At 39.6% G+C, this 72,089-nt stretch overlaps 1 long non-coding RNA gene and 1 other non-coding gene across 2 annotated transcripts; one reads left to right on the top strand and one right to left on the bottom strand.

The window, feature by feature from the left end:
- The first annotated feature begins 45,241 nt into the window (after positions 1–45,241).
- LOC133862648 (uncharacterized) lies at positions 45,242–48,853 on the top strand. The gene is made up of 3 exons (XR_009899265.1): positions 45,242–45,445; positions 47,280–47,352; positions 48,597–48,853. It is a non-coding gene; the product is annotated as an uncharacterized LOC133862648 (long non-coding RNA).
- Positions 48,854–59,234: 10,381 nt separating this feature from the next.
- On the bottom strand, positions 59,235–59,341 carry LOC133865090 (small nucleolar RNA R71). The gene has a single exon (XR_009899622.1). It is a non-coding gene; the product is annotated as a small nucleolar RNA R71 (small nucleolar RNA).
- Between the last annotated feature and the right edge of the window lie 12,748 nt (positions 59,342–72,089).

Below are 72,089 nucleotides of genomic sequence, written 5' to 3'. Positions count from 1 at the left end.
AACTGAGCTCCTTGGTTCATTTTTCTGTTGGATATGGAATACACCACGGAGGGACAAGCACAAGGTGTTAGACTTGCTCTCAAGAACTCCAAACAACAAGAGTGACCGGAAGTGTAAGAAAAACAGAGAGCTGAAGTTGCATTTTTTGGTTGACTTGCTACTGGTTGGTTAATGTTACAAGGAGGAAAAGATGTGTATGACTTTCTAAGCTCTTCTCCACGTTTTGATAACAGAAACGACAATGAGGGGATGATTTCAATTCTGGTTTTTCTGTTCTATCCGAAAGTAGGAATGTTGCAGGATGTCTAATGCAGAAATGGAGTTCGGTGATGTTTTTCTTGAACAATGGCTGAAGCTTAATCTCATATCTATAGAGAACATGAGGGGTCCAGATTTCTTCAAGAAAAATGATCTATGGTTAGGGAGCAACCAGGTGTTCGGTGAAGGCTGGGTTTAGGATAAAATCATCATTAGATTTCTTAAATATCTCTTATCTCCTTTAACCATAATCTGAATCCTAACTAATTAAGCTAACTAACCATCTCCTGATTTCATCCGAACTAGGACTCCTCTCTCACTCACTTTCCAGCTCATTTTCACTCCAAAATATCCCATTAGTGTTGATGATTACTAAACAAAAATATCATTTCCAGCTAAGCATCCAGTTACTGTTCACTCAGTAACTTTCAGCTTCTAAAACCCTTGTATCCCTTAATTATGCATTCTGATTTATTCCAAACTACCGAACCTATTACATGGCCTGATTTGTTTTCATTTGATCTAGAGTTTATAGGATCTGTGTTGCTGGTTCACACTTCAAAATACCCACACAATTCATATTTCCCACCTAGTTCACTAAGCTAGAAAACCGGTGCTCTAATGTCATCATCTTAGTATATGTTTCTTAATCTGGTTGGTCACATAAATATATATATATAGCTCATCATATAATTAGAACCTCATGCATGGATTAATTAAACACATCTACATATATACACATTTCTACATAGGCCAATTAAGTCTAATATTCTCACATGTGCATATTCACATACCAAAAACATATTCTTACATTCATGCATTAACTAAACTTTTATTTATCTAATATTTCAATACATTCTTAATCTGGTAGGCAGGCTTCTTTTGGTTGAATGCTTCTTGACATTCTCTGCATAATTATGATTAGCATTCTTACAAATAACATAGCCCTTACCTTTTGTATGTCTCCTATGAGGAGGAACATATTAAGATGAGGAAGAATCTTCAATTTCACTTTTCCTCAGAGCATCCTGCTTAATCCAAGGCCTGTAGGATTTCAACAAATAACAATTTGGCCTAATATGACCCAATCTTCCCACTATTATGACAGATAGGGACAAACTTACCATGAGCTTGTGTACCTGTATTTTTGGATTTTGGCTTCACACAATTATTCAAGCAAGAATTTTCAGAATTATCCAAACATGCTTAATAACAATAGAATCTAATTCAGAATTAGAAGCATGTGAAGTAGAAGCACTCAAATCATCAACAATTAAATCAGGCTTGTTAGAAATATCTGAATAAATACAAAGCATGCTCTTTAAATTATCACTAGAGAATTTTTTCAATTTCTTATCAAGTGAATCAATAATGTCAAATAGCACGGTATTCTCAGATTTCAAAGAGTCAATCAAAGCATGTGATTCAGATAATTGAACAATCAAAGACTCTTTTTCTTGCTTCACATTTTTAAGCTCTTTATGAGAAACTTTAGAATGTTAAGCATTCTTCAATTTATTAAAAATCTTAAAGATCTGAATATTAGAATCCTCATTAGATAACTGAGAAGAATTCATGATAAAAGGTGTAATCAAAAAATAGAAGTCACAGAAGATAAGGATCACACTCAGGAAATAAATCCTTTAAATAAAGTGTACCTGCTCTGATACCAATTAAAAATTATTGGACTTCTAATTAACTGTGTCTGTAAATAGTGTGCAACAAAATATTAAATGCGGAATTTTAAAGGAGACAAATATTTTGTTGATGAAGTGAAAACGCAATTAAGAGAAAAACCTCTCTAGGACAGCCAAACCCAGGATATCCACTATTCAGAAGACAAAGCTAGTTACAAAGCAGTAGCACTCACATACCCCTGATGCAATGGTCGTACCTTGAACTCTGACGTGTAACCCAACACGAACACCTCCCAACCAGGTCTCCTACCTGAAGGGGTCTTCAATAGAATTCTTTACCTTAGGGTCAGCCCCTAAGATAGACTTCACAACTAATCAAATCACACACTGGCAAAAGCTAGAGAGCTAGCAAATCTTCAATATCTCCCTAAATACCCTCTCTAAGCTATAAGGAATTCTCTACCGAATTCTATTCAAAATACATGCCTAGAGCCTCTTATTTATAGGCTGGAGGTTTAAATGAGTGTTGGCTTGATAAACCTAGTCCCCGTCCGGATAGTAGACAAAAGGCGTCCGGAAGGACAACTGTGCAAACGGCTTTCCAAAATTTCGCTGAAATTCTTTTCTGATTTGAACCATGAATTACGGTGTGCCCTGTCGTCTGAATTGTCACACTTCAGCTGTACGCAATTTTCATATTAAGGCTTCGCTTGTCCAAACCAAGGGAATGGTCGTCCGGACGGTTGATTTGATGCACGCAATTTCTATATATGTAGCTCGCGCATCCGGACCATGAATGCTGTCGTCCGAACATCTGAATTTTGAATAAGCAACATGCCTTATGGATGAGAGCGTCCGGACGAGAATCCCCACATCTGAATTTTGAATAAGCAACATGCCTTATGGATGAGCGCGTTCGGACGGGAATCCACATCGTCCGAACGGTTACAATGATCTGCCCATATCTGTATTTTGGAAAGAAATCCCATAGCTGGTCGAACACTGAGTGTCGTCCAGACGTGCTGCTGAAACGTCCGAACGGATGCAAGCTAGAACAGTTCGAAGCTTCATGACACAGAGGAAGGTCTAGACAAAAAGTTCCCGTCGTCCGGACGTATGAAACTTTGGACAGTTGGACGTTCGGACGGTATATCACATCGTTCGAACGGCTGCAAGGGATCCGATTTCTCTGGCTTGTAGACTATGCAAAATCTTTTAGAAGAACTCTGAATAGCTGAATCTCTGTTTAAAAGCATCATTACAAAAAAATGATTTAATCCAACAGAATGTAGCCAACACAAAAACTAACAAATATAGTAAATGAAAGCTTCTTCGTTCGGCTATACCATTGTTCTTTTCATTGTACAATGCCCTTCTTTCTTTTCTTTTTTTTTTTTTTTTTTTTTCTCACTCGAAAGTTCTGTAGCGGAAAAAGTATGACACTTCAATGCCTTCCATAAATGTAACGCTCCAGTGAAATTAACTAACTGGTAGTTAAGTTCTTGGTTCGTCTCCCAGTTTTATTCTGAGAAGAACAAAGACCACATAGATCTCATCCTCTCCAAAAAAAGTTTACAACGGAAGACTTTCACTTAAAAGATAAAGATAGCATTCTAAAATCCATAATCACAACAAGAATAGCCAGAATAAACTAACACATCATAACATAGATAGTTGAAGCTTTCAATGTACGGTCAAAAGACTAGTCAGAAAAAATAAATACAGATGCAAAGAGAAAAGATCTAAGAGTCACCAACATCAAGAGTCAAATCCTACACTTAAGAAGATAAAGCAGAAAAATGATATCTATCATACCCCGACGGGATTCACTAGTTCCTCTCGACATCCGTGCCAGCAATATGGGGTTTAACTCCTCAAAAATGATCTTGAGCACTCACTCCAGTAAGACCATACACTGCTCCGAAATCGCCGTCACAAACATTATCTATAAAACAATACATGTTTCATAGGTGAAAGGATACAAACGTAAATCCTCGACTTAATGAGTAATAATATGGATAATGATGGAAACCAAGGAGCTGGACATGCTGATCATACACATGGGAATGGGGCTGAAGTTGTGCAAGACCCTTTGTCACTTCCTAGTGGCCCAATTTCAAGGAAGCACTAAATGGGCTAATCCAAGAGAATTGGGCTGATTCTAAAAAGACCAAGATGGGCTCAAATAATAATCAAGGCTTAGTCCATGTCATCAAAGCAGTTGAAGAGGATAATTAGCATGCAAAAACGTGACCAGCTTGGTTTGACCATTAAAGGGTGTGAATCGTTGAGTTTCAAGGATATTAAATAGGGGAATGAACTTGGTCTTGGCTGGTTATGAATTTAGTCATTTAGTTATTTTGGTTGCCTCTAGAAGTCCAAAGAGACCTAAAAATATTGGGACTTGTTTATGTTGGCACTTGTGTTGCTTTTAAAGCTATAATTAAGACTTTTCCTATTCTTGGAGGGTTGTTCCAAGTATATATATGGGCATAACGAATTTTGTAAGGGATATAGAATTTTGTTTTCAAAAAATTATTATTGTGAGGTCTTGTGTTCCTCTTTGTTCTTGAAAGAACTTTTTGAGCTTATCAAGTTAATCTTGTGGCGTTCAAACAACCAAACTTATCACCTTGATTCTTGAAGAGATTCAGATTCTTGGTGTGGCGTTTCAATCCTTCGTAGTCTTGGTTTCTCATCTAGTTAGGTGACGGGTCAAGCCTCAACAATTCTTGTCTACACGATCTTGGGGTTTCAAACCATCATTGCTATCGGGTTTCATCACATTTGTTGGTGGAGTTCATATCAGATAATACACATGTTATCATATGGTTAACTCAGTTTAAGTTGTAATCACATGCATTAGTGTATTATTTCATTATACAAGATGATGATGTATGCAATATAGATATAATATATGCTTATAACCAGTGGCAGAGTTAGAATTTTCGTTCAGAGGGATCAAAATTTTAAAAATAAAATTAAACAAAAATTAATTAAAAATATTAAAGAATATAACTAATGAAATAAATCAACAAAATGAAATGGAATCATTGTTGTTCTTCATATTCTCAGGTAACTAAAATTATATATTTCATACAATTAAAATTTATAATTAAAACTTACAAAAAAAATGTAATGAAAACTATATATATTCTTAAACAAGTAATTTAAAAGAGTAATCTAAAAAAAAAAGTTTGATTAAGTATCTGAAATTTTTCAAGAAAGAAAAATTGTAAAAGAAAAAAAACACAGTTAGGTTGGAACATGGCATCTATTTCAGCTGTCTTCATGTTGATTAATCTAAGAACGTATGATGGGGTTCTTTTGTTACTCTATTATGCCCATGACTCGGCCATCCAAATTGACATAAATAATAAATCCGTATCACATGGGTATGATAATCAAGTATAAACATGCAAGGAAATCAAGAAAACCAGAAATAATCAATTAAGAATCACAAATGGTTGTAGTAAGGCAAATTAAAACCTTAAAGAAACATTATTAGGGCTTCAATCGAGCCCGAACAAGAGTAATTAACTACAACTAATTTGGACTAAAATTGTATACATACAGAAAATAATTAAAGGAAGAAAGAAAAACCAAAACCCTTCTTGATCTAGACTCTGATTCCTCTCCCAAAGCTTGTATGTTTTCTTTAATGTTTAGAGGCCTATTTATGGGGATTAGGATAATCCTAGAATCTCTAGAAATCCTAGAAAAATCGGAAGTCAGTCTCCTAGTCCAAGTAGGAAACTAAAAACTCAATCCAAGAAGGGAAAATGATTCCAAATTCGTCAAGATTTTTGGTCTTATATTGCAGAGCGATTTTGACATAGTAACCGTCTGAATTAGGAAAAATCAATTTCAGACATATTTATTGATTTTTTATTAGCTACCCAAAGCAGCTAATTTCATCGCAATCCAATATTTGAGCAGAAAGTTATGATTAAAATATAGAGATGTGCTCATTCTGGAATCTTTTCAAAAATAACAGATTTTGCCGATTTCTCTTATCAAGTTCAAAATTGAATTGGATTCGAATCTTTCCAAGAATGAGCCAACCAAGTTTAGTGATGTGAACCCCGTCAAGAATAACGAGACCCAACAACGAAAGGGAACCCAAGATCGTTCTATGAACAGATTCGAATGGAAGACCTCGACCCGTTGTTTATGACAAACAAGAACCTCGGTATAAGGAAGACGCCACAAACGGTGGTGGAAATTCCGTTTGATAAGTCGAGATGAACGCCACGGGATATCCCGATAAGTTCGAGTAGTTCTTCAAAGAACCAAAGAGAATAAAACCTCACAAGTTTTATGAATCATCAATGTCTCCATTACATGGTAGGTACACCTATTTATACAAGAAAATTACTTGCGGAGAAAGTAGTTCTAATCCTAAAAAAATAAAAAGTAGGCTTTCTACTCATCGGTCGATCATTCGGCTAGGAGGTACAAAAGTTTGGTTTTGACATTGATCATTCGTCTAGTGAAGGTCGAACATTCGGTGCTCAAGCAAAATCCCAAATCCGAACCTAAAAGGTACAAAACAAATTCTAAGCAAGTCCTACAGTCTTAATATGATCTCTAGCAGAACCCTAAGCCTCAATAACTCTTTCATGCAAAACTTGATACATTAAACCTCATCAAACTGCTAATCTATCATTAAACTAGTATTAAGTTCAAAACTAAGTAAGGATGTAAAACTAGCTAGAGACATTATCAAAATAGTATGTAAACAACACCATAACTCTACAAAAAAATGAACTAGGCTAAGCATGTTACCTCCTTGGGGTGAAAAGAGATGTGGGTAGTCGCCTTGCAAATCATTGAGAGCATCATAGTCGATGTTGCCTACACTATACCAGTCTTCACCTATCTCGACTCCTAAATCTATCAGCTCACAGAAAAAGTAGTTCCATACGCAGTCTGGGTCTGTAGGTGTCCTTGCCATAGTCCTTATGCTTCCTGGACAGGAAAACATTCATCTTAGTTATTCCTACCAAATCCAACCAGAATCTCCAAGAATCTATAGAGTACGCACATGTTCTTCAAACAAATGCAGGCAGCAATTCCTCATGTCCTGCTCTGCTTCCCAAGATGCTTCTTTTACTCCTTAATTGCGCCATAGTATTGGTGTACAAAACTTGCTCATTGTGGTCCAAGATTCGTACGGGTTTCTCTTCGTAGGTTAGCTCCTCCTCTATTCCCAAATGTTCGTACTACACTACTAAATTTGGATTAGGGATGTATTTCCTTAACATCGAGACATGGAAGACGTCATGCGTCCCTGCCAAATCTGGCGGTAGGGTAACTCGGTAAGCTAACTTCCCAACTCTTTGCGTTATCTCAAACGGTCCAATAAATCGAGGGCTTAACTTTCCCTTCTTGCCAAATCACATTACTCCTTTCATTGGAGATATTTTAAGGAACACCTAGTCTACTACTTCAAACTCCAGTGCCTGTCTTCAGTTATTAGCGTAGCTTATCTGTTAACTTTGTGCTGCTGCCATCCTTTGTCTAATAATAACAATCTTGTCCTGAGTATCCTAAATTATCTCTGGTCCCAACAGTTGTCATTCCTCAACATTGCTCCAATACAAAGCCGATAGAGATTTCCGTCCGTATAATGCTTCATAAGGTGGCATTCGAATAGCGTCCTGGTAACCATTACTGTAAGCAAACTCAATCAACGGCAAGTATTGAATCCAACTCCCATTGAAATCTAATACGCAAGCACACAACATATCCTCCAAGATCCTATTGATACGTTCTGATTGGCCATCAGACTTGGGGTGAAACGCAGTACTAAATTTCAAGTTCGTTCCCATCTCCTTCTGTAAACTTTGCCAGAATCCTGAAGTAAATTTCTAAAAAACTAAATGACTTCTAATTTATCAAGTGTGTGCAATAGTGTGCAACAAAATATCAAAATGAGGAATTAAAGGAGACATATATTTTGTTGATGAAGTGGAAACTCAGTTAAGAGAAAAATCACTCTGGGTAGCCAAACCCAGGATATCCACTATTCTGAAGACAAAGCTAGTTACAAAGCAGTAGCACTCACATACCCTTATGTAGTGGTCGTATCTTGAACTCTAACGTGTAACCCAACACGAACGCCTCCCAACCAAGTCTCCTACTTGAAGGGGTCTTCAATGGAATCCTTTACCTTATAGGGCCAACCCCTAAGATAGACTTCAGTTTCAGTACAGCAACAGCACTTGGCAACGGCTTGAGAATGAGCAGATTAGCGCAGTAACTCTAAAATATAACTCTCTAAGCACTACGAAATTCAATACCGAATTCTTGCAATTCTCAAGCCTAGGGACCTCTATTTATAGGCTGCCGGTTCAAATGAGCGTCAGGCTGGAAAACCTAGGCGCCATCCGGACGGTAGACATAAGGCGTCCGAACGGACAACTGTGCGATTGGCTTTCCCAAATTTCGTTGAAATTCTTGATTTGAGCTGCGTCTGGACAGTGTTGCCCTATTGTCCGAACGGTCGCACTTCAACTGCATGCAATTTCCATATCAAGGCTTCGCACGTCCGAACCAAGGGAATGGTCGTCTGAACGGTTGATCTGATGCACGCAATTTCCATATAAGTAGCTCGCGTGTCCAGACCGTGAAGGCTGGCGTCTGGACCTCTGAATTTTGAATGAGCGACTTGCCTTATGGATGAGCACGTCCGGACGGGAATCGACATCGTCCGGACGGTTGCAGCGATCTTCCAATATCTGTGTTTTGGAAAAAAATCCATAGCTGGTAGAACACTGAGTGTCGTCCGGACGTGCTGCTGAAACGTCCAGGCGGATGCAAGCTAGAGTAGTTCGAAGCTTCTAGATACAGAGGAAGGTCCAGACGGAAAGTTCTCGTCGTCCGAACGGATGATGCTTTGGACAGTTAGGCATCCGGACGGATGTTGCTTGACTGATGAGCGTCCGGACAGAATACCATGTTGTCTGGATGGATGCAAGGGATCTGACTACACTGTCTTGAAATCCGCACAGAATCTTCTAGAAACGTATCTCTGAAGAAGACTTCTGAAAACTGACTGAACCCCTGATTAAAAGCATCATTGTTTATGTTACTAATTGATGAGTGTCCAAGCGTTTCACTAGGCCGTTTGGATGATAAACTCGGGATCCGAGTTTTGCTGAGCTGTAGACTTTGTAGAGTCTTCTTGGAGTCCAAAAATTCCTTCTTGATGCTTGTGACACTGATCTTGTCAAAATAAGGCATTTTCCATATTAGAGAAATAAACTCTAAATATTTGAAGACTCTGAACTGATATGGCATCCCTATGAAATCAGTTACAGTACATGATAGTGATTTTGTCCAACAGAATGTAGCCAACACAAAAACTAACAAACTTCCCCTCTGGCCATTCTCAAACAAAAATCATTTGACCGGTTAAAAATACAATCCCGATCCAAATCAAACATATACTCCCCATTTTTGTCTCAAAGGGACAAAGGGTAAACAGAGTATGGAAAGACCACAGTTATAAAATACTCCCTCTTGATGTCTCAATAGGACAAGGGTAAACAAAGTACATAAAATCCACAGACAAAAATATTTTATAATCCAAAACAGAGGGAAAATAGAGAAGAGTCTGCAAGTGGCCCAAAAGAAAGGAACAAAAATCCTCCAAGTACCAAATCCCGCTGATCCACTGTAATCAAGTAGTGGAGAGAAAGTCGTACAGAAGGCTAGATTTGTACTACTTCTGCCTCTAGATCAAGAAGCCCGGAACCATGGACTGAAAAACCTTCTGTCGCTTGATTTGACATCCTCTAAGCAACTGGTCTGCAAGATAAATGAGGAGATTCACCACTGAACTTCAAACTGATGCAGATCTGAGGGAGATACTACGAACGGCTATGCATGTGCTGGGGAAAAAGCTCATCTTAATTCTGAGATACTACGGACGGCTAGTGCTGGGGAAAAAGCTCATCTTAATTCTGAGATACTACGGACGGCTATGCATGTGCTGGGAGCTGCTGGACGACATATTCCTGAAAAGATTTAAACAGAAATATTTCCGAAAATAACACCACAAAGAAATATTAGATTATGTTAGTTCCAAAAAGAAAGTGGTATTTTTACAGCTGTCAATTGGATGCCCAAGTATTACAAAAGAAAATATCGCAATCCAAGTGACGTAGATATATCAATATCAACCCAACACAGACATAATAGGATTTTCATGCACAATATCTCAAGAAAATATTCCAATCACCAAATATTCCAATATTCTAAAAAGCACAAAAACTTAAAAGAAGAAAGGAAGATACAGTAAATACCATGGAATGAGAAGAGATGTGCAAAGAATGCTAAAATCTCGGGAGAAATCCGCAAGAAAAAACACACAACATGACATGATAAATCAATAAAAATGCAAAGATGTGTGTATGGCAGAGAAAGAAATGCAAGTCTTAAACATGTAGAGATCCCGTCCGGACGTGTAACTTAACCATTTGGATGGCTATTGGAAAGTTAGCATACGGCAAGACTGCGCTCGTTCGGACGTAAGAATAGGTCCGTCTGGACGCTTCACACTGAAAATTTGAAACTTGAAGAAAATTTGCAGAAAAATAGTTTTCACTAAAGTTAGCTTCAGAACACGCATATATAATCAACTGATAAAGCAATCAAATAGCATTGCAAAAATATGCAAAGATATAAATGAGAGTTACGTATTCAATAAGCACAAATTTCCCTGTAGATAGAAATTTTAAAAAGATTAGTCAACTCATAAAATGCATGTGTGTGTGAAAGCTTTCTCAATAAGGTATGAAGTTCACTGATATGACTTAAAGCAACCGAATTTTCTAAACAAGAGAGAAAATCAATGAAAGATTAGTCAAAAGTCAAACCTTATTATTTACTAGAGCCTTGCAATCCTCATCTGATATATTCCCCCTAAGATGTAGCACCTAACTATTTTACTTGTACCATGAAGGACAAGGTAAAATTTTACTTGTACCATGTAGGACAAGATATAAAGCTAATTCAGCATAGAAGTAGTGAATATAAGCATGGAATTCACAAGAATAAACTGTTTGTTTCTTTTGGTACTACAACCTAGAGAGAATGCTAGAATTTTTAGGCTCTAGGTTCAACTAGAATGTTGGTCTATTTGACCATCTTATCAAAAACATCTCTCTCATTAGAATTTCCAGAAGCAAGAAGTCAGAGAGGAAAAGGATGTACCTTAGGGGAGCTTTGGATAGTGCACAATATTTCATCCCATGAGAAAAACAACTATCTAGCATTAAGATGCACATGAAAACTTAGCAAATATCATACATAAACTCTCAATCATATATAAGCATATTCAATTAATGCACAATGAACTGAGATATCAGGCAAAAACATATACAATATCTGACATGCACTAGGATTTAGGAACCGAAATCCTAGGCATGGTAAGACTTTACCTTTACTAGGTGAGTCCACCCCCCCTCAAGGGGTGAATGGTCTCATCATTCTTGACCCATACCTGCTTAACCCATGGAGATGGTTTGCAGGTTATGTCCATGTTAGCCATACTCCTTAGCATACCTTGTATTAGGCTCAACAATCCTTCATGGCCATGGCTGCCATTGGGCTTCTGTGGCTTTCTCCTGTAGCGCCTTGATTTGTTCTTCCTTGGTTTGCTACTCTGATTGGCAGGAACAAACTTCTGCTGATGCCGTAGAGCCTGAAGAGCCATCGGAGGTATAGTGCCTGATGTAACTCTTGTTGGCAGCTTCCTCTGAACCTTCGACTTCTGGAGCTGTGGACATTTGGATCAGATGTGACCAGTGATGCCACAGTGATGATAGGTAGGCAGGCTTCTTTTGGTTGAATGCTTCCTGACATTCTCTACAGAATTGTGATTAGCATTCTTACAAATAACATTGCCCTTACCTTTTACATGTCTCTAATGAGAAGCGACATATTTAGATGAGGAAGAATCTTCAATTTCACTTTTCCTCAGAGCATCCTGCTTAATCCAAGGCCTGTAGGATTTCAACAAATAACAATTTGGCCAAATATGACCAATCTTCCCACAATTATGACAGGTACGGACAAACTTACCATGAGCTTGTGTACTTGGATCTTTGGATTTTGGCTTCACACAATTATTTAAGCAAGAATTTTCAGAATTATCCAAACAAGCTGTATCTACTATTATAGGCTTAATAACAATAGAATCTAATTCAAAATCAGAAGAATGTGAAGTAGAAGCACTCAAATCATCAACAATTAAATCAGGCTTGTTAGAAATATCTAAATGAATAAAAAGCATGCTCTTTAAATTATCACTAGAGAATTTTTACAATTTCTTCTCAAGTGAATCAATATTGTCAAATAGTATAGTATTCTTAGATTTCAAAGAGTCAATCAAAGCATGTGATTCAGATAATTGAACAATCAAAGACTCTTTTTCTTGCTTCACCTTTTTAAGCTCTTTATGAGAAACTTTAGAATGTTTAGCAGTCTTCAATTTATTAAAAACCTTAAACGGCTTAATATCAGAATCCTCATTAGATAACTGAGAAGAATTCATGATAAAAGGTGTAATAAAAAAATAGTAGTCACATAAGATAAGGATCACACTCAGGAATTTAATCCTTTAAATGAAGTGTACCCGCTCTAATACCAAATGAAAAACTAAATGACTTCTAATTTATCAAGTGTGTGCAATAATGTGCAACAAAATATCAAAATGCAGAATTAAAGGAGACAGATATTTTGTTGATGAAGTGGAAACTGAGTTAAGAGAAAAACCACTCCGGGGTAGCCAAACCCAGGATATCCACTATTTAGAAGACAAAGCTAGTTACAAAGCAGTAGCATTCACATACCCTTATGTAGTGTTCGTACCTAGAACTCTAACGTGTAACCCAACATGAACGCCTCCCAACCAAGTCTCCTACTTGAAGGGGTCTTCAATGGAATCCTTTACCTTAGGGCAAACCCTTAAGATAGACTTCAATTTCAGCACAACAATAGCACTTGGCAACGGCTTGAGAGTGAGCCGATCAGCGTTACGGAATTTAATACCGAATTCTTGCAGTTCCCAAGCCTAGGGACCTCTATTTATAGGCCGTAGGTTCAAATGAGCGTTTGGCTTAATAAACCTAGGCGTCGTCCGGACGGAAGGCATAAAACGTCCAGACGGACAACTATACGATTTGATTTCCAAAATTTCACTGAAATTCTTTCTTGATTTGAGCCACGTCCGGACGGTGTTGCCTTGTCGTCCGGTTGCACTTCAGCTGCATGCAATTTCCATATCAAGGCTTCACCTGTCCAGACCAAGGGAATAGTCGTCCTGACGGTTGATCTGATTCACGCAATTTCCATATAAGTAGCTTGCGCGTCGAGACCATGAGGGCTGGCGTCTGGACGTCTGAATTTTGAATGCGCGACTTGCCATATGGATGAGCACTGATGTGGACGGGAATCCACATCGTCCGGATGCTTGCAGCAATCTTCCCATATCTGTGTTTGGGAAAGAAATCCCATAGCTGGTCGAACACTGAGTGTCGTCTGGACGTGCTGCCGAAACGTTCAGACGGATGTAAGTTAGAGCAGTTCTAAGCTTCTCGACACAGAGGAAGGTCTGGATGGAAAGTTCTCATCGTCCGGACGGATGATGCTTTGGACAGTTGGGCGTTCGGATGGTGTATCACGTCGTCTGAATGGATGTTGCTTGACTGATGAGTGTCCGGACAGAATACCACGTTGTCCGGACTGATGCAAGGGATCTGACTACACTGTCTTGAAATCCGCACAGAATCTTCTAGAAACATATATCTGAAGAATACTTTTGAAAACTGACTGAATCCCTGATTAAAAGCATCATTGTTTATGAAACTGACTGATGAGTGTCAAGGCGTTTGACTAGGCCGTTCGGATGATAAACTTAGGATTTGACTTTTACTGAGCTGCAGACTTTACAGAGTCTTCTTGGAGTTGAAAAATCCCTTTTGGATGGTTGTGATACTGATCTTGTCATAATAAGGCACTTTCAATATCAGAGAAATAAACTTTGAATATTTGATGACTCTGAACTGATACGGCTTCCCTGTGAAATCAATAACAGTACATGATAGTGATTTTGTTCAACAGAATGCGGCCAACACAAAAACTAACAATATCAAATCTCTATCTGAAACTATTATCAATGGTACTCCATGTAGTTGCACTATATTCTGCACATATAGCTTTGCCAACTTAGCCATGGGATCCTTCACTTTTACAGGAATGAAGTGTGCGCTCTTTATCAACGGTCTACTACTATCCAAATGAAATCTTCTCCGATCAGTCATTGGAGGCTTAGGTATTAGTAGAGGCTTAAGCATTCCCGTTGGCCTTTGGTGTCCTGCCTTAACCTGTTGGCATGTGGAGCATTGTTTCACGTACTTTGCAATCTCCCTTTTCATGTTGTTACACCAATAGGTCGCCTTTAGATCCTTTAGATCCTTTAGATCAATGAGCCTCACTCATGATCTCCTTCCTTAGCTCCTTGCCTCTCAGTACACAAATTTGATCGAAGTGGGTACGATTCTCATCATCCTTCAGACGAAACTCCTTTGCTTTTCCCTCCTCGTGTTGCTTCCTGATCCGTTGGTATTCGGGACCATTGTTTCTCGGTGTTCTTTATTCTTCCTAGCAATTCCAGTTGAATTACCATACTTGACAGAAGTACTAGCGAACCTTCAGTCACAACCTTCAGTTTCAATCTTTCGAGTTCCATTATTAAGTGAGGTTGAGAAATACTTATGGTTGCAAGCTCGATTGACGACTTCCTACTTAAAGTGTCAGTCATCACATTAGCTTTACCCGGATGATAAATGATCTCATAATCATAAACCTTGATTAACTCCAACCATCTTCTCTACCTCATATTTTATTCATTCTAGGTAAAGAAATACTTCAAACTCTTACGGTCCGTATAGATCTTACACTTTTTGCTGTACAAATAATGTCTCCAAATCTTCAAAGAAAAAGCAACGGCAGAGAGTCTAGATCGTGGGTTGGGTAGTTTTGCTTGTAATCCTTCAGTTGGCATGAGACGTAAGCGATCACGTTATCGTTCGACATGAGTACAGTTCCTAGTTCTTTCTTTGAGGCGTCACTATACACTACGAAATTCCCTAATTTCTGTAGGTAATGTTAGAACATGTGACACTAATCACATCTTCTTTGTGAGGGCAGTCAAGGGCCTTGACAGTTTAGAAAATCCTTCAATGAAACGACAGTAGTAGCCAGCCAATCCTAGAAAACTCTAGATTTTCTGAAACTAGTTGGCCTCCCCCGTTCTACTACTGCCTTCACCTTTTTGTGGTCCATAGATACTCCTTTACCAGAGATTACATGCCCAAGGAAGGACACGTTATCCAACCAAAACTCACACTTCTCAAGCTTGGCGTAGAGTTGCTCTTGTCGAAGTCTCTCCAATGTTCTTCGCAGGTGCAACACGTGATCCTCTTGATTCTTGGAGTAGATGAGGATATCGTCAATAAAGATGACTATTAATTGGTATAGGTGGTCGTGAAAAACCCTATTCATAGTATTCGTGAATCTCGCGGGGGCATTAGTTTGTCCAAATGCCATTACCAACTAGTAATGTTCGTAACGAGTCCGGAATGCCATCTTAAGGATATCCTCCTCCTTCACCCTAAGTTGGTGGTAACCCAATCATAAATCAATCATTGAAAATACATTGGCTCCTTGTAGTTGATCCAACAAATCGTCAATTCTGGGCAATGGATACCTATTCTTGATTGTGACCTTGTTCAGCTCCGATAGTCTATGCATATCCTCATCGTCCCTTCCTTCTTCTTTACAAAAAAAATAGGCGCTCCCCATGGTGACGAACTCGAGCCGATAAAACCCTTGTCCAATAATTCCTATAGCTAGGTCTTCAACTCTTTTAGCTCTGTTGGTGCCATCCTATATGGTGCCTTCGATATGGGTCCTGTTCTCAGAACGAATTCTATTCTGAATTCGACCAGCCTTTCGGGTGGTAATCCAAAATAGTCCATTGAGAAGACATCTGGAAAGTCACATACTATAGAGATTTCTAGAAAGTCCTTCTCCTTCTCCATGACTTTGGTGATCAATGCTAAGTACGCATGGCCTCCATTGATGATGAGTTTTTAAGCCTGGACTGTCGATAGTACTGAGGTAGAGACTTAACTTGCAATCCTACGAAAGTAATTTCTGCCTCTCCCTAGGGTTTGAGCATCATGAGTTTCTGCACACAATCAATACCAGCGAAATGCTTAGCTAATTAATCCATCCTCTAGGGTTCTAACAGATAATCTTGACAGTTTTGCAAACACGCTTGATACAAGTGGGTAGCTCTTGAATCAAATAAAATTGATGCCTTAAACCCAAAGATGGAGATAGTACCTATCACGACATCTGTATCTTCTTCCGGCACTCCAGAAATAAGCGAATAGACTCGCGATGCAGCCAACAGTCTTGGTTTGTTTCCTTGTTGCGGGGCTCCTGTCTTCGTCGTACAGTCCTTGCTGAAGTGACAGAAATGGCCACAGCGATAACAGGTGAACTTCCAGCACAACTTGGGTGCTTGACTCATTTGCTGCTGTTGGGGTTGATTTTGCGGAACAATCGGGGCACGTCCTCGAAGGTTTCATTGAAATGGACGATGTAACATCCCCAGCCCAAAAAGGGATAGGATTGTCACTTTACTCTCTCAGAGGAGCAAAGATTACTAAGGTTTACCAGAGCAATTACTACATGCGATGCTAAATGCATGAGAGTATAAAAACATCAAATTGAAAACTTCATTAAATGCAGAATAGTCTATTACAAAAAAAAAAAAAAAAAAAAAAATGTAATTATCATTCTTTATTAAATAAGTCATAATCCTAAAATCATGCCAATGAACATATTAAAAATAATATGTTGCTCAGATGGACTCAATAATTAACCCCGCCCCCATTCCGGCCTCCTAGATCAAACTGCTGATCACTTGAAAACAAAGAAGTAAACTGAATGAGCTGAAAGGCTCAGTAAGTAAATCCCCAACCAGAAAACAGTTGGGTTAAAATTCATTTTCTTTAAAACCATCTACTTAAACGATTTATTTCCGGTAACACTTTAAAGCGCATTTAACACATACCACTATTTGAACAAGGATAAAACCTTCTTCTTTAAAAACCTTTTTCTTCTTTGAAAACTACTTCAAAGCATATTTAACGAATATCACTATTTAAATGAAGACAAATTCATTTTGAATAAATAAATTTTCAATAAAGATATGATAAAACCTTTCCTCTTCTTCAAAACACATAAATATATTTATTTTAAACTAACATTCTCATAATAGGGCCCATGTACACTGTTACGCCCCGTGTACTAGGGTTGCGCGGTCCTTGCGACCATGGCAGTGACTGCAGTCGTAGACCAGCCCGTCAACTAATCAATCAAAGTGCACTTAGCGTGATTGTTGATGGAATAACACCTTCTGGCAAAGCCTCCTTCAGTGGTTGTGCGCTTCCATCCCTCTAATATCTAAGAAATTTTTTGAAAAATGAAATTTGACTTCTAAAATAAATAGCAAGTGTGTGCACAAAGTGTCAACAAAAATAACTATGCGGAAAATAAATGACACAAGGATTTTTGTTAACAAAGTGGAAACTCGATTAAGAGAAAAACCACTCTGGGGCAACCAAATCCATGATATCCACTATTCAGAAGATAAAGCTAGATACAAGATAGTAACACTCACATATACCCGATGTAGTGGTCGTACCTTGCTCTCTAATGTGTAACCCAACACGAACGCTTCCCAACCAGGTCTCCTACCTGAAAGGGTCTTCAATGGAATCCTTTATCTTAGGGCCGACTCCTAAGATACACTCAGATGTAGCGCAGCAACAGCACACTTGCAATGTCTTTAGACAAAAAATAACTTCTCTGAGCACTTGTGGAATTCAATACCGAATTGTTGTAATTCTCAATGGCCAGGGGCCTCTATTTATAGGCTGAGGAACAGAATGGGCAACTGCAGTGATATATGCGGGTGCCGTCCAGACGGTGGACATGAGCCTTCCGGACAGACAACTGTACAACAGATTTTTCTGAAAATTTCACTGAAAAATCTTTCCTGTTTAAGAGTCACGTCTTGATGGTGAGACACTGTTGTCCGAACGGTCGCACGTCCGCTGCAAGTAATTTCCTTATAAGGCTTCGCGCGTCCGGACCATCGGGGATGAGCGTCCGGACGGCTGATCTTCAACATGCAATTTCCATATCTGCTATGCGCGCGTCCGGACCATGATAGGCAGTCGTCCGGACGGTTGAAGTCGAATCGGCAATTTCCTTAACTGTTGAACACGCGTCTGGACCAAGGCTGACAGTCGTCCGGACGATGATATTTGAATTGCGATTCTTGCCTTATATATGAGCGCGTCCGGACGGGAATCTACGTCGTCCGGACGGTTGAAGCAATCTTCCCTTAAATTGAACTTGGAAAGAATCTGAAGCTGATCAATCACTGAGAGGCGTCCGGACGGGCTGCTAATACGTCCGGACGGATGCAAGCTGGAATATACGTCGAAATTGTGAAGGTCCAAACGGGAATATACGTCGTCCGGACGGATGATGCTTGGTCTGTCGGGCGTCCGGATGGTATGATACAAAGTCCGAATGGATGAAACAGTGGACAGATGGGAGTCCGAACGGGATGGCACGATCGTCCAGACGGCTGACAGGGAACCAGAGATTTTCTGACTTGCAGGCAGAATCTTTTGAAACTCTTCTGAATAGCAGAATCCCTTGTAAAACAGCATCTTTTACATACAAGTGATTTTGTCCAAACAGAATGAGGCCAATAATACTAACAAAAATGGGGAGTAATTTTTTACTTGGACCAGGAATGTATTTTCAAACCAGTCAAGTGATTTTTGTCCCAGAATGGCCAAAAAACAGCATCTTTTACATACAAGTGATTTTGTCCAAACAGAATGAGGCCAATAATACTAACAAACTCCCCCTTTGGCCATTCTGGGACAAAAATCACTTGACTGGTTTGAAAATACATTCCTGGTCCAAGTAAAAAATTACTCCCCATTTTTGTCACAAAGGGACAAAGGGTAAAACAGAGTAAATAAACACCAACTGAAATAAAAATTACTCCCCCTAACGGTCTCAGAAGGACACGGGTAAACAGAGTAGTAAAGTCCACAAGTTTTTATAAACAAAAAGGACATTGCAAAATATAAAGCAAAATGTCTCAAACAACACAACAAAAAGAAACTCAGTCATCCTCTGCCATAGGTCCAGTCCTAGGTGCAACCTCTTCATCATCACTACTTTCAGGGTGATGATACTTGAGGCACTCCCTGAGATCCAACTAAGTCTGCTCAGTCAGGTTGTTGATGGAGTGCAGTGCTGCATAGAGGTGATGGACTGCTGCATGGTGCTCATGCCTCCATGATCTGTGAAAAATTGATCTCTGGCTCTGAAGGCGGGACTGTCTGAGAGGATGAGGCCATGTCTGGAAAGCTGATTGGCATGGCAGCAGGAATGGGCACCTCATCATCGGAGTCATCTCTCCGCAGCTATGCATTAGACTTCATCAAAGTTTGCTTGCCAATGGGCTGCTGAATCTTCATCTTCGGTTCTCCAGTAATGATGATGCCTGATCACTGAGTGAGCAGGCATCCAAAATGGAGACCGGTATTACCCTCATCACGGGCCTCCAACATCACGCTTATAATATGCTTGCACAGGCAGAAAGGCAAGTGGAGGTGGATGGCATACATGAACTGGGCCTTCTTCAGAGTCAAGTCACTGCACCTGACAACTGGCCATAAGTTGTGCTGCACTATCTTGGCCAGCAAGCGATGAGAGGGAGACAGGGCACCGATCCGTATGGTGGTAGCACGCTCTTCTTCCTGTGGGACTGCATGGAAGAACTCTCAAAGATCGTCCATAGAGGGAGGAAGCACCACCTCATTATAGGGACTGCCGGGCAGCTCAAGGACTGGTACCCCAAGGAAGTGAGTGATGATCTGAGGATCAACAGTTATGATGTGCCCGTCAACGGTGGACTGCAGTACCAACCTACACTCATCATCCTGTGCCACCTCTAACTTGACATAGAAGAGTCTGACCAGCCTGATGAGGACGATGCAGGCACAGGTGTAGAGGTATCCCCTGTGGTAAGTCTGGATAGTCTCATAAATACTATCTAGTGGAGGCACCATGATGTCTGATAGGACCACATTGCGCTCAGTCCTCTAGCGGACCCTTCGCTGGGAACTGATTACAGAGATGATTCTGCACAAAGAAACCAACAAGATTTTGCCAAGTATAGTCCAAAAAAAAATTCTTGTTAGGTCATAAAAATTGTGCAGAATAACGGCAGTAAAAAAAACTTTTGCAAAAATAAGGGCAGAAAATATCACAATTTAGTCCTAAAAGCAACATCACAAATAATCCCAATATGGCAGATATATGCATCTCAAAAACATTCCAAAAAAAATTCTGACAGTTTCAAAAATAAATAAACTGAAAAGAGAAAGACTAGAAGAATACCTTGAATGTGAGAGAGATGAAAAAAGACAAAAAGAAGCAAAACGAAATCCAAAAGCTCACAAAACTTTACTCACAAGCTGCCAGAAAGAAAGATTTGGTGGGGTAGGAAGAAAAGAGGCAAGCAGGGGTATATATATAGCACCTGTGGTGTCCCCGTCCAGACAGTGTATTAATGCGGACGAAAATCAGGACCTGTCCGGACTGTTAGTATTTTGGCCTCATTCTGTGTTTGGACAAAATCACTTAAGTGTAAAGATGCTGTAAATAGGGATTCCACTATTCAGAGTCTGCAAGTCAGAAGAAATTCAAGTTCCTTGTCAGCCTTCCGGACGTTCGAGCCATCCTGTCCAGACGCCCATCTGTCCACTGTTCCATCCATCCGGACGATGTGTCATCCCGTCTGGACGCTAAGACAGACCAGCATCATCCGTCCAGACGAAGTGTTCATTCCATCCGGACCCCATACTGTATCGAGAAGTTTCTGTGCCAGCTTGCATCTGTCCGGACGTTTCAACAGCATGTCCGGACGCCTCCCAGTACTCGATCAGTTTCTGATTTCTTTCCAAGTTCCAAGAAAGGGAAGATCAATCAACCGTCCGAACGATGTGGTATCCCGTCCGGACGCGCGTCTCCATAAGGCAAGAATCGCAATTCAAATATGACCGTCCGGACGTCTGACAACTGTGGTCCGGACGCGCGTGCATCAAAGAAGGAAATTGTCGATTCGACTTCAACCGTCCGGACGACTGCCTATCATGGTCCTGACGCGCGCATTACTGATATGGAAATTGCGTGTTGCAGAATAGCCGTCCGGACGCTCATCCCCCACGGTCCGGATGCTTGAGAACCTTATAAGGAAATTACTTGCAGCGGACGTGCAACCGTCCGGACGATGTGCCATCCCGTCCGGACGATGTCCTTAAACAGGAAAGATTTCTCTGTGGGAATTTCGAAAAATCTGTTCGCACAGTTGTCCGTCTGGACGACCCATGTCCACCGTCCAGATGGTGCCTAGGTATATTTTGCCTGACGCTCATTTGAGCCCCCGGCCTATAAATAGAGTCCCCTGGGCACTGTGAATTGCAAGAATTCGGTGTGAATTCCATTAGAGCTCAGAGAAGTTATCAATCCCTGTGAAGCAGTTTTACAAGTGTGCTGTGCTGTAAACCGAAGTCTATCTTAGAGGTCGGCTCTAAGGTAAGGAGTTCCATTGAAGACCCCTTCAGGTAGGTGAACCTGGTTGGAAGCGTTCGTGTTGGGTTACACGTCAGAGATCAAGGTACGACCACTGCATTGGTACATGTGAGTGTTACTGTCTTGTATCTAGCTATGTCTTCTGAATAGTGGAATTCCTGGGTTTGGCTGCCCCAGAGTGGTTTTTCTCTTAACTGAGTTTCCACTTCGTCAACAAAAATCTGTGTCATTTACTTTTCGCTGTGCTTTAATTTTTGTTGACACTTATGCACACACTTTGTTTTTAGAAGTCAATTCAATTTTTCACGGACAACTAAGCTTCCCCCGTCCGGACGTCAAGAGAGACCGTCCGGACGCTTCACACTGAAAAACAAAAAAACTGAGGAAAATTTACAAAAATCAATTTTTCCAGGTCAGTGTTAGAACACGCATGTATAATCTACTGATAACACAATCAGAGAGCATCTCAAAACTAAGCAGAGATAAAAAGGAGAGTTGAGATTTTAATCAGCACAAACATTTTCCTGGACATAGAAAGTTCAAATAGACAACCCAACTCATGCAATGCGTGTGTATGTGAAGACTTTACCCATGAGGTATGACTTTCAATGACATGACAAAAAGCAACCAGATTTTCTAGACAAGAGAGAAAATCAGTGAAAAATAAGTCAAAAGTCAAACCTTATAACTTACTAGGGCCTAGTCACCCTCATCTGATACACTCCCCCTAAGGTGCAGCACATATTTGTTTTACTTGTACCATGAAGGACAAGGTATATTGCAAATTCAGCACATAAGCAGTGAATAGACAATTTTAAAGCGCAGAATTCAAAAGATTTACTGCTTGATTCTTTAAGGTGCTGCAATCCAAAGGCAATGCCAGAGTTTTTAGGTGTCTAGGTTCAACTAGCATGTGGTCAATTTGGTCATCTTATCAAAAACTTCTTCTCTTATCCAGAATTTCTAGAAACAAAAAGATCAGAAAAGAAAATATGTACCTTTAGGAAAGTCAGGGATAGTGCACATTTTCATAGCATGAGGAAATAAGCTATCCTACTTTTGCATATACAGGAAAAACACTTGGCAGATTATAGACAGAGAATCTCAATTATATATAAGCAAAGTAAATTAATACTCAAAGAATTGAAATATCAGGAGAAAATACATACAATATCTAACATGCCAAGAAAAAAATATCCTGCAAATTCTCCCAAATTTTTATTTTTATTTTTTTTAAACAAAAAAAATGCAATATGGAAATGACATCATATGCAAGGTAAGATCAAACATGCCATTACAGAAAAACAATCGCTCGACCTGCTTTTTCTGCCTTCCCCAATAAATACCTGCAAAGGTCTACATACAAAATATAGGGGGCAAAACAAAGTACCACTGGTTCCTAGATTGCATATAAAATATAAAAGAGAGATGAGCAATCGAACCTGATACCATAGGATTAAGAACCAAATCCTAGGCATGAGCACCTGATCCAGCTATGTGCATCTGTTCCCCCTCATGGGGTGACGGTCCTTCTTGACCCAAGCCTGCCTTTCTGAGGATGGTTGCTGGCAGGACATCATCCACTCCATCATGCTCTGCATCCAGGTAGGTGGCTCACTGTGATATTGATCTGGTTCCACATTCTGGGGCCTTCTAAACTGCTTGAGTTTGTTCGTGGAGTTGCCACTGTGATTGGCTGGTACAAACCGTTGCTGAGGCCACTGGTGCTAAGATGCCTAGTATCGTGGTGCATGAGACCAATGAGCTTGATATCTTGGTGCTTGATAATAGGGAGCCTGATACCATGGAGTTTGAAACTGGGCCACAAGTGTAGTGCCATAATTTGCCTGTCGGGGCACTTCATTCATGGCCTTGGCTTTCTGAGCCTTGAGAAGGGAGCACTGAGGAGGTACATGCCCCCACTTAGACTGCAATGATGGCATATGGGAGGTCTTCTGATGGAATGAGGCTTCTGAGTGCCTATAACATCATCATTGACCTTGTCCTTCCCTTTATCTTCAACAGTGGGAGGAGGCTCTAGGACTGCAGGTTTTACAAATACAGTCTTTGAAGTAGAGGGAGCATCAGAGAGGGAGCTACATACCCGAGACCAGTCTTGTCAGTTGGACTCTTCTGGATAGACAGCATACGAGTCAACTTCTCATCAGTGACTAGTTCTAACTGGAGCTGAGTCTCTAGCAGCTTCTCCTCGAGCTCTTGTATTCTGAGCAGCAATGAACTCTTCTCAGATTGCAAACTGTTCAGATCATAGAGGTGCTGCTTGCGACCTTCCCTCAGCTTCTCATACTCTATATAGAGTGTCTTGTAGGCCTCCTTGAGTTCTTCCCCATTATCACTGTTCTCCGAATAGTAAGATTCTTCTTCTTCAGTATGTGGGGCAACAAAGGCCAGAAATTTTTCAGATTCTAGAGCTTCTTCTTCTGACTCATCACTGAGAGTCACATTGTATGCCTTCCCCCGTAATCGGCCCGGATAGGCCCAAAGCCTGAGCATTCAAAACATCGAGGTCCTCTGGGATCTTTCTTCTCTTCTTCCTCAAGTTCAGCTTCTCTGAGAGGTTTCTTTATTTTTTCAGAAAACTTTTTCTTGAATCGATCATCTTTCATCAGTCTTATGAAATTTTTGGCTAACATAGCCACAACTTTTTCTTCATCCTCAGAGTCATCTTCAGATGAGGCTTCTACCTTCTTCTTGGAAGCCTTTAGGGTAATGGTCTTCAACTTCTTGACCGGGGGCAGAGACAGCTCATATGTTTGAAGAGATCCCACAAGCTCTTTGAAAAATTGAAATGACTTCTAAAAGTAAAGTGTGTGCATAAGTGTCAACAAAAATCAAAGCACAGCGGAAAGTAAATGACACAGATATTTTTGTTGACGAAGTGGAAACTCAGTTAAGAGAAAAATCACTCCGGGGTAGCCAAACCTAGAAATTCCACTATTCAGAAGACAAAGCTAGATACAAGACAGTAACACTCACATGTACCGATGTAGTGGTCGTACCTTGATCTCTGACGTGTAACCCAACACGAACGCTTCCCAACCAGGTTCACCTACCTGAAGGGGTCTTCAATGGAATTCCTTACCTTAGAGCCGACCTCTAAGATAGACTTCGGTTTGCAGCACAGCACACTTGAAAAATGGCTTCAGAGGAGATATCACGTCTCTGAGCTCTAATGGAATTAACACCGAATACTTGCAGCTCTAAGTTCCCAAGGACCCCTGTTTATAGGCTGGGGGTCAGAATGGGCGTCAGGCAAATTTTGCCTGAGAGCCGTCCGAACGGTGGACCATGGCTGTCTGGACGGACAACTATGCGACAGGATTTTCCAAAATTTTCGTGGAGAAATCTTTCCTGTATAAGGACATCGTCCGGACGGGATGGCTTGATCGTCCAGACGGACGCACGGCTGCTGCAAGTAATTTCCATAACAGGCTTCGTGCTTCTGGACCATGGGGCAGGAGTGTCCGGACGGCTAAACTTCAACACGCAATTTCCATATCTGATGCGCGTGCGTCCGGACCATGAGAGGGAGACGTCCGGATGGTTGAAGTCGAATCGGCAGTTACCATATACGATGCACCAGCGTCCGGACCACAGCTGTCAGATGTCCGGACGGTTCATTTTGAATTGTGATTCTTGCCTTACGGAGATATGCGTCCGGACAGGATACCACATCGTCCGGACGGTTGATTGATCTTCCCTTTCTTGAAACTTGGAAAGAATCAGTGATCCGATCGAGAACCGATAGGCGTCTAGACGTGCTGCTGAAACGTCTGGACGGAGTAAGTTTGCACAGAAGCTTCTCGATACGATGTAGGTGTCCGGACGGAAGAAACACGTCGTCCGGACAGATGATACTTGTCTGTCTGATGTCCAGACGGAATGACACGTCGTCTGGACGGATGGATCAGTAGACAGATGGGCGTCCGGACGGGATGACACATCGTCCGGACGGCTGACAGGGAACTTTTGAAATTCTTCTGACTTTACTCTGAAAAGTGGAATCCCTTGATGCCGCATCATTACACATAAGTGTTTTTGTCCAAACACAGAATAGGGCCAAATTATTAACAAACTCCCACCTTTGGCCATTCTGGGACAAAAATCACTTGACCGGTTTGGAAATACATTCCCGGTCCAAAATAAAAATTACTCCCCCTTTTTGTCACAAAGGGACAAAGGGTAAACAAAGTAATAAAACAACCAACTGAAATAAAAATTACTCCCCCTAATAGTCTCAAAAGGACACGGGAAACAGAGTAATATAAGTTCAACAGTTATAATAAGCAACAAATTGTCTCAGAATAACACAAAAAATAAAAAGTCAACAAATAAACACGAGGGAATCAAACATCCTCTGCCATAGGTGTAGCTCCGGGAGTCCGACGGGCAGCCTTTGGTCTAGCAGCCTCATCATCACTGCTCTCTGGATGCTGGACTTGGAGACACTCCTGAAGGTCCAAGTGGGTCTGCTCCACCCTCTTGCTGATGGATCGCATTTCCAATTGCATGGAGGACACGGATTGCTGCATGGAGGACATCGATACCTACATATTGCTCATCCCCCCCTGAAGAGTAGCAAGAGCCTCCATAATCTGAGAAAAGTTTACCTCCGGCTCAGATGGCGGGATAGTGTGAGAGGATGAAGCTACGTCCGGAAAAGCAACATGCATCGCAGCAGGTATATCCTCATCAGACTCCTCTCTCCGTAGCCGCGCAATTGACTTCAGCAAAGTCTGTTTGCTGAGGGGATGTTGCATCTTCATCCTAGGCTCTCCATTTACATTGATACCGGACTGCATGATGATCTGAGTAATGAGGCAGCCAAAAGGAAGACCTGCAGTGCCCTCATCACGAGCCTCGAGCATAACTCCCAGAATATGCTTGCAGAGACAGAAGCGAAAGCGAAAGTGAATAGCATAAACAAACTGGGCCTTCTTCAATATCAGATTACTGCGCCTGGTAACTAGCAACAGATTGTGCAGAATAATTTTGGCCAACATACGATGAGCTGGACCTAGAGCACCAATCTTGATGGAGGTTAGATGCTCCTCACCTTGTGGAGCAGCATGGAAAAACTCTCGGAGCTCATCCATAGAGGGTGGAAGCACCACCTCGTTGGATGGACTGGCCGGTAGATCGAGAACAGGTACCCCGATGAACTGGCTGATGATCTGGGGATCAATAGTGATTATGTGTCCGTCAACAGTGGACTGCAGTACCGTCCCACGCTCATCATCCTAAGCAACCTCCAAGTTTGCATAAAAGAGTCGGACCAGCCTGGTGAGGACGATGCAGGCACAGGTATAGATGTAGGTCCACTGATAATGCTGGATAGTCTCATGGATACTGTTCAGCGGAGGCACCATGATATCTACACGGACCACGTTCTGTTCAGCAATAACAGTCTAGTCCATAATCTTCGCTTGAATTTCATTTTGCTCTGCTTTTGTCCTCTGACGGACCCGGCGCTGGGAACTGATGGCAGACATGATTCTGCAAAAGGAAAAACCAACAAGAATATTCCAAAAATAATCCCAAAAAAAATCTTGTTAGGTTAGCAAAAATTTTGGCAGAATAACAGCAGTAAGAGGACTATCATAAAATTTAGACAAAAATTTTCACAGTCCTACAAATAATCCCAACATGGTATAAGCATCTCAAACTTTCAATAACACTCATGATCAAATATTGAAATTTTAACAGTGTAAGAACTGAAAAGAATAGGACAAGAAAAATACCTGAAGAGTGATTGAGAATGCAAAGAAAATTACCTAAGGGATGATATTACTCCAAAAACACCAAAGAAAATTACTCACAAAAAGCCAAAAGGTGGATTTGGTGGGGTATGAGGGAGAGAATGACCGATTCTGGGCAATTTATAGCCTCTGTGGGTGACCCGTCCGGACGTAGTTTTCTAGACGTCCGGACTCGTGGGCCTCGGGAACGTGCGTAACGGTCATGCTCGTCCGGACGAAATAAATTACCCGTCCGAACGATGGTAACAGCGCACGTGAGTCCGGACGTACAACAAGACCTGTCCGGACGACGAGGCACTGCACATGTACAGAGAATACCGTCCGAACTACCATGCTACACCCGTCCGAACGCTCCACACTGAAACACCAGAAAAACTGAGAAAAATTTACAGAGATCAAATTTTCTCAAGTCAGTGTCAGAATACGCATACATAATCAACTGATAACACAATCAGAACGCATCTAAAAAATAAACAGAGATATAAAAGGAAGTTGAGGTTTCAATTGGCACAAATAATTTTTATTGATCATATAAAAATCAAATATGCAACTCAACTCAAGCAATGCGTGTGTGTGTGGAGACTCTTTTCCCACCTGGTAAGACTTTCCAAGACATGACAAATAGCAACTAGATTTTCTAGACATGAGAGAAAATCAAAGACAGATTAGCCAAAAGTCAAACCTTATAACTTACTAGGGCCTAGACACCTTCATCTGATACACTCCCCCTAAGATGCAGCACATATTTTGTTTTACTTGTACCATATAGGACAAGATAAAATTTTACTTGCTCATAGAGGGCAAGGTAATTTTAAGCACATAAGCAGTGATGAAACAGATTTAAAGCACAAAACTTTTTAAGAATTACCGCTCGAATCTTATGGTACTGCAAACTGTAGGGAGTGCCAGAGTTTATAGATGCTAGGTTCAACTAGCCTGTGGCCAATTTGGCCATCTTATCAAGGGCTTCTTTTCTTATCCAAAATTTCCAAAAGCAAAGAGTCAGAGAATGAAAGATGTACCTGTAGGGGAGTCCGGGATAGTCCACTTTTTCATCGCATGAAGAAAGAAGCTATCCTACTTTTGCATAAACAGGAAAAAACACTTGGCCAATATAGTCAAAACTCTTATATCTAAGCATATTTAATCAATGTAAACCGAATTGAGATATCAGGCAAGAATGCATGCAATATCTAATAAGCCAAGGAAAAAAAAATCCTACAAATTCTCCACAAATTTTTTTTTTTTAATTTTTTTTATTATTATTATTAAAAAAAACAAAAACAACAAGCAATATGGAAAAAACATCATATGCTAAGGCACGATCAAACCTGTGTACGCTCAATGATGCCATTACAGAAAAATAGCCGCTCTACCTGCTTTTTCTGTCTTCCCCAAAAATACCTGCAAAGTTTTCTCAAGAAAACACAAAGGGGCAAACATAACTTGTTCCTAGATTGCATAAAATATAACAAATACAATGAGCAATCAAACCTGATGCCATAGGATTAGGAACAGAATCCTAGGCAAGAACACCCGAAACTACTAGGTGCGTCGGTTCCCCCTTCTGGGGTAACTGTCCTTCTCAGCCCAAGTCTGCCTTCCAGTAGGTGGTTGCTGACAAGACTGCATCATCCACTCCTTCATGTTTTGGATCCAAACAGGAGGCTCACCGGAGTATTGCTCTTGAGGCCTTCTCAATTGCCTAGGTTTGCTCTTGTAAGTACCACTCTAATTGGCTGGTACAAACCGCTGTTGAGGCCGCTGACGCTGAGGAGCATGAAACCAAGGGGCTTGGAACTTATGTCTTGGTGCTTGTCCCCATGGTGCTTGATAGGATGCCTGATGCCAAGGAGTCTGATGCTGAGCTACGGGTACAGTGCCATACTGAGCTTGTCTAGGCACTTCTTTCTTGGCTTTGGCCTTTTCTGCTTTCAAGAGGGAGCACTAAGGCTGCGGAGTGCCACTGAGACCGTAGTGATGGCAAATAGGAGGTCTTCTGATGGAATGAGGCTGCTGAGTGCCTGGACCATCATCATTGACCTTTTCCTTCTGTTTATCTTCAATAACTGGAGGAAGCTCTGGGACTGTAGGAGGCACAAACACAGTCTTTGAGGAAGAAGGAATATCAGAAGAGGAAGCTACATACCCAAGACTAGTCTTGTCATGTGGGCTCTTCTGGATGGACAGTATATGAGTCAGCTTCTCATCAGTGACTCTCTAGCTGGAGCTGTGTCTCAAGTAGCTTTTCCTCGAGCTCCTGTATCTTGAGCAGCAGTGAGCTCTTCTCAGTATGCAGACTGTTCAGATCATTAACTTGCTGCTTTCGGCCTTCCCTCAGCTTCTCAAACTCTTTGTAGAGAGTTTTGTATGCTTCCTTGAGCTCTACCTCATTCTCACTCCAGAAATTTGTTAGACTCTGGAGCATCTTCTTCGGACTCATCACTGAGAGTCACATTGTAAGCCTTCCCCTTGCCCTTCTTGAGATTCCCGCAATCGGCCCGGATATGCCCATAGCCTGAGCATTCAAAACATCGGGGTCCTCTGAGATCTTTCTCATCCTCTGGTTCAGCTTCTCTGAGAGGTTTCTTGGCTTTTTCAGAAAACTTCTTCTTGAACCGATCATCTTTCATTAGTCTTCTGAAATTTTTGGCAAGCATTGTCACAACCTTTTCTTCTTCAGAGGAGGCTTCTACCTTCTTTTTGGAAGCCTTAAGAGCAATGGTCTTTAATTTCTTGACCGGGGGCATAGACAGCTCGTATGTTTGAAGAGATCCAACCAGCTCTTCAATCTTCATTTCTTCAAGATCCTTGCTTTCCTCAATAGTCGTTACCTTAATCCTGAAACGCTCGGGCAAAGATCTGAGAATTTTTCGAATGAGTTTTACATACGAGATAGGTTTCCCAAGACTCACCATGGAGTTAGGTCACTTATTTTGGAGTAAAACTCTCCAAATGTCTCTTCCTCTAACATCTTAATTTCTTCAAATTTTGAAATCAACATCTGAAGTTTGGCAGATTTTACAAGTTTTGTGCCTTCATATGTTGTTTCCAAAATTTGCCACGCTTCTTTGGCTAATTCGCAATTTGAAATTTTGGGGAATTCAAATGGAGAAAGTGCTTGGCATAGAGCATGGAGGGCTTTGTCATTTGAAAGACGAGCGTTCTATTGAGGGACTAGTTCAGGTGTTGTATCCTCTGGTTTAGTCCAACCAGTTTCAACAATACCCCAACAGTCAATAGATTTCAAAAAGAAATGCATACGTGCCTTCCAATAGCCATAGTTCGAGCCATCAAAGGCAGGAACAGAATTAAGAGTTTGAGACATAATAAAGATAGAAGTCAAATATAAAAACACTCAAGAAATTAATCTTCTCAGAGTGTACCAAGCTCTGATACCAATTGAAAAATTGAATTGACTTCTAAAAGTAAAGTGTGTGCATAAGTGACAACAAAAATTAAAGCACAACGGAAAGTAAATGACACAGATATTTTTGTTGACGAAGTGGAAACTCAGTTAAGAGAAAAACCACTCCGGGGCAGCCAAACCCAGGAATTCCACTATTCAGAAGACAAAGCTAGATACAAGACAGTAACACTCACATGTACCGATGCAGTGGTCGTACCTTGATCTCTGACGTGTAACCCAACACGAACGCTTCCCAACCAGGTTCACCTACCTGAAGGGGTCTTCAATGGAACTCCTTACCTTAGAGCCGACCTCTAAGATAGACTTCGATTTGCAGCACAGCACACTTGAAAAACCGCTTCAGAGGAGATATCACGTCTCTGAGCTCTAATGGAATTCACACCGAATTCTCGCAGCTCTAAGTGCCCAAGGACCCCTATTTATAGGCTGGGGGTCAGAATGGGCGTCAGGCAAATTTTGCCTATGGTCCGGACGGTGGACCATAGCCGTCCAAACGGACAACTGTGCGACAGGATTTTCCGAAATTTTCACTGAGAAATCTTTCCTGTATAAGAACATCGTCCGGACGGGATGGCTCGATCGTCGGACGGACGCACATCCGCTGCAAGTAATTTCCATAACGGGCTTTGCGCGTCCGGACCATGGGGCAGGAGTGTCCGGACGGCTAAACTTCAACATGCAATTTCCATATCTGATGCGCGTGCGTCCGGACCATCAGAGGGAGACATCCGGACAGTTGAAGTCGAATCGGCAGTTACCATATACAATGCACCAGCGTCCGGACCACAGCTGTCAGATGTCCGGACGGTTCATTTTAAACTGCGATTCTTGCCATACTGAGATATGCTTCCGGACGGGATACCACATCGTCCGAACAGTTGATTGATCTTCCCTTTCTTGAAACTTGGAAAGAATCAGTGATCCGTTCGAGAACCGATAGGCGTCCGGACGTGCTGCTGAAACGTCCGAACGGAGTAAGTTTGCACTGAAGCTTCTCGATACGATGTAGGTGTCCGGACGGAATGACACGTCGTCCGGACGGATGGATCAGTAGACAGATGGGCATCCGGACGGGATGACACATCGTCCGGACGGCTGACAGGGAACTTTGGAAATTCTTCTGACTTTACTCTGAAAAGTGGAATCCCTTGAGGCCGCATCATTACACATAAGTGTTTTTGTCCAAACACAGAATAGGGCCAAAATACTAACACTCTTCAATCATCTCTTGAAGATCTTTGCTTTCCTCAATGGTTGTTACTTTGATCCTGAAACGCTCATGCAAAGATCTTAGAATCTTTCGAATGAGTTTTACATACGAGATAGGTTTCCCAAGACTCAACATGGAGTTTCAAAAGTCACTCATCTTTGGAGTAAAACTCCCAAATGTCTCTTATTCCAACATCTTAATTTCTTCAAATTTTGAAATCAACATTTGAAGTTTGGCAGATTTAACAAGCTTAGTGCCTTCATATGTTGTTTCCAAAATTTGCCATGTTTCTTTGGCTGATTCGCAGTTTGAAATTTTGGCGAATTCATAGAGCATGGAGGGCTTTGTCATTTGAAAGATGTGCGTTTTTCTGAGGGACTAGTTCGAGTGCTGCATCCTCTGGTTTAGTCCAACCAGTTTCAACAATACTCCAACAGTCAATAGATTTCAGAAAGAAACGCATACGTGCCTTCCAAAAGCCATAGTTCGTACCATCAAAGGCAGGAACAAAATTAAGAGTTTGAGACATATCAAAATATAGAAGTCAAAAGTAATAACAATCAAGAAATAAATCTCAACAGAGTGTACCAAGCTTTGATACCATTTGAAAAATGAAATTTGACTTCTAAAATAAATAGCAAGTGTGTGCACAAAGTGTCAACAAAAATAACTATGCGAAAAATAAATGACACAAGGATTTTTGTTAACGAAGTGGAAACTCGATTAAGAGAAAAACCACTTCGGGGCAGCCAAACCCAGGATATCCACTATTCAAAAGACAAAACTAGATACAAGATAATAACACTCTCATATACCCGATGCCGTGGTCGTACCTTGATCTCTGACGTGTAACCCAACACAAACGCTTCCCAACCAGGTTCTCCTACCTGAAGGGGTCTTTAATGGAATCATTTATCTTAGAGCTAACTTCTAAGATAGACTTCGGTTTATAGCACAGCACACTTATAAAATGGCTTCAGCGGGATTGATGACTTCTCTGAGCTCTAATGGAATTCGCACTGAATTCTTGCAGTTCTCAATGCCCAGGGGCCTCTATTTATAGGCTGGGGGCTCAAATGAGCGTCAGGCAAAATATACCTGGGCGCCCTCCGGATGGTGGACCCGTCCGGACGGACAACTGTGAGACAAGATTTTTCAAAAATTTTGTGGGGAAATCTTTCCTGTTTAAGAGCTTCGTCCGAACGGGATGGCACATCGTCCGGACGGTCGCACGTCCGCTGCAAGTAATTTCCTTATAAGGCTTTCGAGCGTCCGGACGGCTATTCTTCAACACTCAATTTCCATATCTACAATGCGCGCGTTCGGACCATGAGGAGCAGTCGTTCGGACAGTTGAAGTCGAATCGGCAATTTTCTTCTTTGATGAACGCGCGTCCGGACCATAGCTGTCAGACGTCTGGACGGTGATATTTGAATTGCGATTCTTGCCTTAAGGAGACACGCGTCCGGATGGTTGATTGATCTTCCCTTTCTTGGAACTTGGAAAGAAATCAGAAACTGATCGAGTGCTGGGAGGCGCCCGGACGTGTTGCTAAAACGTCCGGACGGATGCAAGCTGGCACAGAAACTTCTCGATACAGTATGGGGTCCGGACGGAATGAACACTTCGTCCAAATGGATGATACTAATTTGTCTTGGAGGTTCGGACGGTAGACACGTCGTTCAGACGGATGGCACCGTGGACAGATGGGCGTCCGGACGGGATTGCTCGATCGTCCGGACGGCTGACAGGGAACTTGAATTCTTCTGACTTGCAGACTCTGAATAATGGAATCCCTATTTACAGCATCGTTACAACATAGAATGAGGCCAAAATACTAACAAACTCCTCCTTTGGCCATTCTGGAACAAAATTCACTTTACCGGTTTGGAAATACATTCCCGGACCAAAATAAAAATTACTCCCCCTTTTTGTCACAAAGGGACAAAGGGTAAAACAGAGTAATAAAATAACCAACTGAAATAAAAATTACTCCGCCTAACGGTCTTAGAAGGACCCACGAAATAGAGTAATATAAATCCAAGTGTTATAACAACAGAAAAGTAATAAAATGTTCCAAAATAACAAAAGACAACAAAACAAGAGGGAATCAAACATCCTCAGGCAGAGTTAAAGTCCCGTCTGCATCAGCCTCATCATCACTACTGCTGGGATGATGATACTTCAGGCACTCCTTGAGGTCCAGCTGGTTCTGCTCCACACGCTTGTTGATGGAGTGCACTTATAGCTGCATGGAAGTGATGGTCTGCTGCATGGTGGACATAGACACTTGCATATTGGCCTGAATTGCAGCCCTATCTTCCACAAGCCTCTGACAGACCCTGTGGGGTGGACTGTCGGCAGACAAGATTCTGCAAAAGATCCAACAAGAATTTTGCCAAAACAAATATTCCAAAAATATTCTTGTTAGGATAACAAAAATTTGGCAGAATAACAGCAGTAAAAAGGACTTGTGTAAAAATCAATACAGAGTAATATCACAATTTAGTCCAAGGAATTTCAACATGGCAGCAATATGCATCCCATATTCCAAAAAAAATAACATTCTAACAGTTTAAAAAAAAAAACTGAAGAGAAAAAGACTAGAAAAGTACCTGAAATATGAGAGGAATATGCACAAAGCCAAAAATCTTCAAGACAAATAACTCACACACAGCCAAAAGTACAGATTTTGTGGGGTATGAAGAGAATGCGGCGAGCAGGGGTATTTATAGACACTGTGGGGTCCCCGTCCGGACGGTGCATTTACGTCGTCCGGACGCGCGCTGGATTGGGAACATGCGGACAGGTCGTGCGCGTCCGGACGGTTTAACTAACCGTCCGCCCGGTGGTTACCGCAACGTCCGGACTCAATCAGGTCCTGTCCGGACGATTGGGCTCCATCCCCGTCCGGACTCCAAGAGAGTGCTGTCCGGACCATTAATCCGTCTGGACGTCAATGGAGACCGTCCGGACGCTCCACACTGAAACACCAGAAAAACTGAGAAAAATTTACAGAGATCAAATTTCCTCAAGTCAATGTCAGAACACGCATATATAATCAACTGATAACACAATCAGAGAGCATCTCAAAATCTAAACAGAGATATAAATGAGAGTTCAGATTTCAATTAGCACAAATAATTTTCCTGATCAAAGAAAATTCAAATAGGCAACTCAACTCGTGTGTGTGTGAAGACTGAACCCACAAGGTTTGAAAAATCATGACAAGAGCAACCAGATTTCCTAAAGAAGAGAGAGAATCCGTGACAGATTAGCCAAAAGTCAAACCTTACTTTTACTAGGGCCTAGCCATCCTCATCTGATACACTCCCTCTGAAATACAGCACCAAATTGTTTTACTTGTATCATGAAGGACAAGATAAAATTTTTACTTGCTCGTAGAGGGCAAGGCATATTGCACATTCAGTACAGAAGCAGTGAATAGATAATTTTAAAGCACAAAATAGAGGAAATGAAAGAGTTTTTAGATCCTAGGTTCAACTAGCCTGTGGTCAATTTGACCATCTTATCACAAACCTCTTCTCTTATTCAGAAATTTTAGAAGCAAATAGTCAGAGAAGGAAAGATGTACTTTTAGGGAGTCTCAGATAGTGCACTTTTTCATCGCATGAGGAAAGGAGCTATTCTACTTTTGCACAACCAGAAAAAAAAAAAAAATAAATAACTTGGCCAAAATAGTCATAAACTCTCAAATATATCTAAGCAAAGTAAATTAATGCTCACAGAATTGAGATATCATGTAAAAATACATACAATATCTAAGCAGCCAAGAAAAAAAAATCCTGCAAATTCTCCCCAAAATTTTTTTTTTTATTTTTATTTTTTGATTTATTTATTTAAAACAAACAAAACATGAAATATGGAAATGACATCATATGCAAAGGTAAGATCACACCTGTTGTATGCTCGATGATGCCAACACAGAAAAACAGTCGCTCGACCTGCTTTTTCTGTCTTCCCCAATAGATACCTACAAAATTCTCTCAAGAGACATAGGGGGCAAACATACCTGGTTCCTAGATTGCATATAAAGATATATCAAGTAAAATAAGCAATCTAACCTGATGCCATAGGATTAGGAACCAAATCCTAGGCATAAACACCCTAACCTGCTAGGTGTGTCGGTTCCCCCTCATGGGGTAACTGTCCTTCTCAATCTGCCTTCCAGTGGGTGGTTGCTGGCAAGACTGCATCATCCACTCCATCATATTCTGCATCCAGATAGGTGGCTCACTGGAGTATTGCATCTTCTGAGGCCTTCTCACTTGCTTGGGTTTGCTCTTGTAGGTGCCATTGTGATTGGCTGGTACAAACCGCTGCTAAGGCCATTGATGCTGAGGAGCATGAGACCAAGGGGCTTGATACTGATGCCTTGATGCTTGTCCCCATGGTACTTGATAGGATGCCTGATGCCAAGGAGTCTGATGCTGAGCCGCAGGTCTAGCGCCATAATGAGCTTGTTTGGGCGCTTCTTTCTTGGCTTTGGCCTTTTGAGCTTTCAAGAGGGAGTACTGAGGCCGAACATGCCTACTGAGACCGCAGTGATGGCAAATAGGAGGTCTTCTGATGGAATGAGGCTGCTGAGTGCCTGGAACATCATCATTGACCTTTTCCTTCTGTTTATCTTCAACAGCGAGAGGAAGCTCTGGGACTGTAGGCTTCACAAATACAGTCTTTGAGGAAGAAGGAACATCAGAAGAGGAAGCTACATACCCAAGACCAGTCTTGTCATTTGGGCTCTTCTGGATGGACAGCATACGAATCAACTTCTCATTAGTGACTCTCTCTAGCTGGAGCTGTGTCTCTAGTAGCTTTTCCTCGAGCTCTTGTACTTTGAGCAGCAATGAACTCTTCTTGGTTTGCAAACTGTTCAGATCATTCAGGTGCTGCTTTCGGCCTTCCCTCAACTTCTCAAACTCTTTGTAGAGTGTCTTGTAGGCCTCGAGCTCTTCCTCATTTTCACTATGCTCCAAGTAATATGAGTCTTCTTCTTCAACATGTGGGGCTACAAAAGCCATAAATTTTTCAGACTCTGGAGCTTCTTCTTCTGACTCATCACTGAGAGTCACATTGTATGCCTTCCCCTTGCCCTTTTTGAGATTCCCACAATCGGCCCGGATATGCCCAAAGCCTGAGCATTCAAAACATTGGGGACGTCTGGGATCTTTCTTCTCCTCTTCCTCTGGTTCAGCTTCTCTGATGGGTTTCTTTATTTTATCAGAAAACTTCTTCTTGAACCTATCATCTTTCATCAGTCTTCTGAAATTTTTGGCTAACATAGCCATAGCTTTGTCTTCATCCTCAGAGTCATCTTCAGAGGAGGCTTCTACCTTCTTCTTGGAAGCCTTTAGGGCAATGGTCTTTAACTTCTTGACCAGGGCAGAGACAGCTCATATGTTTGAAGAGATCCCACTAGCTCTTCAATCTTCATCTCTTCAAGATCCTTGCTTTCCTCGATTGTCGTTACCTTGATCCTGAAACGCTCAGGCAAAGATCTGAGAATTTTTCGGATGAGTTTTACATCCGAGATAGGTTTCCCAAGACTCACCATGGAGTTCCTCAGGCCACTCATCTTGGAGTAAAACTCCCCAAAGGTCTCTTCTTCCAACATCTTAATTTCTTCAAATCTTGAAATCAACATTTGAAGTTTGACAGATTTAACAAGTTTCGTGCCTTCATATGTTGTTTCGAAGATTTGCCATGCTTGTTTGGTTAATTCGCAGTTTGAAATTTTGGCGAATTCAGAAGGAGAAAGTGCTTGGCACAGAGCATGGAGAGCTTTATCATTGGAAAATCGGGCATTTTTCAAAGGGACTGTTTCGAGAGTTGTATCCACTGGTTTAGTCCAACTAGTTTCAACAATACTCCAACAGTCAATAGATTTTAAAAAGAATCGCATCCGAGCCTTCCAATAGCCATAGTTCGTACTATCGAAGGTAGGAACAGAATTAAGAGTTTGAGACATATCAAAATATAGAAGTCAAATATAATAACACTCAAGAAATTAATCTTCTCAGAGTGTACCAAGCTCTGATACCAATTGAAAAACGAAATTGACTTCTAAAAATAAAGTGTGTGCATAAGTGTCAACAAAAATTAAAACACAGCGAAAAATAAATGACACATAGATTTTGTTGACGAAGTGGAAACTCAATCAAGAGAAAAACCACTCTGGGGCAACCAAACCCAGGAATTTCACTATTCAGAAGACAAAGCTAGATACAAGATAGTAACACTCACATGTACCGATGCAGTGGTCGTACCTTGATCTCTGACGTGTAACCCAACACGAACGCTTCCCAACCAGGTTCTCCTACCTGAAGGGGTCTTCAATGGAATCCTTTATCTTAGAGCTGACCTCTAAGATAGACTTCGGTTTATAGCACATCACACTTGTAAAATTGCTTCAGAGGGATTGATGACTTCTTTGAGGTCTAATGGAATTCACATCGAATTCTTGCAGTTCTCAATGCTCAGGGGCCTCTATTTATAGGCTGGGGGCTCAAATGAGCGTCAGGCAAAATATACCTGGGCGCCGTTCGGATGGTGGACATGGGCCGTCCGGACGGACAACTGTGCGACAAGATTTTCCAAAAATTTCGCGGGGAAATCTTTCCTGTTTAAGAGCTTCGTCCGAACGGGATGGCACATCATCTGGACGGTCGCACGTCCGCTGCAAGTAATTTCCTTATAAGGCTTTCGAGCGTCCGAACAATGGGGGATGAGCGTCCGGACGACTATTCTTCAACACGCAATTTCCATATCTGCATTGCGCGCGTCCGGACCATGAGGAGCAGTCATCCGGACGGTTGAAGTTGAACCGGCAATTTCCTTCTTTGATGAACGCGCGTCCGGACCATAGCTGTCAGACGTCCAGACGGTGATATTTGAATTGCGATTCTTGCCTTAAGGAGACGTTCGTCCGGACAGGATACCACATCATCCGGACGGTTGATTGATCTTCCCTTTCTTGGAACTTGGAAAGAAATCAGAAACTGATCGAGTACTGGGAGGCGTCCGGACGTGTTGCTGAAACGTCCGGACGGATGCAAGCTGGCACAGAAACTTCTCGATGCAGTATGGGGTCCGGACGGAATGAACACTTCATCCGGACGGATGATGCTGATCTATCTTGGAGGTCCGGACGGTAGACACGTCGTCCGGACAGATGGCACAGTGGACAGATGGGTGTTCGGACGGGATGGTTCGATCGTCCGGACGGCTGACAGGGAACTTGAATTCTTCTGACTTGCAGACTCTGAATAGTTGAATCCCTATTTACAGAATCTTTACACTTAAGTGATTTTGTCCAAACACAGAATGAGGCCAAAATACTGACAAATTCAATACTGTATTCTTGCAGTTCTCAATGTCTAGGGGCCTCTATTTATAGGCTGAGGAAAAGAATGGGCGACTGCAGTGATATATGCCTGTGCCGTCTGGACGGTGGACATGAGCCGTCTGGACAGACTACTGTGCGACAGATTTTTTTGAAAATTTTGCTGAGAAATCTTTCTTGTTTAAGAGCCGCGTCCGGATGGTGAGACACTGTCGTCCTGACGGTTGCACGTCTGTTGCAAGTAATTTCCTTATAAGGCTTCACGCATCCGAACCATGGGGGATGAGCGTCCAGACTGCTGATCTTCAACACGCAATTTCCATATCTGTTATGCGCGCGTCCGGACCATGATAGGCAGTCGTCCGAACGGTTGAAGTCGAATAGGCAATTTCCTTAATTGTTGAACGCGCGTCCGGACCAAGGCTTACTGTCGTCCGGACGATGATATTTGAATTGCGATTCTTGCCTTATGTATGAACGCATCCGGACGGGAATCTACGTCGTCCAGACGGTTGAAGCAATCTTCCCTTAAATTGAACTTGGAAAGAATCTGAAGCTGATCAATCACTGAGAGGCGTCCGGACAGGCTGCTGATACGTCCGGACGGATGCAAGCTGGAACAGTAGCTTCTCGAAATAGTGAAGGTCCAGACGGGAATATACGTCCTTCGGATGGATCATGCTTGGTCTGTCGGGTGTCCGAATGGTATGGTATGTCGTCCGGACGGATGGAACAATGGACAGATGGGCATCCGGAAGGGATGGTACGATCGTCCGGACGACTGACAGGGAACTGGAGATTTTCTGACTTGCAGGCAGAATCTTCTGAAACTCTTCTGAATAGCGGAATTCCTTGTGAAACAGCATCTTTTACATACAAGTGATTTTGTCCAAACAGAAAGAGGCCAATAATACTAACATTTTTTAATGAGTTTATAAGGAAGTAAATTAATGTAAGCCCACTTAGTGTGGAAAAATCACACTTGAGGATTTAATTTAGAAAAGTGAACAGAAAATGGTAGAATATTATTAATGGGTGTTTAGGATTAAATAAAAATAAGCCTAATTAGTGTGGTAAAATAAACAAAGTGTTTATTTTATCCTATGGGCTTGTAAGTGTTTATTTTAGTGTTGGGTACATTCTGTTGGACAAAATCACTTCATTGTAATGATGCTTTTGAACAGGGATTCCGCTATTCGGAAGTGCTTCCAGAAGATTCGGCACTGTTTGCAAGTCAGAGATTTCGGTTTCCTGCCAGCCGTCCGGACGACGTGCCATCCCGTCTGGACGCTCATCTGTCCATAGTTCCAGCCGTCCGGACGACATGCCATACCGTCAGGACGCCCGGCAGACCAAAGCATCATCCGTTCGGACAACGTGGATTTTCGGCCAGACCCTCTTTTGTATCGAGAAGCTTCTGTTCCAGCTTGCATCTGTCCGGATGTCTCAGCAGCCCATTCGGACGACTCTCAGTGATCGACTAGCTTCAGATTTCTTTCCAAGTTCAAATAAGGGAAGATTGCTGCAACCGTTCGGACGACGTGGATTCCCGTCCGGACGCGCTACTCCTTACGGCAAGTTCACAATTCAAACTCAACCGTCCTGACGTTAGTCTGCCATGGTCCGGACGCGCGTTCAACAGATATGGAAATTGCATGTATAAGATCAACCGTTCGGACGGCCATCCCCCATGGTTCGGACGCGCGAGGCCTTATATGAAAATTACTTGCAGCGGACGTGCGACCATCCAGACGACAGTGCCTCTCTGTCCGGAAGCGGCTCTCAAACAGGAAAGATTTTCAGCGAGAATCTCAAAATTCTGGTCCCACAGTTGTCCGTCCGGACGGCCCATGTCCACCGTCCGGACGACAGTGCCTCACCGTCGGGACGGCCCATGTCCCGTACAAGGTATGCTAAGGAGTATGGCTAACATGGACATGACCTGCAAACCATCTCCACGGGTTAAGCAGGTATGGGTCAAGAAGGATGAGACCATTCACCCCTTGAGGGGGAGTGGACTCACCTAGTAGGTGATGTCTCCCATGCCTAAGATTTTGGTTCCTAAATCCTAGTGCATGTCAGGTATGTTTGCATTGCATTGTTATTCATGCCATATCTTATTCATGCTTTGCATTCTGTTTGAGGAACCATTTATTCTATCCCCCATATGTTCTCTTGCTATCTTGAGAAACTTCTATAGATATTTTTTTTTGGGGAAGACAAGTTAAAAGGACGTCAGGCGGCTGCTTTTCTATCTTGGTATTTCTAAACCTCTCTCCACGAGGACATGTTTGGCTTTACCTTACATGCTGGGATTAGATGTCATTTCCTTTTCTATAAGCATGTCTTTGTTGTTTTTCTGTTTATTGGTTTTCAACAAAAAAAAAAAATGGGGAGAAGATGCGGAATTTTATTTTTTTCTTTTGATAGCTTTTCAAATATTGCATGCGTTTTTGCTTGATATCTCAGTTCATTATGCATTGATTAAATATGCTTATATATGATTGAGAGTTTATGCATGATATTTGCTAAGTTTTCCTGTGGCATCTTAATGATAGATAGTTACTTTCCTCATGTGATGAAAATATGCACTATCCAAGGCTCCCCTAAGGTACATCTTTTCCGTCTCTGACTTGTTGCTTCTAGAAATTCTAGATAAGAGAAGGGGTTTTTGATAAGATGGCCGAATTGACTGAATGCTAGTTGAGCCTAGAACCTAAAAATTCTGGCATTCTCTCTAGGTTGCAGTATCAAAAGAATCAAGCAATTACCTTTATGAATTCTGCGCGATATATGCATATTTTCTGCTTATGTGCTAAAATATGCCTTGCCCTTCATGGTACAAGTAAAACAATTGGATGCTGCATCTTAGGGGGAGTGTATCAGATGAGGGTGGCTAGGCCCTAGTAAGTTATAAGGTTTAACTTTTAACTAATCTTTCACTGATTTTCTCTCTTGTCTAGAAAATCTGGTTGCTTTTTGTCATATCAGTTAAAGTCATACCTTATGGGAAAAGTCTTCACACACACATGCATGACATGAGTTGAGTAATCTATTTAAAATTTCTATCCGCAAGAAAATTTGTGCTTATTGAATACTTAACTCTTATTTATATCTTCACACACACATACATGCGTGTTCTGAAGCTAACTTTAGGGAAAAATATTTTTCTGCAAATTTTTCTCCAGCTTCAGATTTTCAGTGTGAAGCGTCCGGATGGATCTATTCTTACATCCGGACGAGCGCAGTCTTACCATACCCTGTTCTAGCAATAGCCGTTCGGATGGTTAAGTGACATGTCCGAACGGGATCTCTACAGGTTAAAGACTTGCATAAATCTTTTCATTTTTATTGATTTATCATCGCATGTTGTGTGTTTTTCTCGTGGATTTCTCCCGAGATTTTGGCATTCTCTGCACATTTCTTCTCATTCCATGATCTTCATTGTGTCTTCCGTTATTCTTTTAAGTTTTGGGCTTTTAGAATATTGAAATATTTGGTGGGATATTTTCTTGAGATAGTGTGCATGAAAATCCTATTCTGTCTATGTGCTAGGTTGATATTGGTATATCTGGGTCATTTGGATTGCGATCTTTGTTTTTGTAATTCTTGGGCATCCAATTGACAGCTATCATAATACCACTTTCTTTTTGGGACTAACAAGATCTAATATTTCTTTGTGGTGTTGTTTTTTAGGAATATTTATGTTTAAACGTTTTTCAGGAATATGTCATCTAGCAACTCCCAGTACAATATCTGACAGATGGATCCTTTGGAAACTGATTGTTGAAGTCAGATGTTCAATTTCCAAAGGTCTTGGGATTTGAGATGAGCTTTTTCTGCCAGTTCATACAGAGCCTTCCATAGCATTCCCTCAGATCTGCATCAGTTAGAGGTTTAGTGGTGAATCGCCTCATTTATCTGGCAGACCAGTTGCTTAGAGGATGTCAATCTGTAGATAACCAGTTTTCGGCTTTGCAAAATCAAGAGATTAAAGGTTGTTCAGTCCATGGTTCCCGGCTTCCTGAGCTAGAAGCCGAAGTAGCGTAAATCCAACTTTTGGCACGAATTTCTCTCTGTTACTTGCATTCAGTGGATCAGCAGGATTTGATACTTGGAGGATTTATGTTCCTCTCTTTTGGGCCACTTGTAGACTTTTCTCTATTCTCCTATTGTTTTGGATTTTAGAAAGTTTTTGTCTGTGGATATTATTACTCTGTTTATCCTTGTACTTCTTAGACATTGAAGGGGAGTAATTGTTGTGTGGTTTTTCTAATTACTCTGTCTTACCCTTTGTCCCTTTGTGACAAAAAGGGGGAGTAATTTTTTATTTGGACCAGGATTGTATTTTTAACCGGTCAAGTGATTTTTGTCTCAGAATGGCCAAAGGGGGAGTTTGTTAGTTTTAGTGTTGGCTACATTCTATTGGACAAAATCACTTCCTTGTAAGGATGCTTTTGTACAAGGATTCCGCTCTTCAGCACTATTTGCAAGTCAGAGATTTCAGTTCCCTGCCAGCCGTCTGGACAACGTGCCATCCCGTCCGGACGCTCATCTGTCCATAGTTCCAGCCGTCCGGATGCCCGACAGACCAAAGCATCATCCATCCAGACGATGTGGATTTCCATCTGGACCCTCCTCTATATCGAGAAGTTTCTGTTCCAGCTTGCATCCGTCCAGACGTCTCAGTAGCCCGTCTGGACGACTCTCAGTGATCAACTAGCTTCAGATTTCTTTCCAAGTTCAAATAAGGGAAGATTGCTACAACTGTCCGGATGACGTGGATTCCCGTTCGGACACGCTACTCCTTAAGGTAAGTTCGTAATTCAAACTCAACCGTCCGGACGTCAGTCTGCCATGGTCCGGACGCGTGTTCAACAGATATGGAAATTGCATGTAGAAGATCAACCGTCCGGAAGGCCAACCCAGATGGTTCGTACGCGTGAGGCCTTATATGGAAATTACTTGCAGCGGACGTGCGACCGTCCTGACGACAGTGCCTCACCGTCCGGATGCAGCTCTCAAACAGGAAAGATTTTCAGCGAGAATCTCGGAATTCTGGTCGCACAGTTGTCCGTCTGGACAGCCCATGTGCACCATCCGGACGACGCCTGTAATTATCAGAGCAGTCGCCCATTTGAACCCTCAGCCTATAAATAAAGGCCCCTGGGCATTGAGAACTGCAAGAATTCGGTATTGAATTCCACTAGAGCTTAGAGAGTTATTTGTGAAGTTGTTGAGCTGATTTGTTCTCTCTAGAGTCATTATTGTGTGTGCTATTGCTGCACTTAAACTGAAGTCTATCTTAGGGGTTGGCCCTAAGGTAAAGGATTCCATTGAAAACCCCTTCAGGTAGGAGACCTGGTTGGGAGGCGTTTATGTTGGGTTAGACGTTAGAGAGCAAGGTACGACCACTGCATTAGGGGTATGTGAGTGCTACTATCTTGTATCTAGTCTTGTCTTTTGAATAGTGGATATCTTGGGTTTGGATGCCCCGGAGTGGTTTTTCTCATCTTGAGTTTTCACTTCGTTAACAAAAATCTTGTGTTATTTATTTTCCGCATTATTTTGTTAACACATTGTGCGTACACACTTGTATTTATTTTAGAAGTCAATTTCAACTTTTCAAGCCCATTTCACAGTATTACACTTACTTAAGCTAGAGGGCATTTTTGTAATGTTGCACATCCCCTTATCCTTTCCTCTTGGCTCATGTGGACCACCCAAATCTCCCCCTCTCTCATACACGTCCAGCAGCCCCCCCCCCCCCCCCCCCCCCCTCTCCTTTCTTCTCTTTTCCTTTTTCCTTTCTTTCCTCTCTTCTCTCCCTCTCACGCACAACCTAGCCCCTTCCCCCTCTTCCTTCTTCCTCTCTTCATCTCTCTCTCTCACACTCACGCACACACATGGACCCGAGAGAGAGTGTTGAGCCGAAAATGGAGGGTGAGCTCGTGAGAACCCGTGCTCCAAGGGTCCGAAATGCAGGCATCATGGGTGAGATCCTCTTTTCTTTGCTTTCTGCTTGTTTTTCCCTTGGATTTCCGGTTTGAATCGAATGGGTGTTCGAAATTTGTCTTGATTTCCCTTTGATTTTCTCTTTGAACTGATGGGGTTTTCTCTTTGGTGTTGTAGCATCCGTATGATGGGTAGTTGGGTTTTTGGAGGTTGATTTTGGGTACGATTGTTGGGGTTTCAATTTAGATGAAAATTTAGGGTTCTCCTTAGGTGGAAATTTATGGGTTCTCTTTTGTTTTGCTTATCACCTGAAATGGGTATGAATTTCGTGGCTTTGTAAGACTGATCTAGTTCCTTTGTTTTCATGTCGACTGAGGGGAAAGTGTGGTTTTTAGTTGTTGTTTTGGAAGTCCCGATTTGGGCTTTGTTATGGATTTTTTTCTAAATGGTAATTGGGTTATTGTTAGACATTTGCTTTTCTTTTTAGTAGTTTGGATTTGTTGTTTCAGGGTTAGATTGAATGGGTCTTTGGATTAATTTTTTATTATGGTTTCTGAATTTGGTTGTGGTAGGTTGATATGCATTTTGATGTTGATTTTTGGTAACTCTCGATGGATATGGCCGATTGGTTGTTAATGGGTTAACAGGCTTTTCCTTGTGGTTTGACGAGGGGTCATGGCAGTGTTGAATGAGGTGTTTTTCGGAGAAGGATGGGCTGATTTGGAGGGGCTTTGATTGAGTTGAAGGGTGATTTTGATGAGTATTTTGATGAAAATTCAAATCTGGTTTGTATTTGTAAATGGGATAATTATGTAGTTGGGAGACCTTGAAGGAGTTGATTGAATTATGGTTTATGGTGTAATCTTTGTGGTGTGGCTAAGTGGAGTGATTTTGTGAGAAATGATAGTCTTCTTTGATGTTCGATTTCTAGTGAATGAAATTAAGTTGTTTGTAAAAGATAGTTAAAATGAAATTTTGAATCTATTAATAGCAAATATGTTATAATAGAAAGTAAAGGCTTAAACCAAATAGTAAAGTAATCAAATGGATTATGTTTAAGTATTGTATGTGTATATTTATACATGTATATGGCTTAAATATATATTGCTAACTTAGTAAATGAATGACAAACTATAAAAGGATTAACAATGATAAATAATTGAATTCCTTGCTATAGTTTATTTAGGTGTTTTGGTTATGTAATGAGATTTTAGATAATACCCTTATAGAGTTGGATTGCTTTGAATAGTCTCTCATGTTATAGTCCTAATAAGATCCTTGGACAGTGTGATACTAGTTATAAGTGGGATAAATAGATCATAGTCTTGGTATTTTGTGAAAAATGAGGAATGTAAATGACAGCGTATAGGAAATGGAAGGAATACATAAAGATTATAAAATGTTAAATAAGGTTAAGTCCTAAACCTAAACTACTTGGATGGCTAGTAAATGATAGAGATTAAGTATTAAATATAATGGTTAAAATGTGAATGCCGTAGATTGGTAAATTGTTCAATTAAACAACCTTAAGACAAGAAAAATAAAATAACGGTATTATGGGAATACCTATGTAGACTCTAAAGTCAAATAGTATTGGAACCTTATGATAATGTGACTTAATAATAGTAAGTAAACAACTATATGACTTATAGTTAATAACAATAATAGATAAACTAATGAATATAGTAAATACATCATTGTATTAATAAACAAAGATATCATTAGAACCTAAACCTAAACATTAACATAATAATAGTTTAGGATACTTAATTAGACTTAGAAGCGGGTAATGCGATGTGTGAGCGTGCGGATAGTCTATGTGTCATAGAGTATAGAGTTCAATAGCATAGTCTAACGATACCAATGTTTGCAGGATAGTGTCTGGATTGGAGACTTCAATTGGTTCTCCAATGTAGAGTTCGAGTCAAGAGTCCAATGCAGCTAAGGTGAGTATTCTACTCACTGAGAAAATATATATTTTAATATGTAATAGATTGATAAATATATATATATTGTTTATGAAACCAAACCGACCATATGATGAATTATATGTTTTAAGATAATTTGATTAGTTTCGATTATGTTCAAATTATATCAATGATGTTTAAGAATTGATGCATGAGTGAAAATTGTTGAATTGTTTTAAAGTTTTTTGAGTGTGTGCTGCGGTTAGGATTTAAATTATGCAAAATTGTTTGAGAACATGTCATGTTGAAACTGTTTATGTTTTATGAAGAAACTATGTTTTGAACGATTTCAAAGTATTTGATGAAATGTTGGACTTGTTTAGTTTTAAGGGAACAGGATTTAGTAATAGCATGATACAGTAGTGAAACATATACTGGTCAAGCACAGAGCATAGAATATGTAGTATAGAGCATACATACCACAGCAGTATCAGTATATCAGTATCAGCAGCATATCAGTATCAGTAGTATCAGTAGCCCCAGTTCATGCATATCATGTATAGCATTGTTTTATGAGTGATGTTTTTATGTTGTGAGTAGCTTTTACTAGACGTGTTGATATGCATAAGTGTCTTAAATGAAAAGCGCTTATGTATATTTCTATCGGATGGTCGCATGTGTTAAGATATCATACATTGAACTTGAAAGTACGTGGATACATGACTACCCAGGTGCAAGTAATGGCATGTCTATGAGTAAGAAGGTTGACTGTTCTTGTTCTTTAGGAAAGACGTGTTAGCATGATTGAGTTTAACTCTAGTGCTCTCATGATCTACTGACGTTCAAGGCACGAAGCTGAAATACGATTAGAGATGGTGTTGGAAGTGTTTTGTTGAAGGATGTTATCCTAGTATGGAAGAGTAAGATGCCATGTTTTATTGCTTAAGACTTATGTGTGTACGTGATATCTGTGATGGAGTGATCGTGTGCACATTTGTCTGAGCAACCGATGAAAAGTATTATTATAGAGGGGTCTATATGTAGAAACTTCCAAGCAGTAGATTGGAAATTCCACATATGTTCACAACTATAGTAAGTTTTAAATGTTTTCTAGATAGTCGATGTTTGCTGTATTAGCTATTGGTAAATTGTGGCTGATAGTGCTCGCACAACTAAAAATAAAATAAAGGTTGGTTCTTTGTGAAAACTCAGTTAGTTTTATATCACTGAGGGCTTAGTATGTTTCATACTGAGGCAGTGAACTCATTCTTTCACCTATGCAGATGTGGATACCACCACAACCGTGTAGATGATGTTCCTTTAGCTGCAGGTACTTCGGTATAGTTGATAGTTTGGTAGCAGTCTACTTGGGATATTATGACTGAAGCTCGCCACGACGGTTGTAATTGTCGGACCATGGGTTGTCCACTGTTTATAGGTCTGGTATATGGCTTGTGACGTTTGTGTCACGTATTCTATGTAAAGCCATTATTGTTATGTAAATATTGTGTTAATAAGACTTAAACAAATAGATGTTAAATGGCTCTTTGTTGTAATTAATTTGTGATAGATGTATAAGTCGTAATTTTCGCTATTCAGATTTATGTTTTCCACTGCATAGATAGATATATGTTATACTCTGATTATCAGGTACATGTTATGGGGCATGTGCCATATGTTAGCTTTGCGACATATCGGCGTGCCACTGTGAGGACTCATTTTACGTTTTGTATAAAAATAAAATGGGGTCGTCACAATCCCAACATCGGTACCGAGCCATGTTTTCTCTGAATTCTCTTGTGTTAGTTTGTGATTGGCTACATTCTGTTGAACAAAATCACTTCTATGTAATGATGCATTTAAACAGGGATTTAGCTATTCAGAGTTCTTCTAGAAGATTCTGTACAGTCTACAAGTCAGAGAAATCGGATCCCTTGCAGTCGTTCGGACAACGTGATATACCGTCCGGACGCCCAACTGTCCAAAGCATCATCTGTCCGGACGACGAGAACTTTATGTCCGGACCTTCCTCTATGTCGAGAAGCTTTGAACTACTCCAGCTTGCATCCGTCCAGACGTTTTAGCAGCACATCCGGACGCCTCTTAGTGTTCAATCAGCTATGAGATTTCTTTCCAAATCACAGATATGGGAAGATAGCTGCAACTATCCGGATGATGTGGATTCTCATCCGAATGAGCTCATCTATAAGGCAAGTTGCGCATTCAAAAATCAGACGTCCGGATGACAGATGTCATGGTCCGGACACGCTAAGCCTTTATATAGAAATTGCGTGCAACTAAAGTGTGACCGTCCGGACAATAGGGCAACACCATCTGGACGCGGCTCAATTCAGGAAAGAATTTCTGCAAAATTTTGGAAAGCCGATCGCACAGTTGTTCGTCCAGACGCCTTATGTCTACCATCCGGACGGCGCCTAGGTATTTCAAGCCAGACACTCATTTGAACCTGTAGCCTATAAATAGAGGTCCCTAGGCTTGAGAATTGTAAAAATTTGGTATTAAATTATGTAGTGCTTAAAGAGTTATACTTTAGTGTTGTTGTGCTAAGTTGATCTCTCTCAAGTCGTTGCCGTTGTGTGCTGTTGCTGCCCTGATTTGAAGTCTATCTTAGGGGCTGGCCCTAAGGTAAAGGATTCCATTGAAGACCCCTTCAAGTAGGTGACTTGGTTGAGAGGCGTTCGTGTTGGGTTACACGTCAGAATTCCAAGGTACGACCACTGCATAAGGTTATGTGAGTGCTGCTGCTTTGTAACTAGTCTTGTCTTTTGAATATATGATATCTTAGGTTTGGCTGTCCCGGAGTGGTTTTTCTCTTAATTGAGTTTCCACTTTGTTAACAAAATTCTTGTGTCTTTTAAATTCCGCATTTATATTATTTTGTTAACACATTGTGCACACACACATGGTTAAATTAGAAGTCATTTAATTTTCAATTGGTATTAGAGCGGGTGCACTCCATTTAAAGGATTTAATTCCTGAGTGTGATCCTTATCTCTTTGTGACTTCTATTTTTTTATTACACCTTTTATCATGGAATCCTCTCAGTTCTCTGAAGAAAATTATGATATTGAGCTCTCTAAAGTTTTTGCTAAATTGGATAAAATTGTTTCTCCAAAAGAGCTCAAAAAGGTGAAGCAAGAAAAAGAGTCTTCGATTGTTCAGTTATCTGAATCACATGTTTTAATTGACTCTTGGAGATCTGAGAATACCATGCTATTTGACATTATTGATACACTTGAGAATAAATAAAAAGAATTTGAAGTTCTCTTGAAAAAATTCTCAAGTGAAAATTTGAAAAGCATGCTTTGTATTCATTTAGATATTTCTAACAAGCCTACTTTAATTGTTAATGATATGAGTACTTCTACTTCACATGCTTCTGATTCTGAATTAGACTCTATTGATATTAAGCCTCTAATAGTAGATACAATTTGTTCAGAAAACTCTTGCTTAAATAATCATGTGATATCAAAGTCCAAGGAATCAGGAACACAAAGTAAGTTTGAAGTTTTTGGCGCCGTTGCCGGGGATTGTGTATAATTGTGTTTAATTGTGTTTTTAAAGTTTTTCCTTTTATTTTAGTTATTTTTGTTTATGATAATCTAAAAAAAAAAAAATATATATTGTTTTCCTTTAATTTTAAATTTTTATTTTTGTGTTCCTTTTGTTATTTTATTAATGTTGGGAAATATTCCTACACCCCATGGACCATGTTCATATTGCTTTAATCATTATCATCATGTTAGAGATTGTCCTTAAATGAGACAATTTTCTAACTATCATTATGAGCATATGAACACACCATTCTCTAGATCGGGTAATGACTTCTCTGATTCCTATAACTCGGCATGGAGCCAACAGTCTAATTTCTCGAGGTAGGGACTCAAAGAAAAATGCGTCTATGAAGTGAATGGCAATAATAGAGTTCAAACTCTGATGACTACCATGGAGAGGAAACTGGATATGCTAGTGAAAGTCATGACTACTCATAACATCTCTCCCATTCAACAGATTGCTCAAGTTGAGGTATGTGCCATATGTTCTCATTCTTAACACACTAATGAGAGTTGTCCCATGTCTTCATTTACAGCTCAGAAGCAAGCGAACTATGTGGGCCAGAATAACTATCCTCCAAAGAACAATCCATACTCCAACACCTACAATGCAGGGTGGCGAAACCACCCCAATTTTTCATGGAGTAACAATCAGAATGTGCAGAATCCACAACGGCAGCAAAGAAATTTCCAGCAAGGATATAACTATCAAGCTCCACCACAAGCGGTCCAACCAAATCCAAAGCCAAAGAAGAATGACCTCGAAAGTGCTCTACTCCAATTTATGACTGTACAACAACAGAGCAATACTCAAACCAATCAAGCTATCCAAAGATTGGAAACACAAGTGGGGCAGTTGGCCAAAGAGCTAAGTGAGAGAAAGGGGGGCGAATTCCCAATGGAAGCTGACTCTAAATCACTAACCACCTCAAAAGAGAAAGAGAAGAAGAGCTTCAAAGTCAGTTGGTGACTGATCCTAATGGATATTACGTGGAGGATTGGAGTTCTTCCTATCATGAGCAAGCCATAGCCACATTGAGGAGTGAAGAAGTAGTCAAAAATCAAGAGGAAGATGGGACGGATGAGCAAATTAAGGTCACACATGATCTACATTGGGAAAAAGGCAAGAAAGTAAGCACTGAGGCTTCTTCAACATTAACTCCTATTCCCGCATTACCAAGAAGCCATGAGAGTAGTCTGTTAGAATTATTAGACGAGCAAACTGAGGTCATCAAAGTAGAAAAACTCTCTAAGTATTCTCCTCATAATATTCTAGTTCATGATTCCCTTTCGGATGAGAAACTGTTTGAAAATTCTCAAAGTGATTTACCCCAATCTGTGAACATTAGGAACTACCTTTTTGTAGGTAGAATTCACTCTCTATGGTCCAAGAGAAGAAAAGATTGGTGCTTCAAATTTAAATTCAAGAGCTGCTACTACAAACAACCCTTGAGCAGTCCAGGAGCTCAAGCACATCAGCCCAAATTAGTGGTACTAAGGCCACTGCATGCACTGAAAATCCATATCCTTAAAGAATTCTGGTTTTGTTTTTAATTATAGTTCATTTTATTTTGGTTAATTTTAGTTTTATTGTGGTTATTTTTAGTTTCTATTCTTTTTTATTTTTTTAGTTTTCCTTTCCTTGGTTTTGTTTTTCTAGTTTTGTTTTTCACATACCTAGTCCAACTAATTTTCTCATCTCCCGGGTATGATCTTTCTATTCTATCTACACATTGAGGACAATTTGTAATTTAAGTTTGGGGGTATGGGACACACACACACTTTCTCACTTTTTGTTTAAAAAAAAAATTGAAATTGCATGTTCATGTTATTTTTAAGACTTTGGTTGATCTAAAAATTGTGATTTGAATTTCATTGGTGAGCTTAGAATGTTGAACACATGATCATTTGAAATTGATTCTAAAGTCCTACCACTTACTTTTGGCATCTAAGGTTCATTTGTGTCAATCTAAACTATCACAAGCACATTAGCATATAATTTGTGAGGCATGATATATGAACCTGATTGTGTATTTTTCAATGTCTTGAGTGAAGCTGGGCGACTTGTTGAATGGATATCTTGGCATATTTATAATAATAATAATAATAATAAAAAGAAAAAGAAAAAGAAAAAAAACCATTTTTGAAGCTTTCACTGAGTAACTGGACTTCTTGCCTCATTAAGCATTGAATGTTCACGTCAAAAAGTGAGAAATTCAGATTGGTTAAAGTCATGACTAGTTTAGTTCTGTAGCCTTTTTGACTTGAGTTAGTAAGCTCTTGGGGGTGTTTCCACACCTAGTGCCCTAAAGCCATTTGGTTTGGGAGCATTAGCCTAACACTCGTTACATGGGTCAATTAAAAAGCTTAAAAGAACTAAGCATTGCACAGTCTGACCAAAAAAGAAAAGAAAAAAAAAAAAGAAAAAGAAAAAAATAGAGAATAAAGCTCTTGCTATTATGCCTAGGTTAAATTTGATGGGGATCCTAGTGAATTTTGAGATATTGAATCATTGCACATTGGAATTAATTTGAAACCTCATGATTATGTGTTAGTTCACCTTACACTGAATTGAACTTGTGATATCTCAGCTTGTCGTTTGTAAGTGGTTAGACTTTGAAATTCTATTTTATATTGAAGATGGAGTTTATCTTTCTAAGCTTGCTAATGAATGAGAATCATAATTTTAGTGACACAAAACTCTTTGGAATAAACATGAATTTTGGCATAATGTTTGTGGGTATCATTCATGGCAAACTCTCACGAGACTTCACTCGTCCACTAGGAAGTCCTAGGGGTTTAAAAGGCTTATTGCATACGCTAAATGCAATCGTGTTTCCCGCGACAGATGAGGTAGAGTAGTTATTGTTTTAGTTTTCCTTTTATTTTCAATTTTGCTTTGCTAAGGGACTAGCAATATGTAAGTTTGGGGGTGTGATAAGTGCTGAATGTTACACATTCAAGCTCCTTAATTTACATATGTTAAGCTCTTAGTTTTGTTATAGTTTGATGTTTTGTGTTGTTTTTGTGTTTTCTTGTACTTTACAGGTTTTGGAAGTAAATCTCTCAAATTCCAAGATTATAACGAAGTCGGTAAACTCACTTTTGGATAGATTCAACTCCAAATCAATTTTGAATTTAAGGAAAGAGAAGTCAGCAAAAATTCGTTATTTTTGGAAAGAATCTAGAATGAGCACGTCTCAGTAATTTAATCATAACTTTCGTCTCAAGTATCATATTGCAACAAAATTTGTGGGTTTGGAAAGCTAATAAGAAATACAACAAATATGTCAGAAATAGGTTTTTCCTAATTCGGATGTTTATCATGCCAAAATCGCCCCGTAATAAAAGATCGCAAATTTGTACGAATTTTGGAATCATTTTCCTACTTGGATAGAAATTTCAGAAAAGAAAAAGACTTGTAATTATTCTATTTGGACTAGAAGACCTACTTAGAATTTTAATAGGAATTCTAGAGCTATAGAGCTTCTCTAATCCCTATAAATAGGCCTCTAGCCTTTGAAGAAAAGACACACAAGCTTTGAGGAAGAAACAAAGGCTACATCAAGAAGGAGGTTCTTTTTAGTTTTTATTTTCTTTCTTCCTTTATTTATTTTCTGTATGTATATAATTTTAGTTTATATTTTTTGTAACTAATACTTTAGTTAGGGCTCGATTGAAGCCCTAATCATGTCTCTTTAAGTCTTTCAATTTGCTTTGCTACAATTTATATATTGATACTTAACTTGATTAATTCTAGTTTCTTGAATTCCTCGCATGTTTATGTTTGGCCACCATATGCATGTGGTATGGATTTGTTATTTATGTCAATTTGGATGACCGAGTCTTGGGTATAATAGAGTAACGAAAGAACCTCGACACAGGTTCTTAGATTAATCAACATAAAGACAACTGGAATAGATACCATGTTCCAATCTAAGTGTGTTTACCGATTTCCATAAATTTATGCTTCCTTGAAGAACAACTTAGAAAGAAAGAAAGATACCATGCCTAACTCGTTGCTTAGGGAAATCAATAGTTTTAGGAGAAGATACCATTCCCTTGTGGCTGGTAAGCATTAAGCATCATGTTATGATTGTAGTATTGTGCATACTGTGAATCTTATTTGAGTATGATTAGCGGTGGATATTAAAGCCCTACCTTTTCTTCATAGTATTTTTAATTTAATCTTTTATCCCGTCTTATTCAACATATCACTTTTAGGAATTTCTCTTTAAATACAATTTATACCAATCCTCGTGGGAATGATCTCATATTTGCCTGCTATACTATTGTTTTGATCTTGTGCACTTGCGAGTAAAACGTACAAGTATTTGCCTATTTATTTAGGTAGATATTTGTACAACAGTTCCTACTTGTCATAATTGTGGGAAAATTGGTCATATTAGGCCAAATTATTATTTGTTGAAATCCCACAGGCTTTGGATTAAGCAGGAATGAAGTTGAAGATTCTTCCTCATTAAAATATGTCCCTCCGCATAGGAGACATATAAAATGTGAAAAATAAAATAATGACTTCTAAATAACCAAGTGTGTGTTTGTGTGCAACAAAATATCTTAAATGCGGAATTTAAAGAAGACAAGATATTTGTTGACGAAGTGGAAACTCTATGGAGAGAAAAACCACTCCGGGGCAGCCAAACCCAGAAAATCCATGATAAATGCTGAATGTTACACATTCAAGCCCTTAAATTTACATATGCTAAGCTCTTAGTTTTGTTATTGTTTGATGTTTTGTGTTGTTTTTGTGTTTTCTTGTATTTTACAGGTTTTAAAAGAAAATTGATAAATGCTGAATGCTACACATTCAAGCCCCTTAATTTACATATGCTAAGCTCTTAGTTTTGTTATAGCTTGATGTTTTGTGTTGTTTTTGTGTTTTCTTGTATTTTACAGGTTTTGGGAGAAAATCCATCAAATTCTAAGATTAGAACGAAGTCAGAAAACTCACTTTTGGATAGATTCAATTCCAATCAATTTTGAATTTAAGGAAAGAGAAGTCGGCAAAAATTCGTTATTTTTGGAAAGAATCCAAAATGAGCATGTCTCAGTAATTTAATCATAACTTTCGGTTCAAGTATTGAATTTCAATGAAATTGATGGCGTTGGAAAACTAAGAGAAAATAAAACAAATATATAAGAAATAGGTTTTTCCTAATTTTGACATTTACCATGCCAAAATTGCCCCGCAATAAAAGACCGCAAATCTGTACGAATTTTGGAATCCTTTTCCTACTTGAATGGAAATTTCAGAAAAGAAAAAGACTTGTAATTATTCTATTTGGACTAGAAGACCTATTTATAATTGTTCTAGGATTTCTAGAGCTTCTCTAATCCCTATAAATAGCCCTTTAACCTGTGAAGAAAAAGAAAAAGACAAAAAACTTTGAGGAAGAATCAAAGGCTACATCAAGAAGAAGGTTCTTTCTAGTTTTTATTTTCTTTCTTCCTTTATTTATTTTCTGTATGTATATAATCTTAGTTTATATTGGTTGTAACCAATACTTTAGTTAAGGCTTGATTATAATCTTAATTATGTCTCATTAAGGTTTTCAATTGGCCCCTTTGCTACAATTCATATATTGATGCTTAACTTAATTATTTCCTATTTTCTTGAATTCCTCTCATGTTTATGCTTGATCATAATATATGCATGTGGCATGGATTTGTTATTTATGTTAATTTGGATGACCGAGTCCTGGGCATAATAAAGTAAGAAAAGAACCCCATCACAGGTCCTTCGATTAATCAACATAAAGACAACTGGAATAGATACCATGTTCCAATCTGAGTATGTTTACCGATTTCCATATATGCTTTCTTGAAGAACAACTTAGTAGATACCATGTTAAATCCTTCAATGAAGAAAAAGAGTTAGAGTATATACCATGCTTCTCATTGCTCAGGGAAATCAATAGCTTTAGGAGAAGATACCATTCCCTTGTGGCTGGTAAGCATTAAGTATCAAGTTATGACGGTAGGATTGGCATTGTGAATCTTATTTGAGTATGATTAGCGGTGGATATTGAAGCCCTACCTTCTATTATTTTTTCACAACATTTTTGTCTCTTTTCTTTTATTATCTTATTAATATTTTTATTTCTTTTCACTCGTCTCAATTATTTAGGAAATCATTTTAAGCATAATTTATCAATCCTCGTGGAAATGATCTCGTATTTGCCTACTATGATAGTTTTGATCTTGTGCACTTGCGAGTAAAACATACAAGTATTTGCTTATTTATTTAGGTAGATATATTTGCACAACAAAAATGTATCAAATTTCAAGATTATAACGAAGTCGACAAACTCACTTTTCGATAGATTCAATTCCAATCAATTTTGAATTTAAGGAAAGAGAAGTTGGCAAAAATTCGTTATTTTTGGAAAGAATCCAAAATGAGCATGTCTCAATAATTTAATCATAACTTTCGGCTCAAGTATGATATTGCATCCAAATTGGTGGCGTTGGAAAGCTAATACAACATGAAACAAATATATCAGAAATACGATTTTCGTAATTCGGAAGTTTACCATGCCAAAATTTCCCTGTAATTAAAGACCACAAATCTGTACGGATTTTGGAATTGTTGCCCTACTTGGATGGAAATTTCAGAAAAGGAATAGACTTGTAATTATTCTATTTGGACTAGAAGACCTATTTATAATTGTTATAGGATTTATAGAGCTTCTAGAGCTTCTCTAATCCCTATAAATAGGTCTCTAACCTTTGAAGAAAATCACACAAGCTTTAAGGAAGAATCAAATGCTACATCAAGAAGGAGGTTCTTTCTAGTTTCTATTTTTTTTCTTCCTTTATTTATTTTCTATATGTATATAATTTAAGTTTATATAATTTGTAACTAATAATACTATTAGGGCTCAATTGAAGCCCTAATCATGTCTCTTTAAGTTTTTCAATTTGCTTTGCTACAATTTATATACTGATGCTTAACTTGATTAATTCTAGTTTCTTGAATTCCTCGCATGTTTATGTTTGGCCATCATATGCATGTCGTATGGATTTGTTATTTATGTCAATTTGGATGACTAAGTCCTAGGCATAATAGAGTAACGAAAGAATCCCGGCACAGGTTCTTGGATTAATCAACATAAAGATAACTGGAATAGATATCATTTTCCAATCTGAGTGTGTTTACCGATTTCCATAGATTCATGCTTCCTTAAAGAACAACTTAGTAGATACCATGCTAAATCCTTCAAGGAAGAAAAGAGTTAGAGTAGATACCATGCATAACTCGTTGCTTAGAGAAATCAATAGCTTTAGGAGAAGATACCATTCCCTTGTGGCTGGTAAACATTAAGCATCATGTTATGATTGTAGTATTGTGCATATTGTGAATCTTATTTGAGTATGATTAGCGGTGGATATTGAAGCCCTACCTTTTCTTCTTATTATTTTTAATTCAATCTTTTATCCCGTCTTATTAAACATATCTCTTTTAGGAATATCTTTTTAAGCATAATTTACCAATCCTCGTGGGAATGATCTCGTATTTGCCTACTATACTATCTTTCTGATCTTGTGCACTTGCGCGTAAAACGTACAAGTATTTGCCTATTTATTTAGATAGATATTTGCACAACAAGTTTTTGGCGCCGTTGCCGGGGATTGTGTTAAATTGTGTTTTGAAAATTTTCCTTTATTTTAGTTATTTTTGTTTATGTTCATCTAAAAATTTTTTTTTTAAAAAAAGTATTTCCTTCTGTTTGTGAGTCTTTTCTGCAGATTTTAGATTCTGGTCTTGCGATCGAGTGCACAATTCATATACGCTCGAGTGCAACTAGGATCAAGTGCAGTGGGTCATCGATCTCAGAATTTAGACATCATTACATACGATCTAGAGATCAAATGCACTATTCGACAGTGTAGAGACACCTCAAATTTGAAAACATATTCAAAGTTGAGGAAGACATGTTAGAAGTACGTGTAGAGAATCCACCCGAGCGGAAGCTGATGAAGTGTTCCTTCATACCACAAAATCCAAATCAGCCCTCTTGCATTGCTTTTCAACCGAATGTGCAAATCGATTTTGATGTCTAAATCAGCCCTCTATGTTTCCACACTATAGAGGCACACCTGCAAAGGATCCATATCTACACATTCGAGACTTCTTTGATCTTTGCAAAGCTCAAAACATGCATGGCTTAAATGCGGAAGGAATTAGGTTAATTTCTCTTCCCTTTTTTCTTGAAAGATAATGCTAAGTTATGGTTGAATTCTTTGGCTGTAGGGTCTATTCACAATTGGGAGGAGTTGACCACAAAGTTCTTGAAAAGGTTCTTTCCAGCCCAACGGACTAGGCAATTGAGGAGGGAGATTCAAACCTTCCAACAAAAAGATGGAGACCTATTCTTTGAGGTGTGGGAGCACTTTAAGGAGCTACTTCTAAAATGCCCACATCACAATCTATCTCAAGACGATCAGGTACAAGCTTTCTATGAAGGTTTAAATGATTCTAATAAAAGTCTTGTAGATTTAGCTTGTGGAGGTGTACTAATGGAAAAGAAGAGCGAGGAGGCAAAAGAACTGTTTGAGACTTTAAGCGAAAATCCCAACAATTCTCATCCCGAGGGAGGCGAGGACTCAAAAGAAAAGGCGTCTATGAAGTGAATGGCAATAATGGAGTTCAAATTCAGATATGTTAGGAAACTGGATATGCTAGTCAAAGTCATTACTACTCATAACATCTCTCCCATTCAACAAATTGCTCAAGTGGAGGTATGTGCCATATGTTCTCATTTTGACCACACCATTGAGACTTGCCTCATGTTTTTATTCACAGATCAAGAGCAAGCAAATTATGTGGGCCAGAATAATTACCCTTTAAAGAACAATCCATACTCCAACACCTACAATGCAGGGTGGCGAACCCACCCCAATTTTTCATGGAGTAGCACTCAGAATGTGCAAAATCCCCAAGGGCAGCAAAGAAATTTTCAACAGGTAAATAACTATCAAGCTCCACCACAAGCGGTCCAATCGAATCTAGACCCAAAGAAGAATGACCTCGAAGATGCTCTACTTGAATTTTTGACTGAGCAACAACAGACCAATGCTCAGACAAGTCAAGCCATTCAAAGATTGGAAACACAAGTGGGGCAGTTTGCCGAAGAGTTAAGTGAGAGAAAAAGGGGCGAATTCCCAATGGAAGCTCATTGTGAACAAATCATGGGGGTATTTGATGAGTGTCAAATATTACATATGTAGACCCCTTAATTTGCATTTACTAAACCTTTAGTTTTGTTATTTTCTAATGTTTTTGGTTAGTTTTGGTATTTTAGTATTTTGCAGGTCATTGAGAGAAAATAATAGCTTTATGGTGAAAGAAAGCACACTTTGAGAAGACCTAGATGATGTGGTTATGTTCAACCAAATCAAGGAGAGAACTAAATCAGAATTTCTCTAATTGGAGTCAAAATCGGATTGGACTAAATTTCAGATTATGCCTATGTCACATCATTTTAGCCATAACTTTCAGCTCAAGTATCCGATTAAGGTGAATCAAGTGGCGTTGGAAAGCTAACTCAAATTTCTACAAATCATTGTGAAATACTATTTTCATAATTCAGACGTCTGCTATTCTAAAAGTGACACGCAATAAAAGACCGCAAATCTTGACGGATTTGGAGTCCTTTTCCTTCTTGGATTGGGTTTTGAGTTTCCTACTCAAACTAGGAGACTAACCTCCGATTTTTCTAGAAATTCTAGGGTTTCTAGGATTTTTTTTCTCCCTATAAATAGACCTCTAAGCCTCAAGAAAAAGGGGAAGAAGCTAGAGACCAAATATATTCTTTTCTTTTTAGTTTAGGATTTATTTTTCATAGTCATGTGTAGCTAGTTTTTCAACTAAGGTTGAAGATGAAGCCTCACCATTGAAGAGCAACAATATTTTCATGTAAGTTTATACTATCCGATTTTATTTGGTTTAATTTTTCCTATGTTTTACTTCTTTTCAATTTGTGGAATGATTCTTGGATATCTTTTGTGATTCAAGGATACATTTAATGATTTGAGATAATTTCACACAATTGATTGCTTTGGTTTTTATTTATCAAAACGTTGGATATTCATTGTGTTTCGTTCTACGGATACATTTGATGATTTTGTTTAAACCGGATATCTTTTGTGATTTGTGCAAAGAACGGATTCATTGAATGATTTAATGATTTTTTTAAGCATAGTAGAACATACATAAGAGTTGTATGGTGAGAACTTCGGATGTGTATTGATGAACATGAGAATATGTTGCTATGATTTGGTGGGTGTGGATTCCAAAACCTTAGTACCTTTTCTTTTGTTTTATTTTACTTTATTTACTTTATGTTGTTTTTCTTTTTATAAAAAATCAAACGTTTTTTTGGAACTAGGTCAAGATTTAATTAATTTAGTCATAAATTTGTTTTCAAGAACACAATTCCCTGTGGGATCGACCTCGCACTTGCAAAACCCTTTATTGCAAACGATTCGTGCACTTGCGAGTACAATACAAATTCACATCACACATCAAAAGAGAAAGAGAGCTTCAAAGTCAGTTGGTGGCTAATCCTAGTGGAAATTATGTGGAGGATTGGAGTTCTTCTATCATGAGCAAGCTATCACAACATTGAGGAGTGAAGAAGTGGTCGAAAATCATAAGGAAGAGGGGAAGGAGGAGCAAATTGAGGTCACAAATGATCTACATCGGGAAAAAGGCCTGGAAGTGAGCACTGAGGCATCTTCAATATCAACTTCTATTCCTGAATTACCAAGAGGCCATGAGAATAGTCTATTATTGCTATTAGACGAGCAAACTGAGGTAATCAAAGTAGAAAAACTCTCTAAGTATTCTCCACATAGTTTTCTAGTTCATGATTCCCTTCCGAATGAGAAGCTATTTGAGAATTCTCAGAGTAATTTACCCCAATCTGTGAACATTAGGAACTACATTTCTGTAGGTAGAATTCATTCTCTATGGTCCAAGAGAAGAAAAGATTGGTACTTCAAGTTTAAACTCAAAAGCTACTACCAACAGCGCTCGAGCAGTCCTGATTAGTGGTTCTGAGGCCACTACATGCACTAAAAATCCATATCCTTTAAAGAATTCTGGTTTTGTTTTTAATTATTGTTCATTTTATTTTGGTTAATTTTAATTTTATTGTGGTTAATTTTAGTTTCTATTCTTTTTTATTTTTCCTTTCCTTGGTTTTGTTTTTCAGGTACAAGTGTTTTTTGCATTCAAGTTTGGGGGTATGCTACGAGCCATACCTAGTCCAATCGGTTTTCTCATTTCTCTAATATGATCTTTCCATTCTATCTACACATTGAGGACAATGTGTAATTTAAGTTTGGGGGTATGGGACACACACTTTTTGTTTAAAAATAAAAAATAAAAATTGAATAGCATGTTCATGTTATTTTTAAGACTTTGGTTGATCTAAAAATTGTGATTTGAATTTCATTGGTGAGCTTAGAATGTTGAACACATGATCATTTAAAATTGATTCTAAAGTCTGATGGAGATCAAGGCACCGCTTTGAAGGATCTCGTTCAAGTACCAATTGGGCCAGTTACGAGAGCACGAGCAAAAAAGTTCAAGGATGTGCTCAACGGACTCATCCAAGAGTTATGGGCTCAAGCAAATTCGGGGCCCATTGAGCATGATCCACGTGGGCAACAAAGAATTGTCACCTTGATTCAAGTTCTAGAAGGATCCGGTCAAGGCTAAGAACTGTTGAGATTGTTCGTTAATTTAGAAGGATCGGATTGCAAGACTTATTTTCTTTACCTACCTAAGATCTTTATTTATTTTCTTTCCTTGCTAGGAATTGATTTGGACTTTATTTTCTTTCCTTGCTAGGAATTGATTTGTTTACTTATTAGGATTAGAACTACTTTCTCCGCAAGTAATTTTCTTGTATAAATAGGTGTACCTACCATGTAATCGAGGAGACATTGAATATTGTTAAAACTTGTGAGATTTATTCTCTTTGGTTCTTTGAAGAACTACTCAAACTTATCGGGATTTCCCGTGGCGTTCATATCGACTTATCAAACGGACTTCCACCACCGTTTGTGGCGTCTTCCTTATACCGAGGTTCTTGTTTATTATAAACAACGGGTCGAGGTCTTTCATTCGAATCTGTCCTTAGAAACGGTCTTGGGTTCCCTTTCGTTGTTGGGTCTCGTTATTCTTGACGGGGTTCACATCAAAGTCCTACTACTTACTTTTGGCATCTAAGGATTCATTGGTTTCAATCTAAACTATATCACAAGCACATTAGCATATAATTTGTGAGGTATGATAAATGAACTTGATTGTGTATTTTTCAATGTCTTGGGTGAAGTTGGGTGACTTGTTGGATGGACTGAAGCTTTCACTGAGTAACTGGACTTTCTTGCCTCATTAAGCATTGAATGTTCACATCAAAAAGTGAGAAATTTGGATTAGTTAAAGTAATGACTAGTTTAGTCCTGTAGCCTTTTTGACTCGAGTTAGTAAGCTATTAGGGGTGTTTCCACACCTAGTGCCTTAAAGCCATCTGGTTTGGGAGCATCAATTAGAAAGCTTAAGAGAACTAAGAATTGCACAGTCTGACCAAAAAAAAAAAAAAAAAAAAAAAAAAGAGAATAAAGCTCTTGCTATTATGCCTTGGTTATTCAATTTGATGGGGATCCCAGTGAATTTTGAGATATTGAGTCATTGCACATTGGAATTAATTTGAAGCCCCATGATTATGTGTTAGTTCACCTTACACTGAATTGAACTTGTGATGCCTCAACTTGTCGTTTGTAAGTGGTTAGACTTTGGAATTCTATTTTATATTGAAGATGAAGTTTATCTTTCTAAGTTTGCTAATTGATGTGAACCCCGTCAAGAATAACGAGACCCAACAACGAAAGGGAACTCAAGACCGTTCTAAGGACAGATTCGAATGGAAAAAAACCTCGACCCGTTGTTTATGACAAACAAGAACCTCGGTATAAGGAAGACGCCACAAACGGTGGTGGAAATTCCGTTTGATAAGTCGAGATGAACGCCACGGGAAATCCCGATAAGTTCGAGTAGTTCTTCAAAGAACCAAAGAGAATAAAACCTCACAAGTTTTATGAATCATCAATGTCTCCTCGATTACATGGTAGGTACACCTATTTATACAAGAAAATTACTTGCGGAGAAAGTAGTTCTAATCCTAATAAGTAAACAAATCAATTCCTAGCAAGGAAAGAAAATAAATAAAGATCTTAGGTAGGTAAAGAAAATAAGTCTTGCAATCCGATCTTTCTAAATTAACGAACAATCTCAGCAGTTCTTAGCCTTGACCGGATCCTTCTAGAACTTGAATCAAGGTGACAATTCTTTGTTGCCCATGTGGATCATGCTCAATGGGCCTCCCCGAATTTGCTTGAGCCCATAACTCTTGGATGAGTCTGTTGAGCACATCCTTGAACTTCTTTGCTCGTGCTCTCGTAACCGGCCCAATTGGTACTTGAACGAGATCCTTCAAAGCGGTGCCTTGATCTCCATCACTAATGAATGAGAATCATAATTTTGGTGACACTTAACTCTATGGAATAAATATGAATTTTTGCATAATGTTTATGGGTATCATTCATGGCAAACCCTCACGAGACTTCACTTGTCCACTAGGGAGTCCTAGGGGTTTAAAAGGTTTATTGCATACGCTAAATGCAATCGTGTTTCCCGCGACAGAGGTGGTAGAGTAGTTATTGTTTTAGTTTTCCTTTTATTTTCAGTTTTGCATTGCTAAGGGACTAGCAATATGTAAGTTTGGGGGTGTGATAAGTGCTGAATGTTATACATTCAAGCCCTTTAATTTACATATGTTAAGCTCTTAGTTTTGTTATAGTTTGATGTTTTGTGTTTTCTTGTATTTTACAGGTTTTGGAAGAAAATCCATCAAATTTGAAGATTATAACGAAGTCGGCAAACTTAATTTTTGATAGATTCAATTCCAATCAATTTTGAATTTAAGGAAAGAGAAGTCGGCAAAAATTCGTTATTTTTGGAAAGAAATAAGAATGAGCACGTCTCAGTAATTTAATCATAACTATCAGCTCAAGTATATGATTGCAACGAAATTGGTGGATTTGGAAAGCTAAGACAAAATGCAATAAATATATCAGAAATAGGTTTTTCCTAATTCGGATGTTTACCATGCCACAATCGATCCGCAATAAAAGACCACAAATCTGTACGGATTTTAGAATCCTTTTCCTACTTGGATGGAAATTTCAGAAAAGGAATATACTTGTAATTATTCTATTTGGATTAGAAGACCTATTTAAAATTGTTCTAGGATTTCTAGAGCTTCTAGATTTTCTCTAATCCTTATAAATAGTGATAATATTTATTGACTTCTAATTTAAACTTAGTGTGTGTGTTTGTGTGCAAACAAATATCTTAAATGCGGAATTTAAATAAGACAAGATATTTGTTACGAAATGGAAACTCTATGAAGAGAAAAAACCAATCCGAGGCAGCCAAACCTAAGAAATCCACTATCCAAAAAAAAGCTAGTTACAAGACACTTGTACTCACATAACCCTATGCAGTAGTCATGCCTTTAACTCTGATGTGTAACCCAACACAAACGCTTCCCAACCAGATCTTCCACCTGAATGAGTTTTTGATGGATTCCTTTACCCTAGGGCCGATCCCTAAGATAGACTTCACACGAACAACTGAGAACACACCGGCAACAGCTTGAGAGCTAACGGATCTTCGATTCTCCCTAAACACCCTCTCAAAGCACTATAGAATTCACTGTCGAATTCTGTACAAAACACGAGCCTAGAGCCTATTCATATGTTTCAAAAGACCTTAAAAACTGCTGAGATTCAGGCTCTGGGTGGCGAATATCAGGACAGAAAATAGCCTCGTCCGGACGGGTTTCTGCAATATCCTTTCAGAAACAGCGCAATTCTATCTTTATCAGGTTCACGTCCGGACGGCTTGACCGAGCGTCCAGACGGTCTTCGTTAAAATCCTTTTCGCGTTCGAACGGAACTCTAAAATATTCTGAATTACTGAACATCGTCCGGACGTGTTGCCACCTCATCCGGACTGCTTGCAGAGACTTCCTAAACAGTGTCGACTTCTGAAATCAAACTCCTTGTTGAATACTGATTGACCTAGCGTCCGGATGGTGTTGCTCTGACTTCCGGACGGCTTCATCGTTATCGACTGGACATCGAGGAGCGTTCGGATGGTTGCACAGGAGCCGGTTGTTTTTGTCTTGAATTTTGCAAGGACTCTTCATGGACATCTTTAAGCAGCTTGTGATCAGTTATTGTCTTTGATTTGATTATTGTCTGAATACATGAAGATTTTGAATTGAAAACTGACCATCCTGTTAAAACGCAATCATTACATAAAGTGTTTTTATTTTATCCAGAATGTAGCCAATATAAAATACTAACAAACTCCTCCCTTGGCCATTCTGGGACAAAAACACTTGACCGATTTGGAAATACATTCCCAGTCCAAGAAAAAACAACCAAAAAATACTCCCCCTTTTTGTCACACAATGACAATGAGTAAACAGAGTATTAATTAAAAACCATAAGTGTTTAAACAAAATGTCAACATAATTTTTAAATTTGTTTACATACAAGCAAACAACAAAAAGAACAATAATAAAAAAATCAGTCCTCATCATCAGCCATGGGGTGATGGTATTGCAGGCACTTGCTGATGTCAATCTGACATTGTTCCACATGCTCTCCAATAAGAGTAACTTCATGCTGGAGAGCTCCCATGGATGACATCAGCTGAGAAAATGCAGCCTCTATATCGAAAGTAGGGGGCACAGCCTGGGATGATGATGATGTAGCTACTGGTGGAACTAATGGAGGCTGAGGAACACCGCCTTGAGCCTCATGCCTCAACTGGGCATTAGACTTCATGAGAGTCTGTATGCCAAGGGGATCTGGAATCTGTGATCGGGGCTCCGAGTCTGAAATATCTAGCACGACCTAAAGGGAGATTTGAGTGATCAGAGACTCGTGTTCTTCTCATCTGGAACCTCGAGCATAGTGTGCAAGATGTGCTTACACAGGCAAAAAGGAGTCCGCATCACGATGGCATATAGAAGGGTGGCCTTCTTGAGGGTAAGCTCACTTTGCCGATCTTGAGGCCAAAGGTTTGTGACAACAACCTTTGCTAAGAATCGGTGCATAGGAGCAAAGGCATCAATGTTGATCTGGGAGTGGGACTTGTCCTCTCGTTGTGGTCTCGTCCCAAAGAAGTCATGTAAAAACTCAATGCTGGGAGCCTCATCAGGAAAAGGAACTCCGGAGACTGGTAGAATAGGGACCCCGATCACAGAACTGATAAGCTGGGGGTCTATCAAAATTGTCTGGCCTCTGACCATAGTTTGCATGATCAGACCTCTATTATCATCCTGAATGACAATCATATGGCCATAAAATTTCCGCACCAGTCTGGGAAAGGCTTGGCAGGCACAATTGTATAGGTACTCCCATTGGTTCTCCAAGAGCATCTAAGCGATGGGAAACAGAACTGGGTCTCTCAAATTTGCTCAGAGAAGATTCCGCTCAGATAGGACCTGTCGTGATTGCATACGATGCAACTAGTCAGTAACTGATTCTTCAATTCTTTGCCTGACACAGGGAGGTGAGTCGTCGAAAGACATAATTTTTGGACTAAAAAAGACACGGACAAAAATTCATGAAAGCATTAATTCCTGTTAGTCCAAAAATAATTTGGGCATTATAACGGCTATAAAATGGACTATCCATAAATTACAACATCAAGCAAACACAATTCAAACATATTGAGAACCAAATATGCAGAATATCAATCTCAAATAATAACATATGTTGAGGAATAATACACATTAAACTCAACATAATTGAAACCCAAAAATACCCAATTTTAAGCATAGAAATGTAAAAGAAATTAGTAAAAAAGTATTAAAAACATACCTTGGGTGGAGAGAAACTACAAAGATGACACATGCACGTGAGAAATACGCATAAAAATCACAAGGAACAAGTACAAGACGACAAAAAGAACCAAAAGGGGGGAAAAAATGGGCTGCGGCGCAGGGAGAATGCGATTTAGCCCTACAGGGTTCACCGTCCGGATGGAACTTAAGTGACGTCCTAACGTAGTGCCACGTAGAGATCGCAAAAACAAGCTCGACCGGATAAGAAGAATTAACGTCCGGACGAATCAACCGTATCGTTCAGACAGCCAGAAAAACCGTCCAGATATACAGGAGCACTATCCGGACGTCACGAAACACCGTCCGGACGCTTCACACAAAAAATCTGAAAAATAGAGAAAAAAGAGCAAAAAAATATTTCCCAAATAATTTCCAGAGCATGCATGTATATAACACTGATATCTTAGTTCAATTAGCATTTAAAAAAAAACCAAGATATAATTGAGAGTTATGTTTTAATCACTACAAGAATTTCCCTGCAGAAGGACATTTTTCAATAGAAAACTTACCTCATGCAATGCTGTGTGTGTGAAGGCTTTCTCAGTAAGGTATGAAGTATACTAATCTGACTTAAATCACCCGAATTTTTCAAAGAAGAGAGAAAATCAATGTTAGATCAGTCAAAAGTCAAACCTTATTATGCTAGGGCCTAGTTACCTTCATCACTCCCCCTAAGTTGCAGCACTTTTTCTTTTACTATGTCCTTTAGTGACCGTCTATTTCCGTAATGATGTGGTCACTGACTGTTTCTTTAGGGACAAGATCAAGAACAGATTTAGCATAAGCAGTGGATCTTTTTATTTATCCACTTATACATTTTTGAATGCCTTTTATCACTTGGTGTTGCAACTTAGAAAGAATGCCAGAATATATGTGTTCTAGGTTCAACTAGCAAGTTGGTCAATTTGACCATCTTAGCACAAAAAATCTCTAAAAAAAAATCCAAAAGTTAAAAGTCAGAGGAGAGACAAAAATACCTTAGGGGAGCCTTGGATAGTGCACATTTTTCATCGCAAGAGAAAAGCAACTATCTAATATGGATGCCACTGGGAAACTTCGCAGATATAAAAAAAAAAAAAAAAAAAAAAAAAAAAAAAAAAAAAAAAAAAAAACTCTCAGTTATATAAAGGTAAATGAATAAATGCATCAGAAGCTGAGACATCAGTTAAACATACATAAGATATTTGGAAGTTATAAAACAATAAACCTCTGCATCCTTTTAACCCCCTTTTTTTAATTTTTTTTATTAAGAAAAATAAACAACAAACATGCTTTCAAAATAAAGAGAGTAGTGTTTACCAAGCATGTACAATAAAAACAAACCTGACCTCAAGGAGAGAGGTTTGAGAGTAACAAGATAGAAAAACAGCCGCTCGTCGTGCTTTTACTATCATCCTTATTTAATACCTACAGAATTTTCTCAAGACAACCCAAGAGGGAATATAGGGATAGAAAAGATGGTTCCATAACAACATGCAAAGTATTTACAAGATGATAAATATAAAGTAAACTATCCAAGTGTACCTGTCATGCTCCAGGATTTAGGAACCAAAATCTTAGGCATGTGTGACCTTACCTACTAGGTAGGTCTGCTCCCCCTTATGGAGTGAGTGTCCCCATCCTTGTCCTGTCCTTCCTACTAAAGCTGTAGAGCCAAAAATCTGACCAGATCTTGCATGAAAGTACTGGCGGAAGATGTTCCTTCATTGGAGATTTCCCTTGTTGCAGTCTTCTTTGGGACCCAAGTCGCTTCTACAACTGCTGAAGCTTTGGAACATGATTTCTGGGCAGAGATCTATGATGCTTGGGAGGCTTAGGTGGAGGACACCTTAGTCTGATATGACTGCTAACTCCACATTGGTGACACATGGGAGTTTCAAGAGCCAACCATTTTTTCTTCTGTTGAACTTGCCAATGTGGGCAATTTGGTCTGATGTGCCCTAGCTTGCCACAATGATGGCATGTGAGTGAGATTATCATCTGAAACTCTCTCTAGCTGCAACTGTGTCTCCAGTAGCCTATCTTCTAAATCATTGATCTTTATGAGCATAGAAGTCTTCTCTATCCTGAGGCTGTTAAGCTCTAGTACCTGTTGTTTTTATTTCTCCCTCTGCTTTAGAAATTCAACATATTGAAGTTGATAGGCTGACAGCATATCTTCTTCTTCACTATTCTCAAAGTAGTAGGACTGAGAATCTTCCTTATCTTCATGTGGGGCTATGAATGCCAGGAATTTTTCTTCCTCAAGAGTTTATTCTTCTTTCTCAGACTCATCGCTGAGAGTTGCATTAAGGTTTTCCCTCTTTGTTTCTTCAGATTTGCACATTCAGTCCTAATGTGCCCAAAGCCTGAACATTCGAAGCACTGGGGACCCCTCAGATCTTTAGTTTCTGCTTCTTCTGTATCAGTTGTGTGGGGAGCCTTTCTTAATCTGTTAGAGAACTTCTTCTTGAATTTAGTATTCTTCATAAAACGCACGAAGTTCTTGGCTAACATTGCCACTGCATCTTTATCAACATCGGAGTCTTCGTCAGATGAGATTATGGATTTCTTCTTGGATGCCTTAGATGCCTTGAAGGCAATTGTCTTTGCCTTTTTGACCGGAGGTAAGGAATATTCGTATGTCTGAAGAGATCCTACCAGCTCTTCAATCTTCATCTCCTCTAGATCTTTGCTTTCTTCTATAGTTGTCACCTTAATCCTGAAACATGCAGGCAAAGGATCTTTGTGTCTTTCGGATGAGTTTTATATCCGAGATTTGCTTCCTAAGACTCACCAAAGAGTTTTTTAGGTCGCTAATCTTAGTGTAGAACTCTTCGAATGTCTCGTCTTCTAGCATCTTAATTTCTTCAAATTTAGAAATCAACATTTGAAGTTTGGCAGATTTTACTAGTTTGGTGCCTTCATATGTTGTTTCTAGAATTTGCCATGCATCTTTATCAATTTCACAATTTGAAATTCTTGCGAATTCAGATGGTGAAAGTGCTTGACATAGTGCATGGAGGGCTTTATCATTAGAAAGCCTTGCACTTGTTTGAATAACAATAATTTCGTCTGTTTCTTCTGGTTTAATCCAACTAGTTTCAACAATTTTCTAGACGTCAATAGATTTTAAAAAGAAGCGCATTCGGGCTTTCCAATAGCCATAGTTCGTCCCATCAAAGGGCGGAACATAATTAAGATTTTGAGACATAATAATCAAACACAGAAGTCAAAAGGATACACTCAAGAAATAAATCTAAAAACAGAGTATACCAAGCTCTAATACCAATTGATAATATTTATTGACTTCTAATTTAAACCTAGTGTGTGTGTTTGTGTGCAAACAAATATCTTAAATGCAGAATTTAAATAAGACAAGATATTTATTACGAAGTGGAAACTCTATGAAGAGAAAAAAACTACTCTGGGGCAACCAAACCCAGAAAATCCACTATCCAAAAACAAAACTAGTTATAAGACACTCGTACTCACATAACCCTATGCAGTAGTCATACCTTTAACTCTGACGTGAACCTAACACGAACGCTTCCCAACTAGATCTTCCCCCTGAAGGGGTTTTTGATAGATTCCTTTACCCTAGGGCTGACCCCTAAGATAGACTTCACACGAACAACTGAGCACACACCAGCAACAGCTTGAGAGCTAATGGATCTTCGATTCTCCCTAAACACCCTCTCAAAGCACTATGGAATTCACTGTCGAATTCTGTACAAAACACTAGCCTAGACCCCCTATTTATAGGCTTCAAGAGACCTCAAAGACTGCTGAGATTCGGACTCTAGCAGGCGAGCGTCCAAACAGAAAATAGCCTCGTCCGGATGGGTTTCTAGGATATCCTTTCAGAAACAGCGCAATTCTATCTTTATCAAGTTCACGTCCGAACGGCTTGACTAAGCGTCTGGACGGTCTTCACTAAAATCCTTTCCTCGTTCGAACGGAACTTTGGAATATTCTGAACTACTGGACATCGTCCGGAAGTGTTACCACATCGTCCAGACGACTTGCAGAGACTTCCCAAACAGTGTCGACTTCTGAAATCAAACTCCTTGTTGAATACTGATTGACCTAGCATCCGGACGGTGTTGCTCTGACGTCCGGACAGCTTCATTGTTATCTGCTATACATTGAGGAACGTCTGGATGCCTTCAAAGGCCCATCCGGATGGTTGCACAAGAACCAGTTG

This window comes from Alnus glutinosa, chromosome 3 (assembly GCF_958979055.1).
Source record: "Alnus glutinosa chromosome 3, dhAlnGlut1.1, whole genome shotgun sequence".
Classification (NCBI taxonomy): Eukaryota; Viridiplantae; Streptophyta; class Magnoliopsida; order Fagales; family Betulaceae; genus Alnus; species Alnus glutinosa.
This window is presented reverse-complemented; position numbering and strand designations above follow the sequence as displayed.